This window comes from Giraffa tippelskirchi, chromosome 6 (assembly GCF_054371585.1).
Source record: "Giraffa tippelskirchi isolate mGirTip1 chromosome 6, T2T-mGirTip1v1.2.pri, whole genome shotgun sequence".
NCBI lineage: Eukaryota > Metazoa > Chordata > Mammalia > Artiodactyla > Giraffidae > Giraffa > Giraffa tippelskirchi.
The window spans coordinates 53,590,568-53,662,656 of NC_137280.1; the positions used below are offsets into that span (position 1 = coordinate 53,590,568).

At 40.3% G+C, this 72,089-nt stretch overlaps 1 long non-coding RNA gene across 1 annotated transcript; it reads left to right on the forward strand.

The window, feature by feature from the left end:
* Window positions 1-30,969: 30,969 nt before the first annotated feature.
* LOC145511333 (uncharacterized) lies at window positions 30,970-42,299 on the forward strand. The gene is made up of 5 exons (XR_014057808.1): window positions 30,970-31,568; window positions 32,003-32,078; window positions 39,042-39,113; window positions 40,068-40,284; window positions 41,618-42,299. It is a non-coding gene; the product is annotated as an uncharacterized LOC145511333 (long non-coding RNA).
* The last annotated feature ends 29,790 nt before the right edge of the window (window positions 42,300-72,089 follow it).

The following is a 72,089-nucleotide window of genomic DNA, read 5'->3' on the forward strand; positions in this document are numbered from 1 at the left end:
CACCTTTGTTGTTACTGAAACAAGTCCATTTTTCTCCTAAGTGTTTACAGTATTTTAAAATGTAATTCATATAAAAAATTTTTTAAAGAATCATCTGGAATTAAATTTTAGGTATTCAGTAGTGGTTTAACTTCTCATTTCAAAATAAGTTATCAACTTTCCAATTGCCTTTTACTGAATAACTTATAATTTCTCCATTTATTGGAAGGACGTAGTTATTAGATTATAAAATATATGTATGTGTTCGTGCTGTTTACATGTGTCTCCTGTATGTCCATGTGTGTATTTGATCTCATTTTTAGAATCTTTGCTTTACCATAAAAGTGCCGTGGATTTTCAGTTACAGTAGCTTTAGAGTAAGTTTGAATAACAGAAAGGGCCACCTCCAATCTTCTTTTTAAGACTATCTAGCTGCCGTCTCGGAAAAGGCAATGGCGCCCCACTCCAGTAATCGTGCCTGGAAAATCCCATGGACGGAGGAGCCTGGTAGGTGCAGTCCAGGGGTTTGCTAAGAGTCTGACACGACTGAGCGACTTCACTTTCACTTTTCACTTTCATGCATTGGAGAAGGAAATGGCAACCCACTCCAGTGTTCTTGCCTGGAGAATCCCAGGGACGGGGGCTCCTGGTGGGCTGCCGTCTATGGGGTCGCACAGAGTCGGACACGACTGAAGCAACTTCGCAGCAGCAGCAGCAGTAACCTACTACTGCCCATTTATTCCTCTTTGTGAAATTCTAAGTCTTCTTGGCAACTTTTTCTCTCCTAAAAAAATATGACCTGTGTTTTTATTATAAATGCATTTCATTTATGTATCTCTGGGGAAGAGAAGTGTTGTCATCTTTACCATATTGTCTTCCCACCTGGAAAGATGTAAGTTTCTTGAATTACTCAGATCTTTTATTTTTATAACCAAAGTTAAGCCTTTTGGAGCTATAAAATTTCCTGACAAATTTTTTGAAGCATAAAACCCTGATGTCTGCGAAAAATTGCATATACACAAACAGTATTTTACATAATATTTCTGGAAAGTACAGTTTTGAAAGTGCATCCATTAAAATATCTATCCATTAAAACCTGTCTAATACTTTGAAGAACAGTTTTGTAAGGTTTCATTCTTCTTGTTGGTTCTGCCTATTTCACATACATTTTTTTTTTCTGTTCAGCTTTTAGATAATCTTTTTATTGTTTTCAAACATCAGTGTGTCTTGGTGGTGGTCCCTAGAGCCAGTTCACCTGGGATCAAATCTTAACTCCCCCACCTACTACTAGCTGTGTAAAAAATCACGTAATTTGATTGTATCTCCATTTTCTATCCTTAATATAGTGATGTTGAAGTTAGTATTCTTTATTTATTTTTGAAACCTTTTTATTTTGTGTTGGGGTATAGCCAATTAACCAACAATGTTGTGATAGTTTCAGGTGAACAGTGAAGGGACTCAGCCATATATATACATAGATCCATTTTCTCCCTAACTCCCTTCCCACCCAGGCTGCCACATAACCCTGAGTGAAGTTCCATGTGGTATATGGTAGGTAAAGGCAGTATACTTTAGATTAGGTCTTGCAAATACTTATGTGCTATATAGGTGTTAATTAACATTATTAAAAATAGAATATATGTTTAAAATTAGTTAACTAAGTCTGGCTACTTTCCCAATTCTCTTTAATTTTTAACAGTTTTAAAATGTAATCTCTCTTAGATTTCTAGAACAGTGTACATCATCTGCAAATAGCACTAATTTTATTTCTTCCTTTTCAATATTCACACTTGTTTTTTCTTCTTGCTCCTTTGCATTGGCTAAAACTTGCACAAAAATGTTTTATTCTTATCATAATGAGTATGATGGTGTGTTACACTATGAAATATGGTTGCAGCTGATGGGTTTTTATTATGATAAAAGAATATCCTACCATTCCTGGAAAAAATAAGAGATTTTTATATTTACCAATAAATTGAAGCTGTCTTTTAGCAATTACTTCTTTGGCATTTCTTTGATAATTGTAATATTATCCTCCTTAAAATACTAATATGAAGACTACTATTGGCCGATTTCTAAATGCTGGTCACAGATTGCCCCCACAGTTACAGTCAGGCACCCACTAAACCCTGATCTTTTATGATCCAGTGGCTTTCTGCTACTTCCATGACTCTCTTGGGACTTCAGAACATTTGCAAGCTAAGAATGCCAGGTCCATGGTCCTGTCTCTGTAGACACACCTTGAATTTATTTCTCTCTGGGGCTTTGGCAGGCAGGAGGAATTTATGATCCATTAATCCCACTGCCTGAATTGTGAGCAACTTGGCTATGACCTCCCCTTTCCATAGAACAGCAAGAACTTTGCTTCAGTTCCCTCCAATCAGTGCTGAAGTATGTTTATAGTACATCATTTTAGAAGGCAGAGAAAGGGTGAAAATGAGACATTAGCTGTGTTTCCATCTTTAATCCATCTAAATGTTTATATCTTAACCCACCAATATTTTATTTAGAATTTTGCATCCATATTCATAAGCAAAAGTTGGCTGTAATTTTTTCTTGGTTGATCTTTGTCAGATTTTAATATCAATTCCTAAATAAATTTGGAAGTTTGAAATCATTTTCTATCCTTTGGATCACATTAACTGAAATCAGAATTATCTGTTCCTTGAGATTTGGTAGAATTTACCATCTGTACACAGGGAATATTTTAGATAGTTCTTTGACAGGTTTTGATTTCTTTCATGATTATTAGTCTCCAGAATTCAGTTTTGTTAATATTATTTTTCATGCTACATTTTAATAAAATATGTAACTCTTAATAAAACATGTGGAAGCTAGTGGTCACTCATGACCTCCAGATCTTTTCCTGTTAATTCTTTATGGCTTCACTAGCAAGTTGTTTCATATCCCCTGTGATTTATTGGCTTATGAAACTATCTACAGATAGTTAAATTGTGTTATGGTTTCCATATATTCAACCAAACTTGCCTTATTATTTCTTTTAATTATCCCTACCACCACTTGAAATGCAATTTGCTGAATATTTTTCCCTAAAAGAGACAATGGTAGGGCATATTTAGAGCTGAAGAACTGTATTTACAGCCCATATCAGAGAGCTGGAATTGACAGTCCTCCTGGAATTTCCTCTAAAACAATGCCATGATTTAAGTGAAAATAGTGACTTTAGTTGGCAGTATATTGCTGCTAGTTTTGTAAATAATGAAATATAGAACAATAAAAAACACACAAAAAATAAAATGGGTCTGAAGTCAAGAAAATGGTTTTGTGAACCTGAGTTCTAAAAATCCTAGTAACTGTCCCATGCTCTCACTTTAAAAAATACTTGTTTAATAGAATTGAAGCCTAGGGAAGAGATCAAACAACCAAAAATCAAGAGGAGTTTTACGTTTACCCAGGAAACACATTGTAAAGCTAAATGATCTGTGTATTCTGGATATTTTTTGTTTTCATCAGGTGCCAAATTTCTCCTTATTTGAAGTTGGTTCTATGTTACTCAGATTCCTAGAGTAGAATGGAATTACATTTGTTTGTGGGAGAACTATTAGTTAAATGTTAAAAAAATGACTTAAAATATAATTACGATATACAGCACATGTATACATACATGGGCTTCCCTGGTGGGTCAGTGGGTAAAGAATCTGCTTGCAATGCAAGAGACACAGGGTTTGATCCCTGGGTGGAGAAGGCATTGCAATCTACTCCAGTAGTCTTGCCTGGAGAATCCCATGGACAGAGGAACCTGGCGGCCTATGTTCCACAGGGTCACAAAGAGTTGGACACAACCGAAATGACTGAGCACGCATGCACATATACATACATATTTTCAAATTGGACCATCTCCATACTGCACAAAATAATTGATGAGAATTTCTTTAAGATTTCTCTCTATAAATAATCAACATGTGCCTTGGGGATGTGATTAAGATAAAAGAGAATTGTCCAGAAAACTAACTCTATTTCATTTAGTCAGTTAGAACTATGTTGCAATTCATAAAATGCTCTTTTCCAAAGGTTAGCAATGCATACTGCCACAGAGAGGATCAGGCTGGATTAAAGCAGATCTAGCCTCCACAATTCGGAGAGAGCTTGCTTCCTCTCTCACGGGAAGGTGAAAGGGGAAGAGAGCATCTTTCTCGATTAGAGAGCTAAGATTTCAAGGAGTAAGGTAAAAAATCTATTAAATTGAAGCTATCCCTACAACTGCAACTTGGGTCTCTTTGGAATGCTCAGGCTGGTAGATGAACAAAGAAGGGAGTCACTGGCCAGGGTAATTCACCATGATTAGCTGGTGCTTCTGTTACACAGGTATGGGACGTGTATCCGGAAATCAGTGGTTCAGTGAGATCCTTTTCTGGTGCTCCCATGCTCAGTGATAATAGTCACCAGAACCAAACCAAGCTACCAAGTGTGCTAAGACCCTGGAGGTAGAGTCTTCTAATCATCTAGCCATTTAGGAGCAGCTGAAGACTGGCTAGGGATGAGAAAAATCTAGAAGGGCATTGGAACGTGGGAGCAAGATGATACATCTTTGGTAGAAACTGCATGACTGGGGACTAAGGTTTGTCCTGTTGCTGTGTGTGTATTTGTTAGAGATGGTGCCGACTGCCACCTTGAAGAGGCAAGTTGATGGGAACACGAGCAGATCTGAGCCGCCTGAGGGTGAACTAAGGCATTTCTGACTTTATCCACAGCTCTAGAGAACAGTCTGCAGGCTACCAACTGCATCCATCAGCCTCTGTCCATCTCTGCTTTCCTGCCTCAGGCCTTTTTGTTTGTTTAAGAAACAGACGCCTTTTCAGCCCAGATATAGACACAGATGAGAAATGCAGGGGACTTAGCGCTCCTAGGAACAACCCTCAGGTGGTGGGGGGAGTCAGGGAGTGGTGGCAGCTGGTGGGTACCCATCCTGTGGGTACCCAGCTGGAAAATTCTGGGAAGCCTCTCACAGGCACACCCTCACCCGAGCACAGTCTCCTGGTTTCTCCTCCTTTCTTTAGCTCCTTCTGTTCCTCACTTCTCTTTCTTTTCTTTCTTTCTTTTTTTGGAATGGACCATTTTTAAATTCTTTATGAAATTTGTTACAATATTGCTTCTGTTTTATGGTTTTTTTTTTTAATCCCCGAGGGATGTGGGGTCTTAGCTCCTCAATCAGGGATCAAACCTGCCCCCCTGCATTGGAAGGTGAAGTCTTAACCTCTGCATCACCAGGAAAGTCCCTGCCACTTCTTATCAACCTCCTGCTTTCAAGCCCTGTTGTAGGAACCCGAAGTAAGAGATTGGGTTTAAACTTTTCTCTATTAAATTATCAATATTTGCCCCTTTGGAAGCAAATTATTTATCCCTAGGACATTCATTCTTTAAAAAACTGTGAGATTCTCAAACTGTGATTCTCAGTAAATCGGTAGAAGTATTTATTCAAAGGGATCTTATGTTTTCACTTGGCAAACCTATAAGAAAAAGAGATTCTGTGGGATGAAAAAACCCAGAAGCTCTGAATGGCACACCACAACCAGATAACGCATGTGAAATGAAGAGTGTGTCCCCAAACTGCACATCATACTCCTTTGCATGAAACCATTGTGACATCCATTCCTTTCTCAAGGCTGCTCTCCTTTCTTTGGGCTCTTCCTCTAGGTTCTGTCTGTAATTTCACTTTGTCCCTTCCTCTCTTTTTCCCACAGCCTCTATGTATTTCCTTATGGTGGTTTAGTTGCTCAGTTATGTCCGACTCTTGCAACCCCAGAGACTGCAGTCTGCCAGGCTTCTCTGTCCATAGAATTTCCCAGGCAAGAATGCTGGAGTAGGTAGCCATTTCCTTCACCAGGGGATCTTCCCAAGCCAGGGATCAAACCTGGGTCTCCTGCATTGCAAGAGGATTCTTTACCACTGAGCCACCATAGAAGCCCATGTATATTTCCATACATTCTCTTTTTTCTCTCTCTTTAATTTCTCTGGCCATCTGCCCCTTCTCATTCAGTCTATAAATACTTGTGTCATTTGAGGCTTATTGTAATTCAGATTCCCTCTCCCTTTTAGTTTCTTGGAAGTATTTTTTTTTTTCCTTTTCTTTTCATGTTAGTACAACCATTTTTGAGAACTTGTCTCATATCTCAGAGAGTCTTCCGGATTGCCAAGCCCAGTGTCTTGTTAGTGGGGACAGCCTAGACAATTTCTGACAAATTAAAATGTCCAAAAATAGATTGAATGTTTTTTAGAATCCTATTAACCTGAGGTGTTGAAAGCCAATTGCAAACACAGAACTCTGTATCACAAGAATTGAAAGCTTTTATGTCAATTATACCTCAGTAAAGCTAGAGAGGGGCTTCCCTGGTGCCTCAGCCAATAAAGCATCTGCCTGCAATGCAGGAGACCCGGGTTCAATCCCTGGGTTGGGAAGATCCCCTGGAGGAGGAAATGGCAACCCACTCCAGTACTCTTGCCTGAAAAATTTCCATGGACTGAGGAGCCTGGTAGGCTACAGTCCATGTGGTCGCAAAGAGTTGGACATGACTGAGCGTTTTCAATTTCTTTTCCTAAAACTAGAGGGGATCTGAAAGCAAAAGCATTCTCATGTAAAGATGCTATTACAGTTATTTTTACATGGCATTGGAGAACAGAGTGCTGTAAATTCACGGATATGTTCTTGCCTCAAGTTCTTAACAAATAATCAAGATAGTCTGCGGACAACTCAGAGCCAGAACCCCATAAATGAAAATGTGTATTACTCACTGAGGCTTTTCTTTAAAAAATTAACATTTTATCATATAAACATTCTAAAGGAGCACATGAAAAGGTTTTGTGGCAAAAGAAGGATTTCAAAGGTGGACATAGAAGAGTAGAGGATGCTAAATATGTGTCAGAAACTAAATATTCTTTCTATGAAAAGTATCTAGAAATGGAATGTGAGAAGAAAGCAAATAGCATAGGAACTTATTTTCACTTTTCATACTCTTTTCTCCTGTTTTGTTTAATTCTCCAAGTTTCCACAGGATCTTTCATTCTGAAACAGTAATATTTAAAATTAATTGAATTGAATTTATCTGTGCTAAACATTTACATGAAACAGGTCAGCATGAAAACTGAAACAGTTGACTTCAGAACCAGACACTTTCTCATTATTCACCACATATTGGGTTTTGGCTTTTAAAAAATCAGTTCGAAGCTTGCCACCTCCACACCGTTTTCCCAGTTGAATAACCAATGTAGCCCACAGTTCACTCCTGTGCTCCTCTAAGACTTGACTCTTTGTGGGTTTCCTAAAAAGGGTTTCCTTCCCTTGAATCTATTTCTACCTCCTCTTTTTTTTTTTCTTTTCATGCGTTAAACCACCTGAGATATGGCACACTCCCATCAGGAAAAGTGGTTCAATGTGACACTTCTGGGGGTGAGTGTGCAAAATGGGATTTCAGAGAGCAAAGTTGTTTGGCCATGTGGTTCCCCTCCCTCAGCCAGTGACGAGGATTTGCCACCAGAGCAGCCAGTGTCCACCATCTGCCAACTGAAGACCCCTGCCCTCAGGCCTGGGCTAGTGGTGAGAAGGAGGTTGAATTAAAAGACAAGGTGAATTAGGTACTTCCCTGGAGGTCCAGTGGTCAGGAATCCACCTTGAAATGCAGGAGACACAAGTTCTATTCTTGATCCAGGGACTAAGATCCCACATATCAGGGAGAAACTAAAACCTTGCACCACAACTACTGAGCCCAAGCACTGTAATGAAAGATCCCGCATGATGCAATGGAGATCCACGTGCCTTAACCAAGATCTGATGCAGCCAAATTAAGTAACTAATTAATTTTAAAAAAAGACAAAGTGAAGTACGTTGTGGGAAGGATGGAAGCTGGCATCTTAGTGTAGATGTCCTCTCACTCTTCGCAGAATCTGTCCTACACATTGAGTCTCTTTCTGAAGATTTTGCCTCAGCAAACACTGATGTATCTCCCAAACACAGCAAACCGTGGAAAAACCTCGATGTGAATTTAAAAGGGTTGAGTGTATCCATACAGAAACAAAGCTGACTGGCTGAATGAGTTGCAGAATCCCACAAAAGACAGAAGAGAAATTGGATCTGATGTGGCAGGAAATGTTTTGTTCTCCAAAACCTGCTCTAGTTAATGAGGTTGCCAGAGTTTCTTAGCATCTGCAGTGTGACTATTTCCTCCTAATCATGAAATGTTGGCGTTTCAAGACTCAGGAGTTTGGAAATGGAGGGACATTTTGTCAAATAGGTAGGCACGCTCTGGACATTAATGAGGTTACACTTGAATGGTAAAATAGGATTTTTCCAGATTCTGGATTTATTCAATATTTTTTACATCAAGAGAGGAAAATACTTATAGGGGAAAAGCAAGCTTTAAAGGGGCTTCCCAGATGGTGCTAGTGGTAAAGAACCCACCTGCCAGTACAGGAGACATGAAAAACGCAGGTTCAACCCCTGGGATCCCCTAGAGGAGGGCATGGCAACCTGCTTTAGTATTCTTGCCTGGAGAATCCCATGGATAAAAGGAGCCTGGCAGGCTATAGTCCATGGGGTTGCAAAGAGTTGGATGCTACTGAGGCAACTTAGCATGCACACACGCAAGCTTTAAAGAGCCAAATATGTAAAATCCCATACATTTGTTTCTAATTAGTTATTACCTAATCCATGTTAAATGCTAAGCCAAATCTGTATTCTGCAGTATTTACAATTTAATTAAATGCTCCTTTCTGTTAATCGCATAACTACCTAGCCATTATTCATTACCAGCCTTGCCCCCCCCACCTTAGTTTTGCATGCTGGCTGTTTTCTAGACCATGAGACAAGGCTGAGTGGCACTAAGGGCTTTGTGTTCACAAAAGCCCTGCTATTCCAGGGAAGTGGGGACTGTCTCACGGCTGTGTTGTTTTGTATGTTCTCTGGTGCCGTGTATCAGTTTGTTAACTTAAGTCAGATCATTTTGTTTAACCATATGTATTTATTTAAAATTATCTTTAGACTTAAATATTGTCCCTGTTGTCAGTGTGACTGCTAGTTCCTTCCAAAATGTAAAGAAAGTTGGTTCTTGTGATTTTGTGGTTTGAAAGAAGCCAGACCACACCTCCTCCCTGCCCCCTGCCCCCCAGAAGAATACCGGAGGCTCTGGCATTTTCTGAAGAGTACTGCCCACTCTGAAATGGTATTTCTTTTTGTACACCTTTGGCTAAACTCTTTTGAGCTGACCTACAGCCAAGTTCTCCTCCCTTATCTCTCAGGGGTACTTTTTCTCAGACCACAGAGCTCTCATTAATGCCAGGGGTCCATGACTCTTCCTGGGTTTTTTCCCTAAAAGAATTCCACAGTCAGAGCAAGCCTATGCTAAGAAGATAAGAACAAAGCCAGTATCTAACTAAATAAATCTAGTTGATGCTATTAATAATTCTTCATGCATTTTTTCCCATACATTTTTGAATGTTCTGTTTATCTCTATGATACTTATTATTTTTTATTGGTCTCTATCAGGACTTCTACTTTTCTGTTAGAAGAATGAAAATATTTGTAAAGGTGCTGAGAAATTCTGTCAACTTTCCAATACCTTTGATGGACATACAGGCTATTTCCTAGTATCATTTTCTCCTAAGAAATTTAACATAATTCTAAAATGTGTTGCTAGAAAGTGATACTATAGAATAATGTATTGTTTCCTTTGTCTTTATTATACCAGCAACAAAAAATTATAGCATGTTCTTTGCTTTTGTTAATTCAATTACTTAACAGTAGATGGAATTTTGTTTTCAGCAAGAGAGTTATTGAATGCTAAATAGCTCTATTGAATAGTAGTGATTTAAAAATAAATAATTTGTTCAGATTTTTTAAAGGATAAAAAGCATAAGAAGGAAAGAAATCTTTTACGTAAGCTCAGGGTTTAGTGTTTATGTATACCGAACTTTATTTAGGTCAGGTTAACCCTGAACACATCAACAAATATGAAAAATTACAAATAAAGAAGAATTTTTGCTGGAAAATGTGTCATATTTATTTAGTCTTAGAGCTTTGTTATAAAATTCTGCAAAGTATATTCTGCCAGCCAGCGTAAATACTTCTCGTTTGTGGCTGGACTTTGACCAGTGACCGTGGATTAAATGACTTTACAGAGATGTCAGTGAGATGGTACTTTTAGAGAAGAGAGACCGTGTCTTGGTAATGAATGAAAGCGTTGTGCTTCAGGAATGTGCTAATTATGGCAAATATTCTTTTAAGGAAGTTTTGAGGAAACTAAGTCCTGATGTGGGAGATTCTGATTTTTTTTTCCCCTCAACAAATGATTTTATTGCTGCTACATAAACATGTAAGAATATATTAACATAATGTGTGAGTGCGTGTGCTCAGTCATGTCTGACTCTGCAACCGCATGGACTGTAGCCCGCCAGGTTCATGGAATTTCCCAGGCAAGACTGCTGGATTGGGTTGCCATTTCCTTCTCTAGGGGATTTTCGAAACCCAGGGATTGAACCTGCATCTCTTGTGTCTCCTGCATTGGCAGGCAGGTTCTTTATCAGCCTAACCACCAGTGAAGCCCATAGCCATATGAGAAATAGTGACTAACTTGACAGTTCATCTCTTTATTTTAACTAACACATATTAAGCTTATAGCAAATCGATCTATAGTATATCATTGTGTCTCTGCATTTGTTTACATCATGATTCATGGGAGGGAATGAAAAGAGCCCAGTTTTCTTATTACACAGCCTCAAGAGAAAGATTCTTAATTTTCTTGTGTGATTTTGATTTGCCTCCCAAATACCCTCAGTTTCTGGAACGTACAACCTGTCAATCCTAAAAGAAATCAACCCTGAATATTCATTGGAAGGACTGATGCTGAAGATGAAGGTCCAATACTTTGGCCACCTGATGTGAAGAACTGCCTCACTGGAAAAGACCCTGATGCTGGGAAAGATTGAGGGCAGGAGGAGAAGGGGATGACAGAGGATGAGATGGCTAGATAGCATCACTGACCAATGGACATGAATTTGAGCAAACTCCGGGAGACAGTGGAGGACAGAGGAGCCTGGTGTGCTGTTATCCACAGGGTTGCAAAAAGTCGGGCACAACTTAGGGACTGAACGATGACAACAGACAATGTTCGTCCAGTATTAGGTAGATACTGCCTGCGTTTTCCTTTGATTATTGTGGGGAGGTTGCAGAAAGCCAGATTTCTCTCAGGGACATCATTATAAACATAGAGTACAAAGTACAGAGCACGAAGGGCTAGCAGTTCTGTTTCTCATCTTGTGCAGAGGAAGAAGAATCGACCTGAAACACAAATACACCTGTTTAATGAAGGCATGGGGTGATCAGGCAGAAATCCCATCCACAGACTTTGTAGTAGGGCTCATTCTTTCTAAGGGCCCTGTGAATTGGCGGTCAGAACCATTGCTCATGACCATTGAATAGCCAGACACATTTAAAGACCAGATGCCATCATTAATAAATGAAAAAGATTGCTTTAGGGTCAAATTCAATTTTGATTGTAGATTGACATCGAACCTCCAGGGCAATGAGACATGGCATTTCTTAAATACTTGAACGTATTTACACGGAGAAAATTATTTTGTCTCTGTACACATATTACCTCCCTGGAGCATCCCTGGTAGACCAATCAGATCCAAGATTAAGGCAGATTTAACTGTAACGCTTACAAAGGATATGTGGTGACATTATCACACTTAGGGAACTACTCTGTGCAACTTAGTCTCTCGATTTCATTAAATAATGCTTTTCAAACATTTATTGTCAGTGACTACACTGAAGTAGATTAGAGGACACATGAAATATTTTAGTACACAAAGGATGCTGTAGCTCATTTGTAATTTTGCTGGGACTTCCTATGGTCTCTGTCAGCCTTTTAACCAAAGGATTCTTTCAGAAGCTCCTTGTCAGCTCATACTATCTGATAGCTCTTTGATATTGGGCTACTTTCTCACTGAAATGCCATAGGAAATCTTTGTTAGGATCATTTTTTAATATTTTGTTGTTGCTCAGTAGCTAAGTCATGTCTAACTCTTTGCGATCCCATGAACAGCGTACCAGGCTTCTCTGTCCTTCACTATCTTGCTTAGTTTGCTCAAACTCATGTCCATTGAGTAAATAATGCTATCTAACCATCTCATCCTCTGTCACCCACCTCCTCCTTTTGCCTTCAATCTGTCCTAGCATCAGGGTGTTTTCCAATAATTCAACTCTTCACTTCAGGTGGCCAAAGTATTCGAGCTTAAACTTCAGCATCAGTCCTCCCAGTGAGTATTTAGGGTTGATTTCCTTTATTATTGACTGGTTTGATCTTCTTGCAGTTTGAGGGAATCTCAAGAGTCTTCTCCAGCACCACAGTTCAAAAGGATAAATTCTTCAGTACTCAGTCTTGCTTATGGTCCAACTCTCACATCTGTACATGACCACTGAAAATCCATAGCTTTGACAATATGGACCTTTGCTGGCAAAGTGATGTCTCTGAGCTTTAATTCTCTGTCATAGCTTTTTTTTCCCTAGGAACAGCATCTTTTAGTTTCATGCACTCAAACTGATTTTCAAACTGTGGTTCATACATAAGGAAACCATCTTGGCCAACACTTTTGTGGGATCTAACAACCTTTAGGAGCATTTTTGCTTCACTTAGTGTTGTTTGTCAACATACTTACAGCCAGTTGGAGAGTTATCTGATCTTTGGCAGTTGTAAGTGGAATTGTTTCCAATTTAACATTTTTAATCACGTCATTGAAAGACTAACTAGGGAGATATGAGACTTCAAGAGCTGAACTTGGTAGTGGAAGTGTTGGCATTTTGTGATCCAATCCAATCAATTTTAATGGATGAAAATACCGTTAGAATAAATGCATGGGGGCCACAAAATAAAGCAGCAATGAAATAAATGCTTTGCTTGCATGTTTAGTCATTCAGTCATGTCCAACTCCTTGAGACCCTATGAACTGTAGCCAGCCAGGCTCCTCTACCCATGGGTTTTTTCAGACAAGAATAATGGAGTGGGTTGCCACTTCCTCCTCCAGGGGATCTTCCCCACCCAGGGTTCAAACCTTCTTCTCCTTCAGCTTCTGCCTTGCCAGTGGATTCCTTGACATAAGCTGCCGCAATTCTGAGAACTGACCTCAAGGAAATGTGAACAAACTTCCCTGAAACTAAAAACTGTCAGACTGCATGGCTAATTTCAAGATGACTGTCAGAGCTGACCATGCTGTTTCTGCTTATAACCCCCTTCCTCAACTTTTAAAAACACTTGCCCACTATTTGTCAGTGGGGGGGAGTTGGCCTTTGGAAGAAGACAACCCCCCTACCATGGTTGCCAGCATCCAAAATAAAGCAAACTTTGTGTGTTAGTTGCTCAGTCATGTCTGTTTCTTTTCGACCCCATGAACTATAGCCCACCAGGCTCCTCTGTCCACAGAGTTCTCCCGGTAAGAAAACTGGAGTGGGTAGCCATTCCCTTCTTCAAGGAATCTACCCAACCCAGGGATCGAACTTGGATCTCCTGTATTGTAGGCAGATTCTTTATCATCTGAGCCACCTTTGCTTTCCACCATATTTACCTCTTTAATGGCTTTTGAGCATCAAGTAGCCAGGCCTGCTTTCAGTAACACCTCCCTCCCTTCTTTCCTTCCTCTCTTTCTCTTTTCTCTATTTTCTCCATCCCAGCAGAGTATAAATCCATAGGAAGTGGGGGCTCACTTGGGACACAGGGTAGAGAGTCTGAGAGGGTGGGGTCCGAGACAGCAAAGCAAGTCCAGGTGGGGATGATAATGGGATACTTTCGGGGGTGGAAGTGGAGACATCAAAGGCAGACAACTATCTCCCAAGATCTCTTGGACTCTGAGACTACTTTCTGGGCAACTCAGGCTTTGAAAAGTACTTGACAAGTAGCTTTACAAATGAAGATGCATGCTACAGTATTTTAAACCGCACTTCAGGGTCTGGACTAACTAGGGTTCAGATTGAAGAGACAACAGGCTGGACTACATTGCCGCAGGGACAATACATCCTACTCATCTGGCAGAACTAAACCACCCCTGACAGAGGCTCAGCTTTACTCTCTCCTTCAACTAAAGAGCAATTTTTCTCTGCCTTGACCCAATTGGAACTTCAGAAGTACTTTACCCTGAAGTCATCCTCAGTATTACTTTATTTGCCCTCTTTATGTTATCATTTAGACTGGGAGGCATTTCCAATTACTGTTGTGCAGGATGATAAAGTCAATAGCTCTCATTAAGAGCTTATCTGGTTTTTATTCCTACTACTAAATGTTCTTCTGTCATTACATATATTCCTGGAAAGATATATATGAATGACACTGGATTCAAAGGATAAAAATATATTTAGTGTCTTAAAAGATGTGCTGTGTGTGTGTGCTTAGTCACTCAGTCGTACATGACTCTGTCACCCCATGGAGTGTAGCCTGCAAGGCTCCTCTCTCCATGGAATACTGGAGTGGGTTGCCATGCCCTCGGAATATGAATTTAGGACAGGTTCTAGATTTCAATTTTTTTTTTAATTCAAGAATAATCTTAGCTAATTGATATTCTTAAAAGAAAGTTGAGTACTTCTTAGAAAACTTTTTCTTCATTCTCTTTTCCCACTACTTAGTGTTTTTACATTCTTTTATTGTATAAGATTTGTACATACACAAAAATAGAGTTAATAATATAATCAGTTCAATACCCAGCTTCAACAATGATCAATATTTGGCTATTTTTTTTTCATTCATACTTCCTCTTTTAATATTTTCCCCCACATTCTTATTGTTTTAAAGCATATTTTAGAATTGTATGTTTTCTCTTGTAAATATGTAAGCATGTATCTTGACGAGAAAATCATATTTTAACATTATCAGAATATCATTATGATAGATTAAAAATTTAATATTTAAAGCAAATTGAAGGAATCATGTAATTCTATCTGTAGACACATCTATATATACTGCTAAACGATAGAACTGTAAAAAACAAAACAATATCATTATCACACCTAAGTTCAGTTCAGTTCAGTCGCTCAGTCAGTCATGTCCGATTCTTTGCGACCCCATGAATCGCAGCATGCCAGGCCTCCCTCTCCATCACCAACTCCCGGAGTTTACCCAAACCCATGTCCATCGAGTCAGTGATGCCATCCAACCATCTCATCCTCTGTCGTCCCCTTCTCCTCCTGCCCCTAAACCTTCCCAGCATTAGGGTCTTTTCCAATGAGTCAACCCTTCGCATGAGGTGGCCAAAGTGTTGGAGTTTCAGCTTTAACATCAGTCCTTCCAATGAACACCGAGGACTGATCTCCTTTAGGATGGATTGACTGGATCTCCTTGCAGTCCAAGGGACTCTCAAGAGTCTTCTCCAACACCACAGTTCAAAAGCGTCAATTCTGCGGTGCTCAGCTTTCTTCACCGTCCAACTCTCACATCCATACATGACCACTGGAAAAACCATAGCCCTGACTAGTCGGACCTTTGTTGGCAAAGTAATGTCTCTGCTTTTAAATATGCTATCTAGGTTGGTCATAACCTTCCTTCCAAGGAGTAAGTGTCTTTTAATTTCATGGCTGCAATCACAATCAGCAGTGATTTTGGAGCCCCCCAAAATAAGGTCTGACACTGTCTTCACTGTTTCCCCATCTATTTCCCATGACGTTATGGGACCAGATGCCATGATCTTAGTTTTCTGAACGTTAAGCCAAATTTTTTCTGAGCTTTAAGCCAAATTTTTCATTCTCCTCTTTCACTATGGTGGAGAGGTCTGACGGAATGTGGTCCACTGGAGAAGGGCATGGCAAACCACTTCAGTTTTCTTGCCTTGAGAACCCCATGAACAGTATGAAAAGGCAAAAAGATAGGACACTGAAAGATGAACTCCCCAGGTCGGTAGGTGCCCAATATGCTACTGGAGATCAGTGTAGAAATAACTCCAGAAAGAATGATGGGATGGAGCCAAAGCAAAAACAATATTCAGCTGTGGATATGACTGGTGATAGAAGCAAAGTCTAATGCTGTAAAGAGCAATATTGCATAGGAACCTGGAATGTTAAGTCCACGAATCAAGGCAAATTGGAAGTGGTCAAACAGGAGATGGCAAGAGTGAACGTCGACATTCTAGGAATCAGCGAACTAAGATGGATTGGAATGGGTGAATTTAACTCAGATCACACCTAAAAATAACAGTAATTTAAAAATAACTTTCCAGTTCAGCTCAGCGTTAAACATTTTTTTTAATTGTCTCATAACAGCCTTTTAATAGTTACTTTGTTCAAATGAAGTTCTAAAGATGCATGTGGCATTTGACTGGTAGATTTTGTAGGTCTGTCCCAGTTCTTGAACCCCACATCCAGTTTTTTTGTTCAAGCATACAGGTCATTTTCTCAGTAAAATTTCTCACTCCCTGTCCTTGGTTGACTGCAGACTTCTACCGTCTTTAAAAAAGTCCCTTTTCCTCCTGCATTTGTATATCATTGGATTCAGAGGCTTTGTTGGGCTTAGTTTGGGGCAGGGTCACAGGTCTGAAGTGATGCTTTGTCCTTAAATGCTTAGTGCTCAGTCGTTCAGTCGTGTCCAACTCTTTGTGACCCCATTATCTGTAGCCCTACAGGCTCCCCTGTCCACGGGATTCTCCAGGCAAGAATATTGGAATGGGTTGCCATTTCCCTCTCCAGGGGATCTTCCTGACCCAGGGATCGAACCCAAGTCTCCTGCATTTCAGGAAGATTCTTTACCATCTGAGCCACCAAGGAAACCTGAAATATACAATAGTCCTCCCTTATTCCTGGTGTTGTTTTCTGAGGTTTCAGTAACCCAAGGTCCAGCAATATTACATGGAAAATTCCAGAAATAAGCAATTCAAAAGTTTTATATTTCATTCCATTCTGCGTAGTGTGATGACACTTGCTCTATCCTGCCCTGTGCTGCCTGGGACATGAATCATACTTCTTTCTGTCTATGCTACCTGTTTATAGCAGGGGAAAAAACATAATATATATAGGGTTTGGTACTATCCATGATTTCAAGCACTCACTGAGGGTTTTGGACAAGGGGGCATTATTGTAATGCTATTTTCATATGTTTTAAATATACACTTACGTGCTTAAAATGCTGTTATTATTTACACAATGTTAATAAATCATGCTTTCCCAGTGATTTTAAGTTTCTTAATTTTCTAGTCTGTTTCTGTATCAAATAATTCAATGTAATAACAATTCATATGTTATCCAAACACACTTTGTTTTTAATCAAAGATGTTAACTAAAGGGTAGGTATAAAGAGGAGATCTGCACTGTCAACTCTTTTTTATTGAAATTTTAAAATTGAAGAAAAACCATGCATTTGTGTAAATTGCAAATTAATACATCCTAAGAAATGGCTCATTTCATAGATTGAAATATTGCTATGCCTTGAAACTAAAGACTTAGGAAGAGATATTTGATGATAGCCCAAATGCTTGGTAAAATATTAAAAATAAAATTCTGTGATTTACATTTAAAAAATAATTCTGTGGCTAATGAGGTAGTAAATTATTTCTATTCAGGATTGCAAAACTTATAATTGATCAGGAGCTAGAAACTGGAATGTCTTCAACAATTTATGAAAATCTTTCTAACATATTCTCTTGAAATTTAATAAAAGTAGATGTACAGTTCTTAACTATTACCTAAAGTTGCACAAAAATCACACTTCTCATATGTAGGTTGCTTTGCCTTGAAATGATTAGGTGCTAAGCTAATTAAGGTTGCCCTTTCCCTCAAGGTAACACAGACATCATAGAACATATAACAGAATAAAGTGACATTGATCCATAGGATGTACTACATGTTTTCCTTCCTTATGGCTATTCGGGGAGCAACAAAATAAGGTTGTTGGTGGTTTGGTAGCTAAGTTGTGTCTGACCCTTTTGTGATCCCCTGGACTGTAGCCCGCTAGGCTCCTTTGTCCATGGAATTTCCCAGGCAAGAGTACTGGAATGTGTAGCTGTTTCCTGCTCCAGGGGATCTTCCTGACCCGGGGATCGAACCCTAGTCTCCTGCATCGGCAGGAAGATTCTTTACTGTCTGAGCCACCAGGGAAGCCACAAAATAAGATAAGTTTCAGAAAAATATGATACTCAACACGTTTTGAGTCATGAACATTGGTCATATTTGTGAAATGACGGCAGGTCCTTTCTCTGTTTATGAGACATTTACTAAAAGTGGAATTTTGAAGTGAGTCATAGAAAAACCAAAAGGTGAGTGAGACGAGCATATAAAAAGGTGAAGTTTCAGACATAACCATTATGGTTTGAAATTGGGCCAGAACCACATCCTTGAGTGATGAATTCTCTGTTTTTATAACTTTATAATAACAATTAATTTTCATCTAGTTGATGCAGGTTGTAAAAATACATTGTCCAAATGACTGAATTTGAGTAATTTCATTCCAAATGAGAATGAAAAAAAAGAGAAGAAAATAGTAAGGAAACTAAAAAAAAGAGGAAAAGTGTTTTAGACATTTTGAAGACAGGCATTTGCATATATGTGAAGATTTTGTGTTACTTATAATATCAAACATGGACTGTAGCCCATCAGGTTCCTCTATCCATGTGATTCTCCAGGCAAGAATACTAGAGTGGGCTGCCATGCCCTCCTCCAGGGGATCTTTCTGACCCAGGGATTGGACTGCATCTCCTGCATCTCTTGCATTGGCAGATGGGTTCTTTACCACTGAGCCACCTGGGAAGTCCATAATATCAAAGAACATAGGTGGGGTAATACTGGCTTAATAAGGAGAAAGAAATGTTATTTCCTTTCGTGTGATTGATTGTTTTTTTCTCTTACGTATTTGGAAGAACTGACAGCTTTATAACAAAATACACATGAAAATACACGAAGGTTGCTGTAGTGATTCTTAATATGAAATCTTCAGTTAGAAGCTCCCTGGGTTTATAAAGCCCAGGGCACACGAAATTCTGTTAAAATGCTCAAGTTTTTGTTTCCTTTGCAAAAGAGCCAGAGAGAGAGAAAGAGAAGTGTGTGTGTGTGTGTGTGCGCGCGCACGTGTGTGCACTGAAGGTCCTGATGCCCTGCCCTCACCTTTTCCCTCATCATTGCAGGACACGGGATTGTCTAGACAATCAGGACAATCTGTAGAGCTGGGGTTGGGTGTGATTCAGTTAGGAAGGAGGAGATAGGCATGACAACCATGGATGCCCACCACAAACGTATTACTGTCCCCAATGACTTGATACATTTAATGAGAATGAAGCATTCCTGGTCCACATTGTCTCTTCTTCTCAACTGTTTATTCCAAAGTCAGACATGTAAGGTCTTTGGTTGAGACCACAGATCAGTATTTCAGAAAGAGGTAGCTAATAGGAATGTGCAAAGTCAATTCTTTTCTTTGAACCATAGAATCTTTACTTGAGTCTTGTGATTTTTTAAAATATATTTTGGCAAAGAAAAATCTGTAGGGGCTCCATATTAACCCTCAGCCTATTTTCTGGACTGGTTCCTGACAGATATCAGGTGTTTTATTTCTAATTCCTAGGAGAAATTCAGAGAAACTAGAGAGATAGATAGAAGCAATTTGGGGATTATGGCTGGAGAAGGCCTTCTTTCTACACTCCACCCCAAAGTTGGTATGATTATTCATACCAAGAATAACTCTTGGTCCTTTCCCATATACAACAAGATGATTATCTAATTGCTGTGGTCATCATACTAGGAAACCCTAATGAGTGTTTTGAATATAGTGGTAGGACTTTTTGTTACCAGTTCTCAGAGGCAGAGAGCTCACTCTTTGTCTTTCTGATAGTTCATGGGTCACCTTCACCCTAACTTTTGTAGATCATACTGATAAGTGACAATGTCTCTTTCTGTTGACTTCTGAGATCAGCTGCACTCTGCTAAGAAGAGTTTTTGTCATCTTTATATTGTCTTAAAAGTCTGGTCCCTTAAACATTATATTTATCTGAAATCCTGAAAACTTTCATTACCTGGAGGATGATCATTCTTTTTTGAGTTGATGTATGCTTTTCTTATGTGTGATAGTTTATTATTTATGCACATTTGGGAAGATAAGGGAGGACTAATGTCTGGGCTACTGCTTAACTCTTAGAACTGTCTTGAAAAGAAAATTGAAAGGGTGGAGGATAGAGTTTAGTGAAGAGAAGAGTATATTATATTCCACGTTTGCAGGACAGCTTAGAGAGAAGATTTGGAAAAACAGGCTTAGAAACAAGCTTTGCTTAGGTTGGAAGATGCCTAGATTAAGTGTGATTTCATTACCAACATCCATCACCATCCCCACCCTTGCTCTCATCCTGAACAAAAATCAATAATTGGACTCCTATTTGTTTAGAGTTCTGTGCTATTTGCTGCAGATTTATGCTGCCATGAGTCCTCGTTGAAAAGGTCAATTTTGGTAGCTGTTATTGCAAGTGTGATGATAATCTTCATAATGATTAGGGTTACACTATTCTATTAATAACTATTGAGTTTATGGAAATAGATTCATCCATTAAGAAAAATGATAGGATGAAGGTTGGTAAAGAAAGTGAGTTTGAAAACGCGACTAAGAGAAAAGGTTTGAATTTCTTTGAATGTTAAAAACAATACAGCAGAAACACTATTCTCCAGTATAATTAGAAATAGCTATTTGTTAATTATTCTAAAAAAGGTGGTTAAAATCAGAATCGTTACATAACCGATCATGCCTTAACACGAGATATCCAAAAGACTGTAGAGAACAGAGTGGGTTCCCTCTTGTTTATGTTACATAAATCACATTTGTAAAGTGATGGATTGTACCCAAGGAAAGGACAGAATGCTCTGAGCAAAAAGCTGGGAGACATAGTGAAGAGCTTGTGACACGATTCCTCACCTTTTGTACTTCTTATCTACTGTATGATAAGTTGAACTTTTTCTCTACAGGAAAAATGAAAGCAAAGGATATAAAATGATGACATGTTATAAAGAGAAGGACCAGACCCCCCGTGCAGAACATGCCAGGGGTGACCACCACCCACCCCCACATGCACATCCCATCATCTGGGGTCCTTAGCCATTATCCACCTTGCGTTTAGGAATCAAGGAGACTAATCAGGAGATGATGGAGAGAGAAGCTTTCCCTGGGAAGAGTTGCTGAATGGCTGGCTCTGTGTCTTGGATCCCAGTCTGACAGCCATCGAGAGTGCTCCAGAGGACAAGCACGGACCTCTGACACCAAAAAGAGCATTCTGAGTGGCCACAATTTACTGAGCTGTTGCCAAGGGCCAGAGAGAGAAGTGAAAAGCACCCATGAGTCCTAGAAGTTTGACAGAAATGGAAGTGGGGGCACGCCCCTTGCCTAGAGAAGCCCCTGGGTGAGAAGATTTGGCATCTTCTTGATGGTGGAGCAGGAGAGACTGGTGGGAGGACAAGGGAGGCAGAGAGCTTTTCTGGATCAGGGGACCCTGGAGATGCAGGCAGGCTTGAATCATTCCAAAGATTTCCTACACAGGCAAGGTGGGAAAGAGTGGAGATGTGCCTCAGACCGAAATGCTTGGTGAAGCTGGAGAAGTCATCAGGTACAAGATAGAGTTCGCACCAGTGAAGATTTCTGTGCAGGTCCATGCAGAGGAGGTCTCTGGAGAAGGCACAAAAGGTCCCACTGTTAAAATGCCAACATGCATCTCCATGCCATTGCAGTAAAGATCTGCAGCTCCCTCCCCAGAGTAGACCTGCCCCATCCCTCCCTTCATCTTTCTCCCCAACTCTATTCCCACAGAAGCCAGAGGCAGAAGGGAGAGTCTAGAAGGAGCAATAGAAGATTAAGGTTTAATAGTGAAAACAGTAACCCATTTCTTTTCTCTGCTCCAGGACTGAACTAGGCAAAGGGAGAAGGCTTACACTGCAAGAGTTTGACTTTGTTATTTTTTTTAAGATGGTGCTAAACTACTTTGTCCTCAATATCTGAAAGTGATCAGAACAGCTGTAGAATCTCTGTGAAATATTGTTGGGGAGGGGAGAGCAGACTGAACACAGCACGGGCAGAAGAGATCCAGGGAGAAAGGCACCTGCTTGCCCTCTAAAGAGCAGTGTGTGGATGTAATATATACTCAGTTGCTCAGTCGTGTCCAACTCTTTGTAACCCTATGGACTGTAGCCACCCCCCAGGCTCCTCTGTCCATGGAATTTCCCAGGCAAGAATACTGGAGTGGGTTGCTTTCCTCCTCCAGAGAATCTTCGTGATTCAGGGATTGAACCTACATCTCTTATGTCTCCTACACTGGCAGGCAGACTTTTTTTTTTTTTTTTTTTACCACAGAGCCACCTAGAAATTCTAGTGCGTGGATATTGCCTAAAAATTGGCCATAATCAAGTACGCAGAAAAAAGCAATGGAAGTGGTGCACAGACATAGAAATAACTTGTCATTTTTAATTGCTAGATATCCAATCTAAGTTGGACCATGAAAGTCCCTTAAATGACTCAATTTAATATTTTCTCATTAGTTCAGCACCCAGTTTGAACATGTGCCATCACTGTTAAATGTAGGATTAATTTGAGTAGCATCCAAGTTCCCTGATTGTCATATTTGCTGAATTTGACTGGTGTTTTTATTGCAATGTGATTTGAATTTTCTAAATAGTTTAATACCACATTTTTTACTGTTGATCCAAGCAAGTGTTTGAAATACACTTAGCACCATAGAATAAACGTATCTTGAAACAAATCCAGTGTTGGAGAGAGTTCATAACTACCTGTAAGCACCCCCAGTCACCTCTGCTACCCTGAAGTCTCGGGCTTGTATTCAACTCATGCCTTTGAGTGACTTGGTCCTGGAGAAGCACAAGGTCAGAGGTAGTTAATGGGCACCTTGATCAAAGTGCAGTGAGATTCTTGTTTTCACCATTGAGAAAATGGTTAATAGTCACATTGGATTAAGAGAAGGCTAAGAGTGTATAGGGCTTCCCTGGTGGCTCAGTGGTAAAGAATCCACTTGCCAATGCAGGCGATATGGGTTTGATTGCTGGGTCAGGAAGATCCCCTGGAGGAGAAAGTGGTAACCTACTCCAGTATTCTTGCCTGGAAAATCCCAGGGGCAGAGGAGCCTGGTGGGCTACATACAGTCCATGGGATTGCAAAAGAGTTGGATATGATTGAGCAACTAAACAGCAACAAAGAGTCTACAACAGGGAGAACATAGTGGAAAGATCTTGGAGTCCCAGAGCAAGAGATGTCCTGTATGTGACTCTAAATTCTGTAAAACTTTATGTATCAGCAATGCAACAGAGAGATTTTTTCCAGAAAGTGCTAATTCAAGACTCTCCTACTTTGAATTTATTCTTCTTCTTAGAACATACAATATTAACTTGATTTTTGAAGTGTCATAAGATATTAGTGATGATGCTTATTTTACCCTGGGCTCACCTTTGTGGATGGCGGGCCATGCTTCCCCTAGAGATAATAGTCCCCTGCCTCCTCCCACCCGCTCCGCTACCTTTGCCTCGAGCACATTCCGTACCGTGTACGTCTACTGAACATCCTTCCATGCTTCTCAGGGCTCCTCCCCTTTGCCAGTTGACCCATCCGCCACTTCTCTGCTTATCCTCCCAGCAAAGGCAGGACTATCCCTCAGGACTGAGCACTTTTTGTTGGTGCAGAGGAAAGAAGTAGAGGAGGGAGAACTACTGAGAAGAAATAAGTCTGCAATCTCAAGGATTTAAAGAAGGAAAAGAAAGGCCTTTTGACAAAATCGCTGAATGTGCTGCTGAGCCTCTGGGATTTGAATCCACAGAGCCTTTGAAGTCAGGAGTGGCCGCCGTGGGGTTTTGTTGGTGCGATGCAATGGGGCAGCCCTGGCTTAGCTGGTGTGTGTGGGAGAGGGGCGCAATTCTGAGTCGATCTCTGGTCAGCAAACTCTGGGAGGTCATAAACTTCCTTGGCTGCCCATACTGTCTCCTTGCTTGTTTTTCCCACTAAGTGCTGAATTGAGCAGTGGAGACTAAGAACAAGGCCAAGGAAACGGTCCTTTAACTGTAAAGAATAAACCCCAATGAAAAACCGGATTTCCCTGCACACACATACTCAGGCCAGTGTGTCCAGTAACAAAAGGGACTGTGGAACAGAAACAGCGCATTTGGTTCTAGAAAGCTTTTCCCAGCTGAGTTGCTGTGGAGTTAATCTCAAGATAAGGAGAGAAGATGCTGACTTATTTTTGGAAGGATTAACTCCGCAGAAGACTATTGTAGGTGAACAAACGTCTGGCCCATTTCTATGCATGAAGGCTGCTCCAGGCTCTGATGCTGCCAGAAGGTCACTGCTGGGTCCTAACAGAAGAACCGTGATGGTGGCCGCCTTTCAGTGACCACGGACACCACTACAGGGACCCGTTTATCAGGCTGGGAATCTGAGGAGTTGGTTATAAAACCCTCTTGGAAATCTTCAGGTGGTCATTTCCACCTTCAGAGCAACTTGCTATCAACCATCGTTTGATCCCTATCTTGAAGTAAGCACTCTGGTGGGGTTGTGACTTGCTCCCTCTGCTGCTGCCGTACCTACGCCTCCTGGAAGGAAACTCAGTCCAGCACTGCTGCCTGCCTTTCCTCTCTGAGGTCTGGAAAGGAATCTGCCAAACATTGCCTGATGGTCCTTACGTTGTTGTTGAAAAAAACTTACATGTATTTACCACATCAAGTCAGCATGTGAATTTTCCCCAGGACTTAGCTTCTTGGAATATTCTCAGAGGGCACATTCTTGCCTCCCTACCACCAAGGGCTGGAGTGGGTGAGCCCCCGGCCCTTAGACAGAGGACACAGGCTGACCTTAGCACAGGCTGCCATGACCAACACCATTCTGATGGCTCCTCCCTTCTCTTCCTCTTTCCTCCACAAATCCCTTCCTGGTGGCACGTCTCACAGGGTTCAGCTCTCATTTTGCTGTTTCTTGTGGTTGGTCATGTCTATCCAAATTACACGAATGGACATGGAAGTTGTACTGGACACTGAAGGTGAATGGTCAGCAGGCCTGAGAAGGTGCCGCTGAGTCTCTTATATCTTTTCATCTCCACTTGAAAAAGAAGACAGTCCGATGCTCTTCAGAAATTCTCTCTACAGAAATGCAAAGGAAAAGACAGTGCTCTGTGATGACCTTCTTCATATTAAAATGCTTATTAATTTATCCAACTATTGCTCAGCACCAAGAAATACAGTATCGAGGTAGAACCATGACTCTTACTTACAGCGATTCCTCAACCTTGATGCTCTGGACTTTGTTCCAGTATAGCTTCAAAATATTTTTGTCAGAAAATTATTCCTGGAGTTTTTATTCTTTGGCAATACTCTTGAAAAGTATAGGCAATTCATTCAAAGCACTTGGCCACCTAGGCAGCTATTTTATGACATCCAAAGGCATTTCTATCAAAAGGATGAAAATATGGCATTTATGTAAAAACAATGATAGAATAAAGGGGCCAAGTTTTTAAGTTTGCCCTGGAAACATGTCCTGCCACGTATTCATTGCCTCACGGAAAACCATGCAGTGCATGCCAAGTTTTGCATCCAAAGTCCCCCATGACCTGGTTTCGTCCACCCCTTCAGGTTTATTATACCCACACTTCATGTGTCCCAGAAAGACCAGATAGTCTGCATTCTCTTTGTTTCACGTTCCTGTGACGCTGTGTTTGCCAAGTCCCAGTATTTCACAGATGACAATAATTAGCTGGTGCTTTGAGCTCTCTGCGCACATCTCTTGTCTCCCGTACTCAGTGGTACTCTAATATGCAGATGAGACAAAAAACAATCCTTTTTTGTCATTTCCAGGCAGTCCTATTGGGAGAGTGCATCCTGGTAACTATGGGGTCTTTTATTTTCTGAATACAGCATATTCATCATCTTGCATACAATGCTAGTCAGAATGATTTACAGTTTATGTAGATACACAGATAAGGAAGTCACAGTTTAAATACAAAAAAGGACAAAGAGGAACAGAAATGACTCCTTCCCACCTCTGTTTCCCAGCCATCTCTCCTGCTTTTCTCCTCCATCTTTGTAATTTTTTCTTCATCTTCACTGAGATATTTCATGTATATAAAAGTCAATATCAACATATCAGCAACGGAATATCAACATTCCTTTCCTTCCTCAATTTTTACACAGATAACAGCATACTATAAACGTTCTTCTGCAATTGATTTTTAACTTAACAATAACATTATCCTGAGGATCCTTCTCTAATGATATGTAATGAGTTCTCTAATTCTTTTTTTTTCAATTTGGTATTTTATTTTATGGCTGCACTGTTGCATATTTAGTCATTTACCTATAGATGGACACATGAATTGCTCCCAATGTTTTGTTTTTACAAAAATGCTGCATTGAACAACTTTAAAAAAATATTTATTTATTTTAATTGGAGGACAGTCACTTCACAACACTGTGGTGGCCCCTGCTTGTCCTGCCACTATTTCATGTCTTGATACAACTCTAGTGTGCATTCTTTTTTGTGTGTTTTAATTGAAGTAGAGTTGATTTACAATGTTGTCTTAGTTTTAGGTGTACAGCAAAGTGATTCCTTCTACTTTCTTTTCATTGACTTAGCTGCTTTTGCAAAAATGTCTTAGATGTTTGATTTTTATGCTTTCCTCTTATCTGATGGCTATTAATTTCCCTGTAACAGGGTTTTGTTTGTATCTCACAAATTTTGATATGTATTATTTTCATTATCATTTGGTTGAATATGTTTTATTTCATTATAATTTCTACATAGATTTGGACCCATAGGTTATATAGAAGAGTATTTATTTTTGGATGGGGGGAGGTGAATTTTTATCTTTAACAAATGATTTCTAGCTTAATCCTCGGTGGCAGATCACAAGTGACCAAATTTCACTTCTTTGACATTTGTTGTTATTTGTTTTTTGAGCCAGCATATAGTCAATTTTGATAAACATGTCTACTTGAAAAAACATGTGCTCTATAGTCATTGGTCTCAATGTCTTTTAAATGGATAGGATTTCATTTGTTAAGCATATTTTTCAAATCTTCCTCTTACTTACTAGTTGTTTCTTCTTTTAATACTTTGGCCACCTGATGCAAAGAACTGACTTATTGGAAAAGACCCTGATGCTGGGAAAGATTGAAGGCCGGAGGATAAGGGGATGACAGAGGATGAGATGGTTGAATAGCATCCCAGTCTTGATGGACATGAGTTTGAGAAAGCTCTGGGAGTTGGTGATAGACAAGGAAGCCTGGTGTGCTGCATTCCATAGGGTCACAAAGAGTCGGACACAACTGAGTGACTGAACTGAACTGATGAAAATTTTTCATCATGATTATTTCCACTTTCATAGTTTTAAAATTTTGATTTCATATCTTCAATGCATGAAAATTTAGGATCATTTTGTTTTCCTACTCAGTTGACACTGTTATTATTTTGAAATAATCCTTTTTATTTATGGAAGATTTTCTAGCCTATCTAATATTTCTCGAGTTATACAAGTTTTTTTTGATTAGCATTTATATAGCATATTTTTAACATTCTTCTATATTGAAACTTCCTATCTTTAAAGTGAGTTATTATAAGAATTTAATTTAGTTCTCAATACAATTTTTGTTTCTTATTTTCCTTCTTGCTTTGGAGTAGTTCCAAGAAGAAAAAGAGGCAATGACTTAAGAATCTAGGTTCTTAATATAATAATAAGAATTATGCGAGACAGAATAAGAGACACAGATGCATAGAACAATTTTATGGACTCTGAGGGAGAAGGTGAGGGTGGGACGTTCTGGGAGAATAACATTGAAACATGTATATTATCATATGTGAAACAGAACACCATTCCATGTTCGATGCATGAGACAAGGGCTCAGGGCCGGGGCAATGGGATGACCCAGAGGGATGGGATGGGGAGGGAGGTGGGTGGGGGGTCCAGGAAGGGGAACTCATGTAAACCCATGGCTGATTCATGTCAATGTATGGCAAAAACTATTACAATATTGTAAAGTAATTAGCCCCCAACTAAAATAAAAAAAAAAAAAAGAATCTAGGTCATACCTTGTATTGAGCTTGCACTCACTGGAAGATAGTCATTGCTCACATAGGGAACAGACATAGACAGAGAAGGGGGAGGAAGAAGAGGGTGGAATGTACGGAAAGAATTAAATGGAAACTTACATTAGCACACGTAAAATAGATAGCCAATGAGAATTTGCTGTACAACTTAGGGAACTCAAACAGAGGCTCTGTAACAACCTAGAGAGGTGGGGTGGGGAGGGAGATGGGAGGGAGGTTCAAGAAGGAGGGGACATATGTATACCTATGACTGATTCATGTTGATGTTTGCAGAAACCAATACAATTCTTTAAAGCAATTATCCTTCAATTAAAAAATAAATCAATTTAAAATAGATAACAAACAAGGACTTACTGTATAGTACAGAAAACTATGCTCAATATTCTGTAACAATCTAAATGGGGAAGAATTTGAAAAAGAATAGAGGCATGTATATGTATAACTGAGTCACTTTGCTGTACACCTAAAACTAACACAGCATTTTAAATCAACTATGTTTCAATGTAAAATAAAAATGAAAAAAGAAAGATAGTCATTGCTCATGTGTATACAGAGTGGAAAGAAAGGGCAAATTAAGTTTGTTTTTTGGTGCCTGGAAAACTGGGGGGCTCAATAAAAAAACGTCTTAAGGTAATGGGGAGCACTTGACTGCTGAAAGCCAAGAAGAAAGACCAAGGTATGAGGATGTCTAATGAGTGCATTGATTGTTCCAAGTGGAGGGAATTCTATTTGGAAATAGAAAACAAACAAAGAACAAGAAGAATGGACTCCTGCTCTAAGGTTGGTATCCAATGATAATAGACTGTTCATGACAGCCAGTCATAAATGGCTTGCAGTGTGGTCCTGGATAATAAGTGAGATGCTGTGGTCTATTGAAAATGAGAAGTGAACCTTTGGGATAAATATGAGAAGAGGGAAGCTGGAGATGTTTAAGAAGGGATAGAAACAGAGATGCACTAATTATTAGAAATATTTCTCAAATCTGGCTCTGCCCTGGCATGGACTCCACCATGTGAAGCCAGGGTGGGCCATTTGTAACAAAACACGTCTTATAGATGTGGGGAAGGTACGGGAGGAGGAGACAGGGAGGGAGGGAGCAGTTCTGTGAGGCTGGGTCTGAGAGGACTTTGTGTTCATCTCCAAAAGTCCAGTTATATCCTTTGTAAGGGTTCCCTGGGCATCACCTGGGCCAGGCAAGATGCACCCAGATCAGCCTAGGAAAGATGCTGGGTGAAGCTGGAGCATGAACTGCATCCTGGGAAGAGTGGGAAGACAGAAAACCACCTCCAAGACTCATGTGCCAACTCAAACAAGGGATAAGATTAATTATCACATGGATTTGACTTACTAGTTTTGTGTTTTTTAAGTGTTTCTTTTACTTAAAATTTTAATGCTAGTATTTGACATTTTAAATATTCACAAAAATCATGATGGAGACAAGTTCTATGAAATGAAAAGCTTGGAGAATTGAATTTTGAAATTATGTACGAATTGAGCTGCAACAGTAGAGATCCTATTTGTAGATGTTTCACAGAAAACTGAGAGAGGAACATCATGAACCCTCAGGTCAGACTTCCACGTGGTGATGAAAAGACACTGTTTTGTCTCTCTGGGGGCAGTAATAGCTTTCTGTATGTTACATAATCCACTAAGGTTACATAAGAAACCCACTGCACAGTGAGAGCCAAATAACAGGTTCTCACAGAAAAACAGCAAAATGACAACTGCATATGTGTGTGTGTGTGTTTCAGTGCCAGGTCCTATGAGAAGGTGGGGAATATAGCGCTTAGAAGTTCTGGATCAATCTCCTTATCACCTGGAAATTAATCCTCTTGAAGTTTAAATGAAAGAGGGAACATGGTGCCAATGGAAGGATCAGACTGAAGAATTCCAATTTAAGATAATCCTGCAAACATTTAAAACAAAACAGTTAAGCTCACATGGCTTTAAGAAGAAAACACCAGTAGTCGCCTGTAGCAACCATATGCCCATCTGCCTACCTGTGTGTCTGCAGGTGCATGAAAGCCAATGAGAGGAAAGCTTATTTCCTTCATTAATAAAGACATGCTGGATTGAAACTGCTCACAACTCAGAGTGAGTGAAATGTAACTTTTTAACAGGTCAGTAAAATGTAACTGTCTCAGAGATCATTCCATGCATGGCCCTCTAGTTATGTTACAAATTATTACCTGAGTAATTTTGTTTATCTGTAACTGGAAAGTAATAATTCTTAGTATCTTTTGCCTGAAAAATGTTTTCTGATGTTGGACTGGAACTATTCTAACATAGCGACGGTACTCACTCTAGAACCCGAAAGGGGTTCACCCTAAAATTTAGGCATATTCTAGGTCTCATAAAGAAGGCTTAGCACCAAAGAATTGCTGCTTTTGAATTGTGGTGCTGGAGAAGACTCTGGAGGGTCCCTTGGACTTCAAGGAGATCAAACCGGTCAATCGTAAAGGAAATCAACACTGAGTATTCACTGGAAGGACTGATGCTGAAGCTCCAATACTTTGGCCACCCGATGTGAAGAACTGACTCATTGGAAAAGGCCCTGATGCTGGAACAGATTGAGGACAGGAAGAGAAGGGGGTGACAGAGGATGAGAGGAAGGATCCCTGCCTTCACGCGGCCCAGATGTCGCCCATAGCGACCACACCGCCAGCTCTCTCTCTCTCAGAAAATATTCAAGAGGTGTGAGAGTTCTTGATTAGAAAGGTGGGAAACCACAATATTTGAACTATAATTTTACAAAAGAACATATCCACCTTTATGGCTCTCTTATCAACAGAGCTTATGTGAGTAGTGAAACCAAACTCAAAGGCAGGAGGATTAATGTCACATGGCAGCCCTGGGTAGTTTTGAACAAAGACCCAGATAATGAGCAATGACTGGTCACAGGATGAGGGCAGCGGTGGGAGTGAGTATGACCCCAAGAGAAGCCAAGCTTGGAGCCAGATTCAACATGATGCAGAAAGGAAGGGACAAAGTCTGGAGTCAGTGTCAGGACTTCCAGGCCTCCAGAGGTCTTCTCCAGGCAGGATTGTGACTACATAAAAGTGAAAGTGTTAGTTGCTAAGTCATGTCCGACTCTATGCGACCCCCTGGACTGTAGCCCGCCAGGCTCCTCTGTCCTTGGGGAGTCTCCAAGTAAGAATACTGGAGTGGGTTGCCATGCCTTCCTCCAGGGGATCTTCTCAACCCAGGGATCAAACTTGGGTCTCCTGCATTACAGGCAGATTCTTTGCCGTTTGAGCCACCAGGGAAGCCCCCAAAATACCAGAGTGTGACTATATATACAAGCTCCAATTAGGAAAAAAGAAGATAAAGCAATTGCACTGACTTGGAGACTGGGCGGAGTGTGCGGAGGTCCTGAATAGGCAGGACCACCCAACAATAGAAAATGAGAACACGTGGTGCTAGAACAGAGTCTTGCTGTCCTCTGCCCTGCGAACCAAAGGATGTATCCACAGAAATCCAGTTTCAGAAGGTTGGTCACTCCTGAGATCGGACAGCAGGGCCCCCTCACTGGCCCTTCTGAGATGCAGAGACCCGGTAATGAATACTAGCCTGGTAACTTGGAGTCACAGGCCCTTTCCAGCTGCGTGGCTTTGGGTGAATGACTTAACCTTTCTGACACTGCTTTTTCACCTCCGTGTGGGATAATATTAATACCTCCCTGGCATTACTGTCACACAAGTCAACAATGATGACTTAAAAGTCTTTTGTTCTACAAGTATGTGTGTATGCAGGCTCAGTCGTGTCTGACTCTGCCACCTCAAGGACTGTAGTCCTCCAGACTCCTCTGTCTATGGGATTCTCCAGACAAGAATACTGGAGAGGGTTGCCATTTCCTTCTCCAGGTGCTTACCCTATAGATAAAACTTAATAAGTGGTTATTGTCTCTGTTAAAAGGTTACTTGATGTAGAATTACGCCATAAAAAGATAAGATCAACAGTAACTTAAATCTTTTGTTTAAATAATGCAGATAATGGTGAAGCTGGAAGATAAGAACATAATGTTTTGCGGTCGAGAAGGGTTTCCCAAGTCTATCAAACCACACTGTAAGTTTATTATGCTGTCAGCATTGCACTGACTTTTGCATCATGAAACAAATGAGTCATTCCCAGTCTGCCAAATGCTTCCCAGAACCAGAAATTTATTTGATCCCAGTTGCAATTTTGGAAGGAAATAGTTAAATCCCTCTGAATTCCTTTTATCATCTGGAAAGCAAGTGGGCAAAGACAATACATCTACAAGATTTTCAGATCCATTAGAAATGTCAGAAGACAGTCAATTATCCATTGAAAAATAAATGTATAACCAGTGAGGTGCACTTATAAAGACAGATCTGAAGCAAGAGATTTTTACATAAAAAATTAAACATTACTAGTTGAGGGCTGTTGTTAGCAAACTTAGAATTTAGTAAGAAGTTGTTAGACCAGATTTGCTCATTCAGAAGTAACTATAGTAAATTATAAACACCTCAGTTAGTGGTTTGTTAGGTAATATTTTTGACATATTTTCCTTAGAAGCTGTTGAAAACAAACAAAAAAAGAGAACAAAGCATTTAGCATGATGATCCACTGAGGCACACTGGCAAGTCCCTTCTCCAGCTGACTTCCCTTTATCTGGAAAGTTCAGAGGGCATGAAGTAAATTATTTTTTCAACATGTGTGCTTTTTATTGTTCTGAGATATAGTCAGTTTCCAGTAAACTCTTTGTATATCAGCCTTAAAACATTGTGAAACACTACTAAAAACACACTTACTCTACTCTGATGCCCCTTCAACTCATTTTGTCCTCACATCAGTCCTCTGGGGTAGGGACTACTAGCATTCATCTTTCACAGATGTGGAGACAACGATGTGAAGCTGGGAGTGAGTCTCCTAGACTTTTCCTGGCAGAGCTATGCTTCAGCCCTGGAAGTCTGGGTCTAAACTCTGCCCTGAGGCTGGTCAAGGCTGCCTTGGTTCCATCTTAAAGATGAATACCTTTTCCTCTTTGGGAGCTCCACCCCTGACCAAACTTTATTTATTTATTTTTGGACCTCAAGGGCACAGAACTGACTTTACCAAACAGCAGATTTTTGTCATATGTTTCCACAAGCACTTCTTCTGTTTGATCATATGTTGCTTTCTTCCTTCCCGTCTACACCCGAATGTATTTAACATGCCTTTCTCCAATTCATCCTCCGTGTGTTTATGACAATGCATGTAACTGTAGATCCTCAAAAACTGTCAGGATATTTGTGTGTGTGCTTTCAAAAATTACATCAATTGCATTGTGCATGGATCTCCTTGCTGATGGTATGTTGTAGTAGACTCTTGGGGGGAAATAACTATTTTTCAAAAGTCAAGTTAAGAAAGTGTCAAATTATTGTACTGATTCATAAATATATCACTGTAATTTGTAGTAGATACATGAGTAAATTTACCAATATATTTTTAAACCTCAATTTAAAATATCTTTCAAATTAGAAGTTATAGAATATTTCATATGTTCTAAAGTAGTTTATCTGTTTTTCCTATTTTCTTATTGTTTAGCTTCTATCCTCTTAATGTTTAGCTCTTATTGTTTTACCTTTCATATTTAGAAACTATAAATTTTGAATGATTTTTTGAGGTAGGAATCCAGCTTTATTTTGATATTATATATCATCTGTTGTTACTAACACCATCTGCTTAATAATCCATATTTTCCCTGATAGTTTACAATGACATATCTAACATGTGCCATGTTTCCAAGTCTGTTTCTGGGATCACAATCTTGTTCCACTTTTCTATATGTTCTTGTGCTGAACTAACCTTACTCTTATTTCTGAAAAGATTTCTTAATTATTTGAGGACATTTATTATTTTATATAATTTAAAATGGGGCTTCCCACATGGAGCTAAAGTGGTAAAGAATCCGCCTGCCAATGCAGGAGGCTCAGATTTTATCCCTGGGTTGGGAAGATACCCTGGAGAAGCAAATGGCAATCCACTTCAGTATTCTTGCATGGGAAGTCCCATGGACAGAGGAGCCTGGTGGGCTGTAGTTCATGGGGTCGCAAAGACTCAGACACGACTCAGCATGTACGCACAGATATATATGTTAGCCATTGGTGACTTAGATAATTGTGAAATTAAGTTTCTAGTCACTCATGTTTTATTGCACATGGCTTCCTCCTCTTTTTGAAGAACTCTGCCAAGAGTCCTCTCAGAGTCTCGGTGTGATTAACTGTGTGAAGCTTAGTACATCTGATAAAATCTTCATTTTGTCCTCACTTTAGATAAGAGTTTAGCTCTCTGTCTTCTGTTTTGAAACTATTGCTCTGTTCTTTCTTCCATCCAGCGTTACTGTTGTGAAATCTGATGCCCCTTTGAAGTACTCTCCTGTTCCCTTCCAGAAGACTGTAGAAGGCTCTCTGTCATTGATTTCGTTGAACATTACCCTAATGGGTCTGGCAGTTGAGGTTTTCTTATCTCTCCTGTTCGGCATTCTTTGTTTGAATCTGGGAAATTTTAAGGAAATGTTTTCTCATATATCCCCCGTCCCCCTGCCCAGATCACTTGTTAATTCTTTTGTTTTGTGACTCCTGCTAGGTACCTAGTGACACTTGTACTTTTACCCTTATCTTTAGAGGTTTCCCTCCTTCTTTCTATCCCTTAATCCTTTTCTGACACCTAAGACTTCCTCAGCTGTACCTCCCAGCATGGTATAGTATGCTGCTTTCTGAGTATCGTCTATTATTCAACTCATTGATCATGTTCTTTATTCCAGTGGTTGCGTTCTTCACAGCAATACCCCCAACTGAACATTGTTACTTTGAGCACTTGTCTCATGTTTCCAGTATCCTTCTTAGATCCCTGAGGATCTGTATCTGTGCTTACCTGAAATTCCTGTTCCAGCTGGTCAATTTATTCAGTGACCCTTGCCAGGTTTACTTTCTTGCTCTTCAAAGTGCTGCCGCTTCTCAATTATTATTATTTTTTCCCTGTGAGTTCTTATTCCCCTTGGAATTCTCTGTTACCCAGGGCCAGTGATATGGGTCTGGGAAAAAGGAAAACATCTGAAATCCTAGCTTGCTCTTTTTCCTAGGAGGTTTGGATTTGGGGCGTGGGGTCTCAGGACAAAGGCCTCCTTGGATTGCAATCTAAACTCCACCACTCCCCATTTCCTCTCCTCCTCCTCTGATGACCCTTTTTCCTAGAGAAACCCTGGTAGCTCTCCACGTACTGCTCTTCTGCATGAGGTCATCCTCTGATAACTTCTTAATCCACACAGTGGTGTTAGAGGGATGGAGGGAGGAGAGGATTCCAGGGGCGACCATTGCTATGAACATTGATATATTCAGACATTAATTAACCTCCTTGACCAGGGATCGAACCTGTGCCCCCTGCACTGAAAGGCAAAGTCTTAACCACTGGACCACCAGGGAAGTCCCTTAACCACCTCATTTTTGTGTTCTCTCCAGAGTGGCTTCAGAAGAAGATGCCAGCAGCTCACACAAGCTTACTGTCTTCTCTGGCACTAAAAATTCTGTTGAATTTAGGAGAAAATTCCTGAGATAGCACTTCTCATTTTATACATTTATTTGTTTATTTTCGAGAAAAATGACAGCAGTGTTAGCACTAGTGAGATCCAGAGATTTATTGAAGTTCAACGCCGACACTAGCAGTTCACATCTATATTTCTCTGGGCCTTTAACTTCTCTGAGTTTCAGTTTGCTCATCTGCAAGTTGGATAAAACAACATTAATACACTTTTATTCACCAGACACTCTGCGTCAGGCACTTATATGAGGCCTAGATGACTTCATAAGACAGCTGGGAGAATCAAAGGAGATAAAATGCCAAATAACTAGATCAGCAGAACATATTCTGTTGAAGTGTGAAAACTGCATAGAACTTAAGGAGTTGGTCTGTGGAGTGAGAAAGAGGTGTGTTTAAATCATGTCACTAAATTCTCTAATTTTTGAGCACGTTCCCTAGTGTATCTGGGTATTAGTTTCTTAAACTGTCAAGTGGAGGTAATGCCCACATCAAAAGATTGCTGTGGATTTAAATGAGATAATCTCATGACACACTTAGTGGTTACCCAATGCCTGACTTCTCTGATGCGTTCAATAAACACTGGCTGTCATTTGTCTGATATTGGCTCCTTCCTGGAGTGGCCATGCTGCAAAAACTTAATCACTTCTCAAAGGAAGTTAAATGGTCATTGACCTTAAATAGCTTGATGTTGCAGGATCTAAATGTAGTAGGTTCTTTATTAAATATCGAATAACTATAATCACTCTTTTTGGCAAAAAAGCATCTCTCAAATTCTTGAGCTATCTGGCTCAACATCGTGATCTCTGAAACAATGGGTAAAGCTTTTTGAATCACTGCCCAAGATCTTGATCTTGAGGGACATTGCAGGATGTTGAAAAATGAAATGCTATGAATAATGGCAGTTCAAAACTTAAAGAAAAACATGTGTGGTCTGGATTAGTCAATGGGGGGGGGTGGTGTGAGTGGAAATAAAGACAGGGGTTCAAAATTGAAGAGCAGAAATAAGACACTGGGTCAATGATTTCAATGATCCTGGTGTGGATTATAATTGAAGGTGTAGAAATGGAGAGTCATATTTCAGAACAGCACTAATTTTTCTGTCCTGTACAGCAGCGACTGGCCACGTGTGGTTACTAAACATTTGAAATATGGTTAGCATGATGGAGCCGAACCTAAAGTTTATTTGATTTTAATTGATTTCAGTTGAAATTGAAATAGTCAAATGGAGCTGGTGGCTACTGTATTGAGCAGTGCAATGCTAGAAAAGGGAACTGGCCAAAAAAAAAAATGATGTCAGATTAAAAATGGGTAATGAAGGAGAGAGAAAGATAGGTGTTCACAAAGGCCCTCAGGGGAAGACTTCAGGGAGCCGGGGGATATGAGTATCTTTTGTTTCCTTCAGGATCCTTTAGAGAACCATCTGTCATCACCACATTCAAAGCTGTAGGCATCTTTAACCTTGTCATCACCCTGCAATGCCTGTTAACATGTTCCCAGGTCATAAGCATATCTCTGTGCTCAGAGCTCAGGGGACAGAGTTCTCCTAAGGCCAGGAGAGCAGCACTGATGCCAGGGTGAGGAGACTAGCATCCACAGCATCACAGCATTTCCTTCTGGACACCCAGCACTTGCCACCCCATATGCTGGAGTGCAAAGGGCAGAAAGCGGCCTTGTGAGATGGCGATACAATCTCCCCGGACTTAGTCATAGAGAGCCAGAGCCTGTAATTTACTAAAAAAAGGAATTTTAGCTCAATTTCTTGTGTGTTTGGGCAGGATATATATTTAGATATGGGATGTACTTTGTGTGTGTGTGGTTAAGAACACATAGCTCAGTGCTAGAGATAATATAACTTTTTGCACAGCAAGTTTAAAGAAAGGAAAAGAGGTACTTGCTCTTGCAGAATAAAAGATTTGAAGATGAACCCATACTTGTTTGGCCCTGTGACTTCTCAGCCTTTTCCTGCTTATCTGGTGCAGTCTTGACCTTTACTTTCCTGGGTTGAAACAGCAAGGCAAGGATTTTCCCAGGAGCACTTGGGAGCTCACCTGAGTCCCCACCACCGCTTCAGCATCTATATAGTGGGGAGATGTTCTCTAGGCAGCAGATGAGTAGTTGGTTGGTCAGTTATTCCCAGGCAGTTCTGACTGCACTAGAGAAAGCAGCAAATGTTGGCTAGAGAGAGATCAACCTCGTAGAGGGAGAATCTTCCTTCCCGGTCAAAAGAAAACCTCCCCAGGCAAAAGCTGAGAGCAGGAGAACCCGACAAGAGGGTGTAAGTGGGGCTGCTTTGATTGCTAAGACTCATCACCACATGGTAACAGCTTCCGATAGTCAGAACATTTCTGTGGTTTTAGGAAGACATAGCTGTCTTCTGTGGTCATGGTAAAAAGCATTTTATCCCATCCCTTGAAGGGTGCTCAGCTACTTACAATATATCATGAAACCAAATGTTGCAGTTTATTGAAACATGAAAAGCTGTGATTGGATGTATTGATATTATTGGCCTAAACCCTAAATTAATATAAAGTTCACAAAGAAAGTCTCAAAGGGTCACCAAACACATGATGCAAAGCAAGTTAACTCTGACCCTCATGTTTGGTCTGCTCCACAGAGTATCTTTCAAGATTCTTTTTTTTTTTTTTTTTTGATGCTGACCATTTTAAAAGGTCTATTGAATTTGTTACAACATAGCTTCTGTTTTATGTTTTGGTTTTTTGACAGGTGGCATGTGGGGTCATAGCTCCTGTCCCAGGGGTCAGACCTGTACCCCTGGAACTGCAAGTGTGGAGTCTTAACCACTGGGCTGCCAGGGAAATCCCTAGAATATCTTTTAACAAGTATAGATTTTAGGTCTGTGGAGCTCAACAGCTGCCCACAGAGATTTACTGCTATGTTTTTTTAAAACTGAAAAACGTCCCCTCTTTCATGAATCCATCTTGGCCACATTCTATGATGAGAGTTTATTGGAGTGAGTCTTTTGGACTCACTTTGCGTGTATGGCTTTGGAACACCGCAGTGCCCTTGTTACTGTGAGTTAGCACTTGCCTGGATGGCTCCACTGTCTCCTGCTCACTCACTGATGCTGGAATCAGATGCCCTTTGAGGACAGACGCTGCTGCTGTCATCTGTCATCACTCAGATCCAGGATTCGAGGGCATTCTTGGAAGCTGCTGACTGATGTGCCCCTGGTCCCTAAGCCTTGGGAAGGCGGAGGTGTGGCCATCACTGATGGTTGATGTGCAGCCTTCAACAGTCTGCTTCAGGAAAAGATGTGAGGCGAACAATCTGTTCTTTCTTTCCAAAAGGCAGTGTTCAGCACACCCTTTGATTTACTTTGCAGTTGACAGGACACTACAATGATAAAGCAATTTCTTAGAAGAGATTCTTCTACTTCTAATCAAAATCTGCTTTTGGCTACCAACCTGCCTGTCCTTTCGGGTCCCCAAACATCCACTCTCAACTTGCTTCTCTTGTGTTTCCACCCAGAGAACCATCTGCTTCTAGCGAGGAACAGAACAAAACAAAGTAAACAAGATGCTCCAAAGGCCCTGGCAAAGGGTAGGTCAGGTTGATGTCTATGTTTATAGGCTGATTTTCCTCCTCCCTGCCTGCATTCTCTACCTCCCTCTCTATATATATCTCTGTTTCTTTCCTCCTACTTTTTTTTTTTTTTTTTCTGTCTAGAAAGAGACATTACAATAGAGGCTAAATCCATGTTCTCCTGATTGTTTAAAAGAGAAAGTGACCACTGGGGAAATGACGAGGGGTCAGAATTTCCCGATTCATATCCAGGAGCCCTCAGCTCATTCATTCTGACTCTCCTTCTGCAGCCCTTCCAGAGTGACAGGGAGGAGGGTGAAATGAAAGAGGATTTTTACCAAGTGCTTTGAAAAGAAAAGGGAACCCTATATGCGAGACAGAATAAGAGACACAGATGCATGGAACAATTTTATGGACTCTGAGGGAGAAGGTGAGGGTGGGACATTCTGGGACAATAGCATTGAAACATGTATATTATCATATGTGAAACAGAACACCATTCCGTGTTCGATGCATGAGACAAGGGCTCAGGGCCGGGGCAATGGGATGACCCAGAGGGATGGGATGGGGAGGGAGGTGGATGGGGGGTCCAGGAAGGGGAACACATGTAAACCCATGGCTGATTCATGTCAATGTATGGCAAAAACTATTACAATATTGTAAAGTAATTAGCCCCCAACTAAAATAAATAAATTTATAAAATAAAAAAAAAAAAGAAAAGAAAAGGGAGAGCAAGAGCTGGAAAGGAAGCTCATGAGGGTAGGGGTGTGTGTGTGTGTGTGTGTGTGTGTGTGTGTGTGTGTGTGTGTGTGTGTGTGTGTGTGTGTGTGTTGGGGGAACAGGCTAAGAGCTCAGAAAATGCAGTGACATAAATCAGGCTTGTGCTGAGTTTCCTGCTTTTTTATTGGGTTGTTCCCTGTGGTGCTTTCACTAAAACTGCTTCCTCTTTCTCTGCACTCATTTTGTTCCCAGTCCAGAGGGTCTTGGATGATGTTGGTGAGATGCCAAACATCTGGGTTTGAGAGAGAGAGAGAGAGATCTCCACAGTTAAGTGACTTCGTCTTCTCCTGCCCCTGGGATGCTCTGCTCTGTGTTCCAGAGGTCTGATGACTGTTCACTGCTGGGTATCTATTGATCATGTGGGAACCAGGCCTGATGCTCATCTGTGCACCTCAGAGATAAATAAGAGGTAATAAAGTTTATGATATTTTTTCATAATAACTGGAGTTGTCATGGTGACTCTTTGTAACCCTCTAGACTACAGGTAGCAAGGCTTCTCTGTCCATGGAGTTTTCCAGGCAAGAATACTGGAGTGGGTTGCCATTCCCTTCTTCAGGGGATCTTCCTGATCCAGGGATCCAACCCTCATCTCTTGCGTCCCCTGCACTGGCAGGCAGGTTCTTTACCACTGAGCCACCTGGGAAGCCCTATCATGGTGACACCATAATATTTTAACATTTTGTATATAAGCTTTACATGTATCATTTTTAGAAGGCCCATGTTACAGTGTCACTTTGTGCCAGTCTTTGAGATAAGTGCTTTACACACATGAGCTCATTTAATCCTCATAATAACCCCAATAGGTAATTGGTGTAGTCATTCTCATTGTACAGTTGAGAAAACTGAGGTTCATAGGAGCTACATGAATTGCTAGAAAATAGTATAACTGATCTTTAGATCTTAGTCTTCCTGGCTTTAGAATCCTGAGCACTGATTTTTTTTTTTTGATATTTCAGTTGATAATTGTAAATACTAATATGGAGAATGAAACTAACAAGTGAAGCAGTGAGAACCCCTACTTTGTTCATTTGAGGATGTTTAATTAAAATATTGTTTTCATTTTCTGCAACCTTTCTCCACCTATATGATCTCTTCAGTAGCTAACAAAAGAGAGACATAAGCTATTTTTTTTTTTCAAGGAGAAAATCTTAAAACATTCAATAAATATGAGGCTCCGTACTTGCTACAAATAACTTAGAGAAAAAGTAAGGCATTAGATTAAAATGCATTGATGATAATTGTGAAAATGTTCCTTGAATCAGCCACACGTCTTCCTTCTAAATTCTAAAAGACTGAATATAATTACTATCAATTGCTTAATATTTCTTATGTATAACTTCAATTATTATAATATTTATTGCTATGGAACAAACTACTCCAAAATTTAGTCATAATGCAACAACTACTGTTCAATATCTCACAGCTTTTGTGAGTTAAACATTCAGAAATAGCTCAGTTGACTTGGTCTTCTGTTTCATATGACATTGTCTCCGGTCACCCAACAATTGTCAGCTGATGTTGGGGGTGGCTTTGAGCTGTCCAATTACATATGTGCATATAATTTCAAGTTTTCTAATAGCCACATTTAAGAAGTTTAAATAAGTAGAATTAACTTTAGTAGCGTGTTTTATTTTAATCTAATCAATCAAAATATTATTATTTAAGCATCTAATCAATATACAAATTTTAATGAGATACTTTTGGTATGTTTTTTGAAATCCGATGTGCATTTTATCTTACAGTGCATCTCAGTTTGGACTGTTGACACTCGTGGATGGTGGCTGCCATGCTGGCTCGCACAGGTTGCTGGAGACACCGTGATACCTTTGCTCTCATGCGAACCACCTTGCTGGAATTGTCTGGAATGCTAGGCTCACTGAGCTTCTCTGCTTCTCTGAGTATTCTCCAGAATTTCCCATGGGTTTTCTCCTGCAGGTAATCAGTCTTCTTACAAGGCAGCTCAAGTTTCCAAGAGTTGGAGGCAGAAGTTGTGAGCTCTTTTAAAGGATGAGTCCTAAACTGGCATAGCATCACCTGGGTGCAAGGGGAAAGAAACTGTCCCATCTCTCAATGGAAGACTCATCAAGGAACTTACAGCTGTCTTTAATATGCCAGGGAGCATTTATTAATGTTTCTCAAAGTGTTATACAGTCAACTCACATAATTTAAAACCTCTTTATATACATTTTTAGGATACCGAAACCCAGTGTATAATGGAAGTGGAGAAATAGTTACATATATTTTGTAGACCCAGAATTATAAGAATATATCAATTATCATAGATGTTTAGAGTCATATATAAACTTTTAGAAAGGATACTTTATCATTTGTGATTTACTTCCTATTAGATTCTTGATTAAACAATACAACATCTAATATCAAAACTGTTCCTACAGGAAAATAAAAACCATTTTTCTTGTTCCACTCGTTTCTAATGCTGCCATTATACCATGGTGAAAAGCAGGGGGTGCCTATTTTAATTTGACAGTTATGACAAAAGCATTATAAATCTTTACCTTATTTCTCTTTGGACATTTATTTTAGTAATTGCTCAGCCGTGGGCTCTAATGTTCTGAATAATTGTTCTGTCAACCATTCTAAACCTTGTTTGGATGAATATGTAACAAGTTGGAGATCGTTATTTGTTTTCAAATAACCTGCTGCAAATACAAAAGTGGTGACTATAGAAATTAAAAAACAAAGAGAAACATTGGGCTTATTTCTCTTTTTAAAAAAAATTTTCCAGATACTTGGCTAGGTCAGATGAAATCTCATGTATATTGAAATCAATAATTTATGAGCACTAACTACAGAGAAAGAAATTAAGACAAGGAAATAAGGAATTCAGTGAACTGCTGTCTCTGGGTAATAAGAGTGATTCTGAAATGTATCAGTTTTGTCACTAAGCTAGAAAACAGCGGTTGTGCTGGACTATTTTAGCACTGCCATCAAAAGTCCTTGACTGTCCCTGTAAGGGGTCGGTCTCTGTGACTAGTCACAAAATTCACCTAAACTCATTGTTTTTGATAATGACAAGCCTCTGCTTTTGGACTTATCTATGCTCTGCTGAGCAAGAGCTGAGATTAGTGATTTTATCAGGTGTAGCAGAGATCTGTAATGGATCAACCAAGAGATAGACCATTATGTGAACTGAAGTCGAATCCCCTGCCACAGCAGGCAAGGTGGATTTACCAGGTCTATCAATCTTCAGATTTAACAATGTGTCTGAAAACACGTGGTAATTGAAAACATAATCACTAAAACTGGAGAGAAATTATGTTTTCAGTTCAGATCTTCCCTGGATTATGCAGAAGATGCCAACGTGTAAGTTTGCACACAAACCAGACAGTTTATTCAGTGTGATTTGGTGATTCAGTCATTTCAGTTCTCCCACATGGAACGGCAGAATCTCCTATAATAGAATTTAATGTGGAGTTTGGAGGGCACGGTGATCAATAAATTTGCTCTTGGCTGGTAAGGCAATAAGTGTCTTGCTCAAATTCACCTTCTCAAAAGTTCTGAATTGAATTAGAGCTCTTATTCACGGTGTACTCTGAATAAGTGAGATGTCAGGTTAAAATTAATCTTGAAACTTCAGACCCAAGAAACAAATAAGATGGATGAATCACATTAAAAGTCACTGGGATTTATGCAATCAACCTACTTATTGCTGTCTTCCTATATTCTGTCCTTCGGTTTTATACATATTGCCAAAGACTATTCAGTAGAAGGAAAGTGGTCTAACATGTATAAAAAATGAAAATTTTAAAATCCACTTATAAAATCCATCATTATGTGCTAGAGATACTGTGTAAGGCAATGTACCTATATGTTCCTATTTGTGCTGGTGGGACCATCACAGGAACTGTGCCTGGAATTGGACTCTCTTTCCTTTCTCCTCCCTGCTTCTTCCCCTCTTGCGCTGGGTTCTTCTGGTTCATAGACCACTTATAGACAAAGCCTTGTCTCGAGATATGTATTAATATCTGGGGACCCTGATATAAGACTCCAAAGATCCTTTTGACATCTCTCATTGTGTGGCAGTTATGTGTTTGGAAGAGAAGAGTCCTTCCATCCATCTGCCCCAGGGACTGACACAGGAGAAGGCAAGACCCAGTCAATCACTTTATAAAAACCATCTTTCATGCTTTTATGCTACCCCTGTTGCTGCTGCTAAGTCACTTCAGTCATGTCCGACTCTGTGCGACCCCATAGACTGCAGCCCACCAGGCTCCATCGTCCCTGGGATTCTCCAGGCAAGAACACTGGAGTGGGTTGCCATTTCCTTCTCCAATGCATGAAAGTGAAGTTGCTCAGTCGTGTCTGACTCTTCACGACTCCATGGACTGCAGCCTACCAGGCTCCTCCATCCATGGGGTTTTCCAGGCAAGAGTACTGGAGTGGGTTGCCATTGCCTTCTCCAATGCTTCCCCTACTTGGTTAAAAATAACTCAGCAATCCAGTCTGAACTAAGTTTTCCCACTGTTTTCCATTTTCTGCCCATCCCCAACAATATTTAATAATGCTTTCAGAAAGTTCATCTATTTCTGCTTGTATGTTTTGCAAATGGGTTTTACTTTGCCATACTTTTGGAAAATAATTCTCTCTAGATAATCAAGTTAATGAATGAATTTCAGTATAAAATATGACCAGAATGCTTAAGTACTCAGAAAACTAAGTATAATGAATGACTTTATAGAGCTATACAACTAATCAAATTTTCATAAAAATGTGAGTGTAGAGAACACTAATTGGGGGCAGATAACTTTCAGGTTAACTTTCTATAATATTGTAACAATTCTTCCGTAGTGATAATTCTTGATAAACATGAGCATTGCACTTTAAAATCCTTCTCCTAAACTAGTAGGTCTTTTTCTACTTGTCTCTCTGCATCTTCATCAGAGGAAATAAGAGCTTATTAAATATTATAAAATTATGGCAAAGTTTGTTTGCTCTTTGGAGGGGAGATCTATGAATATACAAGTATATAAAACCCCACGGATTTATTATGGAGGAAACTGTGAAATTTACAGGACTCTGATTCTAATTCTGAACTGAAAAATAAAAGGAAATAAAAGTCTCAGGGCCAAAGAGGGGGAGATTTTTCCTTTTGGTAAATTGGGGTTTGGAGAACTTTCTGGATGGCCCGATTGGGACCTCTCCATGCTTCTCTGGCTTCTTTCTTTCCTCTGCCTCTCTGACAGCTCCAAAGTCCTTAGAGGGTGGCTTCTAATTACACCTCACTTCTGTTTTGTTTTCGTCTTTCCTGGAGGGATGAGTGAGAAGGTGAAGACTGCAGAATGCAGGGCATAGAGCACTGGCAGCATTTATTTGCGTGTGTGAGTCACTTTGGAAAGAGAGTCTAAAATGGGAAGAGATGTGTTATAAATGAGAATCTTTCTGAGCCTGGATATTTTTAACTAGTAAAATGGGGTAACATAATCTTCCCTCCTATCTTACTGTTGTGTGAAAATTGTATAAATCTTAATTATTTTGAATTGGTTGGTGGTGTTTTCCATGTCTACTACATCCTTCTGCTTTGCTGTATATTGATTCTATTAATTTTTGAGAGTTTGTCATTGAAACTCCAACTAAAAATCCTAATTTATCCACTTAAAAAATAATTGTAACATGTAGTGGAACTGTATGTAACTTTGTTCTGTATTTTCCAAGTCTCCTGTAAACGTGTTATCATACTTTCATAATTTAAAAAATAACATAGAGAAAAAAATCCCCCCCAAGCCATTTTCTTGGATGTAAATAGGTCAAATGTGCAAACAATCTTCACTTGCTGGAGCTCAATTAATGCCTATTTCTTGGTCTGTTTCATGTGCCTACGCCCTTAAACACTACCAAGGGAGAATAAGATGCTTTGGAATTTAGGGGGGAGGTCTGTTAGATTGCCACAAGTGCTCAAAGACTTCACTTTTGTAAAATCTAGGTTGTATGTGAATGCATTAACTCTGCCCAGGCGCCCAGGTGTGCAGTCATGGGGTGAATCAACTTGGAGGCAACTGTTAAGATTTTGCACTGGGTTAATTCCAGTTCGGCATATGAGGGCCAGTAGCTGCCAGAGGAGCCGCTCCTTGAATATTTCATTATGAAACTCTATTTATAAAAAGAATTAAGCTTTATCCCCCCCAACTCCTCTCCATTCTTTCAGGCACCCAGGTATTGTGGCCCCAGGCAGACTCCCCAGCCATGTTTCCTGCCGGAGGACACTTTCTCTGCTGACCTGTGTGTTATCATCACTCACTCTCCACTGGAGACAATCTTCCATAGCTACTTCACCGAGATGTGGACTCCTATGTATTTCTGGAACAGTGATTCCTTCAGAAAAGCTCATTTAAAAAATATTAGAGAATAGCTCTAGCTTGAAAGTAGATTTTCAGCTTGAAATCCATTCCATAAAGGCACATGGTGTTCTAAGGATGCAATTCAGAAGAAGCCACTGGAAGATTTTGTTAATATATCCTAGTCTTTCTTCAAATCCCTGAATTTGTGAATATTCCTTACCACACAATTGAATACTCCACTTTTTTTTTTCTCTATAGATAGAGCTTCACTATATCTAATCCATCATAATCAAAATCAAACAAAAGACAAAGCAGGTATGTGGTATGTTAGAGCAGTGAATAGGTGTTTTCTCGTATGATCAACATCCGTCGTGGCCTTGGCTGATCACTCATGTCTCAGCTCCTCCTGGAGAAATGACATGTGGGTGAAAACCCAGCCCTATAGCCTTGGACAGATCACTTTACCATGCTGTGCCTTGATCCACAATCTAGAGTGTTGGGATGGTCCTGACAAAAGTGTAACATCCAAGCTTGTTATAAGGATGAAATGCATGTACAACACTGAAGAAGTACACTGTAGTATATTCTCCAGAAGCATTAATTACTATTGCTAAACACGTACTTCAAAGATATCATTTCCCATGATTTAACCTTAAGATAATTCAGCTTACGAAAATAGGCTGTTAAATAGGTACTGTTTTGATTCTGAAAAGTTGCATTTTCTTTTTAACCATAATTTACATTTTTTTAATCCTTTTTTTTCTCTCCCCATGCCACATGTAGACTCTTAGTTCCCCAACAAGGGGTCAAACTCGTGACCTCTGCAGTGGAAATGTGGAGTCTTAAACACTGGACCTTCAAGGAAGTCCCTATGCATTTCTCTTTTATTGACTTCCACTTTAATGATGACTTCTCAAGGCCGTTACTTTCACCACATTAAATGCCCACATAAGTTGCAGAAGATAATTCCAAAAAGAAGACACACAAAATTTAATATATCATATCAAATATATCATGAGAGGTATTAACTTGTTATTTTATTTTAAAAATTGAAAAATTATAGGGCAAAACAATACATGCAACTTGTAAGAAAAATAATGAAAATAATAAAAATTATATACAATTTTAAAAGCAAAGGAAAACATTTAGCATGCATTTAAATTCTCTAAGTATTTCCTGAGCTTCAACCAGGGTCTAGAGGAAGGATGCTAGACAGTTGCTATCCTGGAGACTCGGGCAGTGAGAGGCAGACGCATCAAGAAGCACTTGAGTGTAAAGTGACCACTGCTCTAACAGCGACTCGTGGAAATCATTCTGGGACCTGAGTGAAGATGGGGCAGCAGTGGGGGAAGAGATTGTTTACAGAAATAAATGCATTTTTTTAAGGTTAAGCCACAGGAAAGGGTGCCTTCTTATTCAGGGAAATGCAATTTTAAACACGAGGCTATCACTTCACATACATTGGATGGACAAAAGTTAAAAGGAAGACAATACCAAGTGAATGGAAAGATGCCTGGAAATAGAATTCTCATGTGATGCTGGAGGGAGTGAAACTGGTCCAAACACTTAAGGAGCAATTTGGCAATATGCAGTACAACTGCAAATGTACATCCTTATGTCATTCCTAGGATGTCGTTCCTTATGCTGCTAGGTACATTTCCCGGAGAAACACTCAAATATGTGCATAGGAAACAAGAAAATGAATATTCATAGTAGCACTGTTCACAGCAGTGAAAAATGGGATAACCTAAACATCTCTCACTAGCGAGATGAATAGTAATCAATGGTTAGATATTGTTTTATATTCATGCCACAGGTTTTTATACAGCAGGTAAAAGGAATGAAATAGATCTATATTTCCCTCAAAGAAAAAAACGGTAAATGAAGAAATAACTTTCAAAATCAAAATCCATATACAATCATACCATAAAAATTCAGAGTAGAAGCTGACCTTTAGGGAGGGAGGAAAAAGAACAGAAATGGAAGAAAAAGGGAATTTAAATATCATGTGCATTAGTTATCTATTTTATACATAGTAGTGTATTAGTCGATCAATTGTGTCCAACTCTTTGGAACCCTGTTGTAACCTGCCAGACTCCTCTGCCCATGGAATTTTTCAGGCAAGAATACTGGAGTAGGGTGCCATTTCCTTCTCCAGGGGAGCTTCCTAACTGAGGGATTGAACCTGGGTCTCCTGCCTCAAACCCAAGTTTCTTGCATCTCCTGCCTTGGCAGGCAGATTCCTTACCACCAGCACCACCTGGGACCCCCTTATTTCATACACAGTAGTATATATGTATCAATCCCAGTCTCCCAATTCATCCCACTCCCCTTTTTTCCCTTGATGTCCATATGTCTGTTCTCTACACCCATGTCTCTATTCCTGCTTTGCAAATAGGTTCATCTGCATCATTTTTCTAGATTCCAAATGTGTTTGTTTTTCTCTCTCTGACTTACTTTACTCTGTAGGACAGTCTCTAGGTCCAGTATCTATATGGCTGATTCACTTTGCTGTACAGTAGAAAATAACACAACATTGTAGAGCAACTGTATTCTAATAAAAACATTAAAAAATATTTAGTGTGCAGTCTTTGATTCCCTTGTAGGCTGGGCAAGCTCATCCAGGTTGAGGCCCACTGGAATAGAAGCACCCTGAGAAGCAGGCACCAGGAAACAGGAAAGGAGGGTGATAGGAAGGGAGGTGGGCATACCAAAGGCAAGGTTTGCCCTGTTTGGTTTTTACTATCATTAGGCCTGCCTGCCTTCATGGATGCAAAACCTTTGCCCTCTTCACCTTCCTGCCTGTGCTTCTCTCCCGCTCACCCTATTCTCTCCTGATTCCCTGGTAGTTCAGATGGTAAAGAATCTGCCTGCAATGTGGAAGACCTGTGTTTGTTCCCTGGGTCAGGAAGGTCCCCTGGAGAAGGGAATGGCAACCCACTCCAGTATTCTTCCCTGGAGACTCCCACGGGCAGAGGAGCTTGGCGAGCTACAGCCCATGGGCTCACAAAGAGTCTGACACAACTGAGTGACTAACACACAAACTCCTTATTCCAGGATCCCTTCTCATGGCAGCTTTTCAGTATGTTCTCTTTCAGAAACATTGCGGGTGAATCAGTTGCAGAGATGGTCAAGGAGTGATTAAGTATTTTTCTTTATAAAAAAAATAAATCTAATTAAAAGGACATATACCTGTTTGTACTAATTTTTTTGATTTTACATGTTTTATAGACGGGAAATCAGTCCAGAATATTCATAGGAAGGACTCATGCTAAACTAAAGCTCCAATACTTTGGCTACCTGATGTGAAGAAATGTCTCATTGGAAAAGACCCTGATGCTGGGGAAGATTGAAGGCAGGAGGAGAAAGGGATGACAGAGGATGATTTGATTGGATGGCATCACCGACTTGATGGACATGAGTTTGAGCAAGCTCTGGGAGTTGGTGATGGACAGGGAAGCCTGCCATGCTGCAGTCCTTGGGGTCTCAAAGAGTTGGACATGACTGAACGACTGAACTGAACTGAACTGAACTGAACTGAACTGAGAGACTTAGAAAAGAGAGGAAGATGGTTTGGGTGAAGAAGTAAGACGACTCTTTTCTGACAGTACTGGGATAGATGGGTCATTTCATTCATCATTGTTGAAAATGATTCACAAGTGCAACGTCTCTTCCTGGTTCTTGGAACAAACAATGTCATGACCACGTGGGCCCCTCTGCTGTCTGCACCAGGGGCCCACAGGTAAGCTCAGGTGCTCTGAAACCACCTTTCATCGGGTTCTGTCTACTGTCAGGTGATTCCAAACAGATAACCACACTGAATGCTTCCCATTGTAATGGCGAAATAGCTCACATTATCTCTGACATAAATCAGAAGAGCAAGGGAGCAGGTGGAAAACAGTTTCAGCCAGGACAAAGGAAAGCGTGATTAAGGGTTTTCCCCTTGCCCTCAGTACACTGACAGGTATTTCCCTGGGATAGAAAATAATGTTCATTTTGGGATAGCACTGACGACTTTAAGTAATGATAGGTTAACTGAGTATTATGGTGGTATATTTGATTGCCTTTGAATATTTTATTTTTGACTTTCTTGAGATCATCTGAAATAGCTTTTCATATTAGTAAAAAATAATTGCGTTTCTAGAGCTATCAAGCTCCCTATCCACATCTTTCGAGAAGATGGAAGCTTAGCATTCTCTCCTCTTTTCCTCCCTGACATCCCTCTGCTCACCTTCCCTCCCCCTGCCTCCTGGGCAGTGAGCATCACCGTGGGAAGTACTCCCTGCTCTTCTGGGACTCTTTCTTTTTACCGCAGTCTCTTCCTGCCGCAGGTTCTAGTTCTCTGCTTTCCTCCTGATGTGTCCTTACTCACTTGAACGCCCTCCAGGTTTTCTTGCTGGAAAGAGAGAAAATTCCACTTCCCCCTGGTCGGATTACCCTCTCCTTGGGCACTCCATTGTTTGATTTCTCCGCTGTGCTCCTAGCCTGGAGCTTCCATCTTATTTTCTCAAGCAGCCTGCCCAAGGCCTTGAACACACCCCGCCTGGACCGAAACAAACTCTCAAGTTTCTGCCTGCATCCCCCTGGCTGCCCTGGGGTCCTGTGGACAGCTGTCCCCGGACTTCCTGCCTTCCCTTGAGTTTTTGTTTTCATGGAAAGTGCTTGCTGAACTTGTGTGTAGCTGAGATCAAAGACACAGCCCAGGAATCACCAGCATCTTCTCCCTGTGAAACTTGGAGAATCTTTGACAAGAAAGATTAGAGATCTGAGAAGCTTTGGAGTGGGCCTAAGGAGAGATCATAGAAGCACTGCTGTCAGAGTTCGAAGCTCTAGAGTGTGGGAGACGTTTATCAGGACTCTTGCTTCTTCTAGAAGTCTGCTAGCTATATAAGCTAAGGACATGTATTTTTAGTTAAATAAATTAGGGCATCAATAGCTCACGGCTAAAACCTTAAAAAAACTGGTGATATGTATACCTTTATATCTATCTATCTATGAATTATATGCATAATTTTTTCCATTTCCCACTCTACTCCCACTTTTTTAAAACAACCACACTTAAGCTAAGCATTTATTGTAGGCATGCATGCACCTACCTTCAGGCTTTTATATTCTATATAATGAGAAATAACTTCAAATAAAAACAGAATAACACCTCACACTACTTTTCTGCTTGTATTTGTCATGCTGATCATGGATATTTCACAATGTAAATATTTATACTACATATTTAAGTACCTATATGGAATTCCAATGCATATGGTATTTCCATGTCCACATTTCATTTTTTCTATTGAGGAAGGAGTAATCACATAAAACATTTCTTGCTTTGAGCTAAATTGCTACTCTTTAGTCAAAAAATTCATATTCCTAATATAATTTTCCCAATTAGTTGAGTGGATTTGGCTTCCCAGGTAGTGGTAGTAAAGAACCCACCTGCCAGTGCAGGAAATGTAAGAGACGTGGGTTTGATCCCTGTGTTGGGAAGATCCCCTGGAGGAGGGCATGGCAACCCACTCCAGTATTCTTGCCTGGAGAATCCCCATGGACAGAGGAGCCTGGTGGGCTACAGTCCATAGGGTCGCAAAGAGTTGGACATGACTGAAGCTAGACTTCAACAGTGTCTGAACCAAGAACTTCCAAATGTTCGAGCTGGATTTAGAAAAGGTAGAAGAACCAGAGATCAAATTATCAACATTTGTTCCAGAAAAATATCTACTTTTGCTTCACTGACTACAGTAAAGCCTTTGACTGTGTGGATCACAGCAAATTGTGGAAAATTCTTAAAGAAATGGGAATACCAGACCACCTTACCTGCCTCCTGAGAAATCTGCATGCAGGTCAAGAAGCAACAGTTAGAATGGGACACGGAACAATGGATGGTTCCAAATTGGGAAAGGAGTACATCAAGGCTGCATATTGTCACCTTGCTTATTTATGTGCTCTTATATGCGGAGTACGTCACACAAAATGCTGGACTGGATGAAGCACAAGTTGGGATCAAGATTGCATGGAGAAATATCAATACCTCAGATTGCAGATGACACCACCCTTATGGCAGAAAGCGAAGAGGAACTGAAGAGCCTCTTGATGAATGTGAAAGAGAAGAGTGAAAAACAGGCTTAAAATTCAACATTCAAAAAAATGAAGTTCATGGCATTTGGTCCCTTCACTACATGGCAAATAGAAGGGGAAACAATGGAAACAGTGACGACTTTATTTTTTTGCTCTCCAAAATCACTGCAGATGGTGACTGCACCCATGAAATTAAAAGACGCTTGCTCCTTGGAAGAAAAGCTATGACCAACCTAGACAGTATATTAAAAAGCAGACACATTACTTTGCCAACAAAGGTCTGTCTAGTCAAAGCTATGGTTTTTCCAATAGTTGTGTATGGATGTGAGAGTTGGACCATAAAGAAAGCTGAGTGCTGAAGAGTTGATGCTTTTGAACTGTGGTGTTGGAGAAGACTCTTGAGAGTCCCTTGGACAACAAGGAGATCAAACCAGTCAATCTTAAAGGAAATCAGTCCAGAATATTTATTGGATGGACTGATGCTCAAGCTGAAACTCCAATACTTTGGCCATCTGATGTGAAGAACTAACTCATTGGAAAAGACTGTGATGCTTGGGAAGATTGAAGGCAGGAGGAGAAAGGGACAACAGAGGATGAGATGATTGGACAGCATCACCAACTCAATGGACATGAGTTTGAGCAAGCTCTGGGAGTTGGTGATGGACAGAGAAGCCTGGAATGCTGCAGTCCATGGGGTTGCAAAGAGTCAGACATGACTGAGAGACTGAACTGAACTGAACTGAAGCAACTTAGCATGCAAGCACATACATGTGATTGAATTATTCAGAGTAGTTCAGCTTTAGATTTTATTTTAAACTATGAGACAGGTACAACATTTGCAACTAATTTTTAAATAGGAAAACCAATATTTTCATAGCCTTCTGGAGTTCTAAGGGTCAGATCTCACTTGAAAGTTTACCTGACAAGCCACCTGTTTATGTCAGAATCTGCTCTGCATCACTGAAGCCAGGAGGTCATGAAGCCTTGTTTGCATATGGCCAATTACAAGGAAATCACTGTGTTCAAAAGCAGTAAATTCTTCTGATGCAAAATGCTCTAGCAGGAGAAAGCATGGGTTTGGGGGTCACCTACCTTTGGGTTGAACTTCCCTTCTTTTAAATCACTGGATTTAGACATTAGACAAGTTACTAAAATGTCTCTATTGGCTACACTGCAGCTTACGTTAAAAGTGTATGCTCAGACTTGAAACATTGCTCTTAATATGAAAAATCTTTGGAATATAGAAAATCCCGTTTCCTCTCTCCAAAGCCCAGATTTCAATTCTATTGTCTCATTGGGGAAAAAAAAGAAAAGACGTCTAATAAGAAATTCAGAGTCAAGTCAGGATAGTTTGTTCTAGGCTGTATTTTCCCTCTCCTGAAGAACTGAATGACTTATTAAGTGCGAAGGGAATCTTAGAGCAAAGGAATTTGCAGAGACTGAAAATATATTTTGAAAACACTTTTCAATATATTTTCGGAGCTCTTAGCCCCACCTCTGTGCTGGGTGAGCTGTGCCGTCTACACAGTTCAGGGGACCCTAGAGCTCTGTTTCTGGCCTTCATCTTTTTTTAGGTTCAGTCCCGTAATGAAAGCTGTTGACTAGTTTTATTTGTCTAGATTCATCAGTTCTACCCATTTACTGCTCACCTTCTGTAAAGAAGACTGATACTGGAGACGAAAAGATGAATAAGATAGTGTCCTTTGTCAAAAGATAAACTGCTTTTGTTGTTCAGCTGCTAAGTCATGTTCAACTCTTTGAGACCCCATGAACTACAGCACGCCAGGCTTCCCTGTCTTTCACTGTCTCCTGGAGTTTGTTCAAATTCATACCCACTGGGTCGGTGATGCTATCCAACCATCTCATTCTCTGTCGCCCCCTTCTCCTCCTGCCCTCAATCTTTCTCAGCATCAGGGTCTTTTCCATTTAAGAGTTTATTTGAGCAAAAATTGATTTGAATCAGACAGTGATGAACAGAAAGTGGTCCAGTATGTTCCAAGGACAGGAGCTGGGAAACTTTACAGAGAAAAGACAGAAGCAAAGTAAGGAAATTATTGATCAGCTAAAGCTACAATCCAAGTCGGCTGCTTTTGACTGAGTGACCTTGGGTTTTGATTTTGTAACCCTGAGGCAGGTTCAGGCTTAGGTTCTGAATTAACCTAAATAAGCTGACATAGCATTTAACCACTTCCGTCTGATGGCCCCCTTGTTCAATTAATTTCACCCCTCGTTCTCTGTTTCCCCCAGTCCTATGGAAGCTCTGTAATCAAATCCCACTGGCTTTCAAAATCAGATTCCCTGGGGATTCCCAGTCCCTTGGCCAGATCCCCAGGCTGGGGAGCCTGATGTGGGGCCTAGAAACTTCACAACAGTGTGAGAACTGCTTTGGTATAATTGTTCTCCAGTTTGTGGGTCACCCACCTGGTGGGTAAAGGATTTGCTTTTATCATAATTGTGCCCCTCCTATTGTTTTGTTGTGGCTTCTCCTTTGTCTTGGATGTGTGGTATCTTTTTGTGTGTGTGTGTGAGTCCCATTGTTTTCCTGTCAATAGTTGTTCAACAGCTAGTTGCAATTTTGCTGCTCTGGCAGGAGAAATGAGAGCATGTCCTTCTACTCCACTGTCTTGAATCAATCTGCTTCACCCCTTATTCTCAAGGGACAGCTGAACAAGTAAACAGGGGATCAGATGCTCCTACATGAACATCACACAGTGCTAGAGTAAACGACGCCTAGATGGAACCCTGATGGAGTTTGCAGTCAAGACTCAATGAGCGTGTGCGGTAAGAGGTGAAGATTAGAAGCTGCACCTTGGAAAGAATAGAAACAATGGAAAGAACATTCCAGACAAAGCAATCAAACCCAAGACACTTGAGAGAACATCTGTTTCTGGGAGCCGTACAGGGCAGGGTGCATGGTGTGCAGAGGAAAAGCAGGCGGTGATGAGAGATGGAGGGAGAATCATTTTTCATTGCTGCCATAACAAATTAGCCCAAACATAATATTTTCAAACATCTAGCTCTTATCTCCCAGTTATACCAGAAGTCTGACAGAGAGCATCTCAGGGGCCTCGTCTGCTTAGAGTTTCCTAAGGCTAATAGTAGGTGCTGGCAGGGCTGGGTTCTTTTCTGAATGCTCTGGGGAGGAACCTATTTGCAGGCTTATTCAGGTTGCTGTGTGCTTGCTAAGTCGCTTCAGTCATGTCTGACTCTGTGTGACCTCATAGGCTGTAGCTTGCCAAACTCCTCTGTCCACGGGATTCTCCAGGCAAAAATACTGGAGTGGGTTGCCATGTCCTCCTCCAGGGGATCTTTCCCGCCCAGGGATCAAACCCACATCTCTTATGTCTCCTGCATCAGCAGGTGGGTTCTTTACCACCTGGGAAGCCCATATTCAGGTTGATTTCCTTTAGGATTGACTGATTTGATCTCCTTGCTTTCAAGGGGCTCTCCAGTGTCTTCTCCAGTACCATATAGCTCCAGATTTCCACCACCAACCCCCGCAGGGGATCTACTAGTGGTTACAGCAGATAGACTTACCTCTTCATCCCCAGCTTGATATCTAGAAGTTATGAGTGATTCAGGGTTGGTCAGTCAGAGATTTGGCTTCCTCTGGCCTCAGTGGTTGGTTGGAGAATGAATATATCACCATCAAAGTTAATGAATATATATAAAGTCAGATATGTGCTGAGTCTTCTGGACAGAAAAGGGGCCATCCTCTTCCTTTGCAGAGCGCATCTGGTTAATGTATGAGACACCTGAGAATGAGATGCACACAGAGGACAGCAGGGGTGAAAGGCAGAAGAAGCCATGACATAATAATTTTACTTAAGTCCTGATCAAGCCTTTCCTGAATTCACTCCTACCTCTAACTTTTTTGAAACAGTGAAAGTGTTAGTCGCTCAGACATATCTGACCTTTGCAACCTGCCAAGCTCCTCTGTCCATGGAATTCCCCAGGCAAGAATACTGAGCGTGTTGCCATCCCCTTGTCTAGGGGATCTTCCTGACCCAGGGATCGAACCCAGGTCTCCTGCACTGTAGGTAGATTCTCTACCTTCTGGGCCACCACAGAATTTCTAAATTTTTTAGGTATGTGGAATAATTAATTTCACTTTGATTAACTCAATTTTCTTTGGGTATTCTGTCACTAATGATATTTAACTGGAGGGAATGGATTCAAATTATCATTAGGAAAAGATGGTGAAAATTACTAATAATATCTTCTCCAGGGTTTCTGGGTTGATAAGAGAATTTCTTTTATTAGAAAACCTATGCATTTCCATGAACTCATTCTCTGAATTAGAGAAGCAAAACTTTTTGCCTAGGTAAAAGTGAAGTGAAAGTGTTAGTCACTCAGTCATGTCCGACTCTGTGACCTCATGGACTGTACCCCACCAGGCTCCTCTGTCCATGGAATTCTCCAGGCAAGAATACTGGAGTGGTTTTCCATTTCCTTCTTCAGGGGAACTTCCCAACCTAGGGATGGGACCTAGGTCTCTTATGCATTTCCATGAACTCATTCTCTGAATTAGAGAAGCAAACCTTTTTGCCTAGGTAAAAGAATCAGCAATTCTTTAAATAATAGAAAAAGTAGTATAGTGTTGGAAATCTTTGCATGACACTCCTAATGTTTTTTTTGCCATGCAAAGGGCATTTCAAAGGTCAGACATGGAGGACTATGTAATCAGAAATTTTAAATGACCTTCTGTCTTGGAAGAGTAAGAAGGGGGTTTTCTTGCCTTCGCCCTCTGTGCTGGGCTTCCCTGGTGGCTCAGACAGTAAAGAATCTGCCTGCAATGCAGGAGACTTGGATTTGATCTCTGTGTCTGGAAGATGCCCTGGAGGAGGGCATGGCAACCCACTCCAGCATTCTCGCCTGGAGAATTCTGTGGACAGAGGAGCCTGACGGGCCACAGTCTATAGGGTCACAAAGAGTCGGACACGACTGAGTGACTAAGCACAGCACCCTCTGTGCTCTCTCTTTCCCTTGACAGATACTCTCCTTCTAGGCACAGGCAGATTCGGGTCTTGGCTTCTGTCATGCTCTGACAGGTTTTTGTTTACCTTAAGTGAGACATGGACAAGAGGAAACACAAGACAGATGAATGGGAAAGTATGAATAAACAACTCTTGCAGCTGCGTAACAGATGGCCACAGGGCCTCGGCGACTCCACAAATTGATTTGCGAGGCTTCTGGAAGGAGATACTTGCTAGTGCTTTTCTCAAACAAAAGTTATAGTGGTAGAATAAAAATGATCTCATCTTGGTAAACTTCTATAAAAAACAAAAAAACATGGAGTTTCTATTATAAGGCCGCCAACCAACTTTCCTGGGTGTACTTTGTTACAAACACTGGGGAGCTGGAGATGCCAAGGAGAATAAAATGACTCCTCCCATTCCCCCAGTCTGTTCTCCCCCAGCACCCTCCTCTCCCTCCAAAGAAGCTCTTAGATGAATTGAGGAAAATGTCTTGAAATCATACTCACAGCAGTGCATGCTGGAAGAATCCAAATCCATGTTGCCAACAGTGAGAGATGGGCAAGTGTCAGGGCTTTAGAAGCAGAGAGAGTCAATTGCATCTTGAGTGGTTCTGCCTGATTCAGCTCTTTATGGCTTCCACTTTTCCTTATTATTACTAAAATAATAATACTTATACTTTATTTGGGCTCCCCTGGTGGCTCAGATGGTAAAGAATCTACCTGCAATGTAGAAGACCTGAGTTCGACCCCTGGGTGGTGAAAATCCCCTGGAGGTGGGCATGGCAACCCACTCTGGTATTCTTGCCTGGAGAATTTTATACACAGAGGAGCCTGGTGGGCTACAGTCCATGGGATTGCAGAGTCGGACATGACTGAGTGACTACCACTTTCACTTTCACATTTTATTTATTCAGCTGACATCTACTAGACGCTGTCTCTGGTCTTTGTATGTGGGGACAGAATAAGAGGGCACAGGAAGCAGCACATCCTTCTGGTGGGAAGGTCTAAAGGCCTGTCACCTTTCTCAGAGGCCGTGGTGACAATTTATTAGGGCTTTATGAAAAACTTTTTAAAAACATATAATTTAATATTATATTATACTTGAAATCCTTTGCTAAAAAATTACTAGTTTGTTTACCCACCAGTCTCACTATGTTCTGTTCACAGAAGACAGCTACTTTAAAATACTATATTAGCTGCTTCTTTTGGGATGTTTCTCACTATTTTATTTATTTGGGAGTATAGTTGCTTTACAACGTTGTGTTAGTTTCTGCTGTACAACAATGTGAATCAGTTATATTGTTGTTCAGTCACTCAGTCCTGTCTGACTCTTTGTGACCCCATGGATTGCAGCACACCAGGATTCCCTGTCTTTCACTGTTTCTTGGAGTTTGCTCAAATTCATGTTCATGTAGTCGGTGGTGCCATGTGTATATGAACCAGCTATATGTATACATATTTGCTTTCCCTCTTGAGCCTCTCTCCCACCTCCCCCTACCCCACTCCTCTAGGTCATCGGCAAACACTGGAGCTGAGTTCCCTGTGCTATACAGCAGCTGCCCACTAGCTTAACTGTTTTACACATGGTAGTGTATTTACATAGATGTTACTCTGCAGACACAGATAACTTGTGGACACAGTGAGGAAGGGGAGGGTGGGATGAATTGGGAGCATGGTGTTACGGGTTTATTGGGAGGGCAGCTGTGGTTGGAACAAACACACCCCGAAGTCATTCCTATGAATGTTCCACCTCTGAACTTACCGTGTGACCTTGGGCAAGTTACTTAACTTCTCTGTGCCCCATATGCTCACTTTGAAAAATTGAGATACTAATAGTAACAGTCTTACTGGGTTATGATAATAATTAAATCAATTAATAATACATCTAGAGACTTTAATGCAGGGTCTGGAATCTAGTAAACCCTAAAGAACAGTGAGTATTATGATAATAAAATGAGACAAAATCTAAAGCACAGAGAGAGGTTTGCAATTCATAGAATAAATGTCTAGTAAACATTTTGTTCCCTGAAGAATCACCAAGCACAGACCTCATAACAGCTTATTATTGAGATTTTTTTTTATCATATAATGAGCTAAGTATCACAAGTTGAAAATAGTAAGGTTGTCTCACCTTGAATGTGATCATTTTAACATACAATGCTATATCCAGACTGGAAAATAACAGACATTTACGTTGGCTTCCATTTAATTAATTAATTGATCGTTTAAATTAATTATTAGTTTTCCTATTGGGCTAAGCCTAGGTGTTTTGTCAACCTTAGCCATGTAGTATTTTCTTTCTGGATTTTGCGGCAGGACGATTCAAGCCCCTTTGCTGCAGATTTAAAAAAACAGCTGGCTGTCCTCTGGGTTGCAGGGCATGTGCGCTGAAGGTGACATCAACGAGAGCTTCCCCCTCTAAGTTCGCACAGTGGCTTTGGAGCTGTGGATGCAGGCGCACGCTCGTTCCAGGACACCCGTGTTGCTGGAGCGACCCATCTTAGTTGATACCTTTTACTCCTGTTACGTGGGCAGAGATGCTCCTCTTACATTTTTCTGCCGTGGTCAGCACTGCTGGGGGACTGTCTCCAGAACTGAGGGACTCGCCAGCAGGCTGGGGTCTGGAAGAGGCTTGCAGACACTGTGTGGTTCTGCAGCACCCAGGCCACGAGCCTGGCACCAGGAGTGCAGAGATGCCGAGGAAGATGCGCGCGCAGCCCCGGACGGTCCTTTGGCTTTTAAGGCTCTGGCTTTTAAGCACTTTAAGACTAGTGCTTAAAACTTCTGCTGATATTGCCATTCTTCTTCGTATTAATTTTTTAGCTTTTTTAAGGAGAAAGTTCTGTGGTCATCTGCTGCCTCTGCAAGGGCTTGCATCCCCGAACTACTTTAGATAGGCCGTCCTTTTAGGTGTTTCATAGGGCAGTGAAATAGCACCTTCACCAGTGGCTCTTGACTGTAAAGAATCCCGCCCTCCCCGCCCCCTGTCCCTCGACCCCCCAGCCAGGATGGAGTTTGGGAATGTGAGGCCTTTTGTTAAGACCACATAGAAATAGCAGTGCATCTGAAAGCTAATCCCCACCTTGACCTCTTGTGGACCCTCCAGGGGAGGCACCCTCTGGGCCGGGAGCTTTGTATCTGATGGTGATACAAGAGATGTTAAGTATATATATCTACTGAGCGCCTCTGAGAAAGCAGCTTCTTTCTGAAAAAGGAGCCAGTCTGGAAAGCAAGCTTGCTATTATGTCTTCTACCCCTTGCTTCTTGCATTTAAATATGGTGATAGGACCAATCAATGTTTGAAACAGTGGCAGCCACTTTGAGACAATGAGGGAACTGGCCCCAAGGGGGCGGGGGTATGTGTAATCATGTGTACTGATTTGCCTAAGGCAGTCCCCAGTGAATCCTGCTGCCACCATGTAATTACTGATGATTAGAATATCAGTATCGTAATTACTTCCCTTGTAATGAGCTTCCCTTGTGGCTCTTCTGGTAAAGAATCTGCCTGCAGTGCGGGAGACCTAGGTTTGATCCCTGGGTTGGAAAGATCCCCTGGAGAAGGGAAAGGCTACCCACTCCAGCATTCTGGCCTGGAGAATTCCAAAGAGTTGGACATGACTGAATGACTTTCACTTCTTCACCTCATTGTAATTACTGATCTTTGACGCCCTTTCACAGTCAAAAGTGCTCTGAATTAGACAACAAATTTATAGTCAGTCTCCAAAAAAGCTTCAGATGCTTAAAGTGATAGAGAGGAGAGACCGATAGCATCAACGTTGTGCAGTGGCCTTCCCAGTTCTGGATGATTTACTAATATCACCTAATTTGGAAGTTAAGTAAATAGCAAATGTCTCCTGTTTAAGTCTGTGTTAGTCCATTTTTCTGTTACTTTCAGCTAAAAGCATTCTTTCCTGATATATTTATCTTCAATTTAGGGATTTTGGAGAATAGTTGCAGCTTGACTATTACTTTCAAACTAAAGCCTTTTAACATTCTGGAAGTGTTTGGCTAACTTTTTCTTTTTATAATCCCTGAATTGGCAGGACAATTGCTGAAATATTGCACAGAAGGCTTATACTGTGGTATTTCCAAAAGGAACCAGAGTGAAAGTGTCAAAATTCTCACCACAAAGCTTGTTAGGAGAAGTTCCACACAAGCTGGCAACCCTGGGGGGTTTGGAAAGCACAAATATGAGGTATAAAAACACCTTCCTCAATTCATCTGATTTTCCAGCTTTCAGTTTTTCCAAGCAGACAGTATGCTTCTCATAAATCTTTAAAGGTTTAAATTATAACCTCTTCTTTTATTTTGTTTTAAACACAGACCAAATTGTCAAGGAGATGAGGACTTGAATCCTGGAGGAAATTATACTTTACTGTCTATTACATCTGAAAAGAGTTTCAGAATAGTTTTTTATTTGGAAGAAGTTAAGATGATCCACACACTAAAAACAGTGAGAAGAAAGAAAGACAAGAAATTGGGCCAGGAGAGAAAGTTTCTACTCTCTAAGGAATACAGAACACCTGAAGGCATATAGACATTACTGAGGGTTATGAACTGGATCTACTTTCAAATTTTCTGTTAAGACAAAAATCTAAGATGAAATTGTTTTAAAATCATTTACAACTATTAAGTTGTATGTCTTTAAAAACATTTTCTGGGTCTTCCTTGGTGGTCCAGTGGTTAAGCATCCACCTTCCAATGCCAGGGATATGGGTTCGATCCCTGGTCAGGAAACAAAGATCCCACTTGCCACTGGGCAACTCCCCATGTGCTGCAACTAAAGAGAAGCCTGCACGCACAAATAAAACCTGATGTAGCCAAAAAAATAAATATTAAAAAACATAAAATCCCACAAATTCTGCTAAGAGAAAAGAATCTTAAAATAACTTATACTAAAATGTGAATTTATAATCCGTGTGACAAGTATTTTAATTTCAAAATGCATAAATTTTATAAGCAATGACAAAGCTGAGACAGTGTTATTTCAGATATTATTGAAAGAAGGCTGTCTGTGAAAGAGGAGAACCAGTCCTCTTAACATTGGGGAATTGATGCTGTGCAGTTATCACCAGTGCTTTCCAGTTGTCTGGGCTCCTCACTGGGTAACTTCCCACGTGCCTGAGTGATGGAGAACACTTGACTTACTTGATGTATGTGCATTGTTCAAGTTTTTTGGACATCATCGAGTGACCTTTCCTGCGTGCTCCTTGTGAGGTATGTAAATAATGCTACCTGAGAACTTGTGCAGAGCTGGAAAAAGAAGACAATGATGACACACCAGGGTGTTATGAAGGGGAACTGGTTATGCAGAATGGGCCAACTTGCTCATATATTTAACTTCTCTTGCTCCTGCCTGGAATGCTGGTACTTCCTTCATTTCTCATTTATACCCTGCATCTTTTCTTAAGCACTAACCCTTTCTAGACCTTTGTTGGCAAAGTGAAAAAGGTTCATCTAGTCAAAGCTGTGGTTTTTCCAGTAGTCATGTATGGATGTGAGAGTTGGATCATAAGGAAAGTTGAGCGCTGAAGAACTGATGCTTTTGAACTGTGGTGTTGGAGAAGACTCTTGAGAGTCCCTTGGACTGCAAGGAGATCAAACCAGTCAATCCTAAAGGAAATCCGTCCTGAATATTCATTGGAAGAACTGATGCTCAAGCTGAAGCTCCAATACTTTGGCCATCTGATGCAGAGAAGCGACTCATTGGAAAAGACCCGGATGCTGGGCAAGATTGAAGGCAGGAGGAGAAGGGCGCGACAGAGGATGAGAAGGGCGCGACAGAGGATGAGATGGTTGGATGGCATCACCAATTCAATGAATATGAGTTTGAGCAAGCTCTAGGAGTTGGTGATAAACAGGGATGCCTGGCGTGCTGCAGTCCATGGGGTTACAAAGAGCTGGTCACGACTGAGCAACTGAACTGAACCCTTTCTAGAAACCTTCCCTGTTTTTTTCCCAATAGGCTATTATTTGATCATTCTCTCTACTCTTTCTTTAGCTTCTAGAACACACGTCTTTTGTGCATATCTTTATTTTAGTATCTATCACACTGCATCCTAGTAACAGTTTCTTCTGCCACTTCATTTTTTGCAAGTAAAGACTCTGTTCTATTCTTTTTTGAATACTCCAGACCTTTAAAAAAAAGTTCTTGAAATCTAGACGTTTACAAACGTCATTACTGAATAAACACTAGGATTAAATTAAGGGAGACTTTAAGGATTACCATTACGGTGCATTCTACATCACGCTGGTTTAATCATCTATGGTGATAGCACCTACATTCCAAAGCTTATGAGCAGTTTTATAAATTGCAGAGAATTTTCAGAGGAAGGAGTCCCTCAAAAACCATTTGCTTGTTAGTGCTTTTAAAAATGGAAGGAATCCATTAAAATAAATTTTTAATTAAAAAATATTTTAATTTTAAAATTAAATAATTTTTAAAGTTTTTAAAAAAAATTTTAAGAAAAGAAGCTTCTTACATTTTGAATGATCCAGAGAGTTTACCTCAAACTGCCTCTTACACACAATAAAGTTGGTGATGTATTGTAAGAAGTGCCAAGGAGGCAATGATAAAAGATTTATTTTGTCACTGGGCAAGTTCCTGGAAATTCTGGCAAGATAAATTTATTAAATGAAATATTGTGTACTTTTGGCTTCCCAGATGGCTCAGTGGTAAAGAATCTGCCTGCAATGCAGGAGATGTAAGAGATGTGAATTTCATCCCTGTGTCAGGAAGATCCCCTGGAGGAGGAAATTGCAACCCACTCCAGTATTCTTGGCGGGAAAAGTCCTGTGGACAGAGAAGCCAGGTGGATATAGTCCGTCGGGGTCTGCAAAGAGTCAAACATGACTGAACATGTGCACATATTGTGCATTTTTGGTTGTATTGACCAGGCAAATGGCTATGCAAGCTTGAAATGAAGATGTATACACCTCATGCATCTCCTTGCATCCTTAGCTATAGATGATAAAAAAAAAAAAAGACTTTGACAGCTTAAAAAGAGCGCAACTCCTATGACCAAGGAATGTATGACAAATGGGTCAACTCTCTTTATTTTCCAGGGTAAAAGCAAACTGTCTTGCCTTTGAATTTATAATACATCATTTCAGAAGCCATAAACTTGTGAAGACTTCAATATGAGTTTTATAATTTCATCTTAAAAGAACTAGGGTCATTGAGAAATCTATCTTATCTTGTGTACATTCATACATGTTCATAGCTCTTCACTTGGCCCTACCCAGTTCTCAAATGATGTCTACACTAATAAAACTTTCCTGTTCCTTTATGTATAATCACTTGCTTCTTTTTCTTTTTTCACATTTTAATTCAACTACTATATACACTGTTTAATTCAGTTACTACTTATTTGATGTTGCTTTCTTGTGTAATGTAGTATTTATTTTTGTTGAATGCATACTACCTGCAGGCATAGATTCTCATATATAAAGATCTTGCAAAAATGTCTTTTACAGAGTAGATTAGTAACAGATAAGGTTGCCTGGATGAAAGATGGTTACAAGAACTCAAAAGTAGGCATCTTAATCACTTTTTCCAAGGAGGCATGAAGTTAAAAAACTGAAAATTTTGGTTAAAAATTTACTTGTCTAATGAGCCCAAATCAACTACTGTTATCATCACCCCAGCACAAATACATTCTTGTCTTGCTTATCTCATCATTTTATTTGAAAGGGAAAACCAATAGGATATAGTCATAAAGATGGAGAAGGAATAGCAAACCACTTCAATATTCTTGCCTTGAGAACCCCATGAATAGTATGAAAAAGCAAAAAGATAGGACACTGAAAAATGAACTCCCCAGGTCAGTAGGTGCCCTATATGCTACGGGAGATCAGTGGAGAAATAACTCCAGAAAGAATGAAGAGACGGAGCCGAAGCAAAAACAACACCCAGTTGTGGATGTGACTGGTGATGGAAGTAAGGTCCGATGCTGTAAAGAGCAATATTGCATAGGAACCTGGAATGTTAGGTCCATGAATCAAGGCAAATTGGATGTGATCAAACAGGAGATGGCAAGAGTGAATGTCAACATTCTAGGAATCAGCGAACTAAAATGGACTGGAATGGGTGAATTTAACTCAGATGACCAGACCATTATATCTACTACTGTGGGCAAGAATCCCTTAGAAGAAATGGAGTAGCCCTCATAGTCAACAAAAGAGTGCAAAATGCAGTACTTGGATGCAATCTCAAAAACGACAGAATGATCTCTGTTCATTTCCAAGGCAAACCATTCAATATCACAGTAATCCAAGTCTATGTCCTGACCAGTGATGCTGAAGAAACTAAAGTTGACCGGTTCTATGAAGACCTACAAGACCTTCTAGAACTAACACCCAAAAAAGATGTCCTTTTCATTATAGAGGGCTGGAATGCAAAAGTAGGAAGGCAAGAGATACCTAGAGTAACAGGCAAATTTGGCCTTGGAGTACAGAATGAAGCAGGGCAAAGGCTAATAGAGTTTAGCTAACAGAATGCACTGGTCATAGCAAACAGCCTCTTCCAACAACACAGGAGAAGACTCTACACATGGACATCACCAGATGGTCAATACCAAAATCAGATTGATTATATTCTTTGCAGCCAAAGATGGAGAAGCTCTATACAGTCAGCAAAAACAAGACCAGGAGCTGACTGTGGCTCAGATCATGAACTCCTTATTGCCAAATTCAGACTTAAATTGAAGAAAGTAGGGAAAACCACTAGTCCATTCAGGTATGACCTAAATCAAATCCCTTACGATTATACAGTGGAAGTGACAAATAGATTCAAGGGATTAGATCTGATAGACAGAGTGCCTGAAGAACTATGGCCGGAGGTTCGTGAAATCGTACAAGAGACAGGGATCAAGACCATCCCCAAGAAAAAGAAATGTAAAAAAGCAAAATGGCTGTCTGAGGAGGCCTTACATATAGCTGTGAAAAGAAGAGAAGTGAAAAGCAAAGGAGAAAAGGAAAGATATACCCATTTAAACACAAAGTTCCAAAGAATAGCAAGGAGAGATAAGAAAGGCTTCCTCAGTGATCAGTGCAAAGAAATAGAGGAAAACAATACAATGGGAAAGACTAGAGCTCTCTTCAAGAAAATTAGATATCCCAAGGAAAAATTTCATGCAAAGATGGGCTCAATAAAGGACAGAAATTGTATGGACCTAACAGATTCAGAAGATATTAGGAAGAGTGGCAAGAATACACAGAAGAACTATACAAGAAAGATCTTCATGACCCAGATAATCATGATGGTGTGATCACTCACCTAGAGCCAGAAATCCTGGAATGTGAAGTCAAGTGGACCTTAGGAAGCATCACTATGAATAAAGCTAGTGGAGGTGATGGAATTCCAGTTGAGCTATTGCAAATCCTAAAAGATGAAGCTGTAAAAGTGCTGCACTCAATATGCCAGCAAATGTGGAAAACTCAGTAGTGACCACAGGACTGGAAAAGATCAGTTTTCATTCCAGTCCCAAAGAAGGGCAATGCCAAAGAATGTTCAAACTACTGCACAATTGCACTCATCTCACACACTAGCAAAGTAATGCTCAAAATTCTTCAAGCCAGGCTTCAACAGTATGTGAACCAAGAACTTCCAAATGTTCAAGCTGGATTTAGAAAAGGCAGAGGAATCAGAGATCAAATTGCCAACATCTATTGGATCATTGAAAAAGTGAGAGAATACCAGAAAAACATCTACTTCTGCTTTATTGATTATGCCAAAGCCTTTGACTGTGTGGATCACAGCAAACTGTGGAAAATTCTGAAAGAGATGGGAATACCAGATCACCTGACCCGCCTCCTGATAAATCTGTATGCAGGTCAAGAAGCAACAGTTCGAAGCAGACATGGAACAACGACTGGTTCCAGATCGGGAAAGCAGTATGTCAAGGCTGTATATCGTCACCCTGCTTATTTAACTTATATGCAGAGTACATCATGAGAAATGCTGGGCTGGATGAAGCACAAGCTGGAATCAAGATTGAAGGGAGAAATATCAATAACCTCAGATATGCAGATGACACCACACTTATGGCAGAAAGTGAAGAAGAACTAAAGAGCTTGTTGATGAAAGTGAAAGAGGAGAGTGAAAAAGTTGGCTTAAAGCTCAACATTCAGAAACTGAAGATCATGGCATCTGGTCCCATCACTTCATGGCAAATAGATGGGGAAACAGTGGAAACAGCGGCAGACTTAATTTTTTTGGCTCCAAAATCACTGCAGATGGTGACTGCAGCCAAGAAATTAAAAAACACTTAATCTTTGGAAGAAAAGTTATGACCAACATAGACAGCATATTAAAAAGCAGGCACATTACTTTGCCAACAAAGGTCCATATAGTCAAGGTTATGGTTTTTTCAGTAGTTATGTGTGGATGTGAAAGTTGGACTATAAAGAAAGCTGAGTGCTGAAGAATTGATGCTTTTGAACTGCGGTGTTGGACAAGACTCTTAAGAGTCCCTTGGACTGCAAGGAGTTCCAACCAGTTCATCCTAAAGGAAATCAGTCTAAAATATTCATTGAAGGACTGATTCTGAAGCTGAAACTCCAATACTTTGGCCACCTGATGTGAAGAGCTAACTCATTTGAAAAGACCCTGATGCTGGGGAAAGATTGAGGGCAAGAGAAAAAGGGGACGACAGAGGATGAGATGGTTGGATGGCATCATCAACTCAATGGACATGAGTTTGAGTAAACTCCAGGAGTTGGTGATGGATAGGGAGGCCTGGCATGCCGTAGTCCATGGGGTTGCAAAGGGTTGGATACCACTGAGCGACTGAACTGAGCTGAATAAAGATATTAATATTCTTGCCTTTGGACTTCAACTGAAACATTGACTCTGCCTCAGTCTCAGTTCTATTTCTCAGGCCTTTGAACTGAGACTGGAACTACACCATCAGGGTTCCTGAGTCTCCAGCTTTATGTAAGGTGATGTAGTTTCAGTTTGAGGCCAGAGTTTTGAGAACCAGGATGGCAGATGATGCAATCCAGTTTTGAAAGACAACAGGCTTGAGACGCATAAGGAACTAATGCTTCAGTTCAAGTCCAAAGGTGGGAAAACACTGTTGTCTCAAAAGTCAGTCAGACAGGAGACAGTCTCTCTTATCTGGAGAAGGGTCAACTTTTTTGTTCTATTCAGGCCTTCAACTGATTGGATGAGGCCTACCAGCATTAGGGAGAGCAACCTACTTTATTTAATTTTTTTTTTAATAAATTTATTTATTTTAGTTGGGGGCTAATTACTTTACAATATTGTAATAGTTTTTGCCATACATTGACATGAATCAGCCATGGGTCTACATGTGTTCCCTTTCCTGGACCCCCCACCCACCTCCCTCCCCATCCCATCCCTCTGGCCATCCCATTGCCCCGGCCCTGAGCCCTTGTCTCATGCATCGAACATGGAATGGTGTTCTGTTTCACATATAATATACATGTTTCAATGCTATTCTCCCAGAATGTCCCACCCTCACCTTCTCCCTCAGAGTCCATATAATTGTTCTATGCATCTGTGTCTCTTATTCTGTCTCGCATATAGGGTTATCGTTACCATCTTTCAAATGCCATATATATGCATTAGTATACTGTATTGGTGTTTTTCTTTCTGGCTTACTTCACTCTGTATAATGGGCTCCAGTTTCATCCATCTCAGTAGAACCGATTCAAATGTATTTTTTTTAATGGCTGAGGAATATTCCATTGTGTATATGTACCACAGCTTCCTTATCCATTCATCTGCTGATGGACATCTAGGTTGCTTCCATGTCCTGGCTATTGTAAACAGTGCTGCGATGAACATTGGGGTACACGCGTCTCTTTCAATTCTGGTTTCCTCGGTGTGTATGCCCAGCAGTGGGATTGCTGGGTCATATGGCAGTTCTATTCCCAGTTTTTTAAGGAATCTCCACACTGTTCTCCATAGTGGCTGTACTAGTTTGCATTCCCACCAACAGTGTGAGAGAGTTCCCTTTTCTCCACACCCTCTCCAGCATTTATTGCTTGTAGACTTTTGGATAGCAGCCATTCTGACTGGTGTGAAATGGTACCTCATTGTGGTTTTGATTTGCATTTCTCTAATAATGAGTGATGTTGAGCATCTTTTCATGTGTTTGTTAGCCATCTGTATGTCTTCTTTGGAGAAATGTCTGTTTAGTTCTTTGGCCCATTTTTTGATTAGGTCGTTTATTTTTCTGGAATTCAGCTGCAGGAGTTGCTTGTATATTTTTGAGATTAATTGATTGTCTGTTGCTTCGTTTGCTATTATTTTCTCCCATTCTGAAGGCTGTCTTTTCACCTTGCTTATAGTTTCCTTTGTTGTGCAAAAGCTTTTAATTTCAATTAGGTCCCATTTGTTTATTTTTGCTTTTATTTCCAATATTCTGGGAGGTGGGTCATGGAGGATCCTGCTGTGATTTATGTCGGAGAGTGTTTTGCCTATGTTTTCCTCTAGGAGTTTTATAGTTTCTGGTCTTACGTTTAGATCTTTAATCCATTTTGAGTTTATTTTTGTGTATGGTGTTAGGAAGTGTTCTAGTTTCATTGTTTTACAAGTGGTTGACCAGTTTTCTCAGCACCACTTGTTAAAGAGATTGTCTTTTCTCCATTGTATATTCTTGCCTCCTTTGTCGAAGATAAGGTGTCCATATGTACGTGGGTTTATCTCTGGGCTTTCTATTTTGTTCCATTGGTCTATATTTCTATCTTTGTGCCAGTACCATACTGTCTTGATGACTGTGGCTTTGTAGTAAAGCCTGAAGTCATTTTAACATGTTAAATAAAGTTAATTTTAACAATATTTAATTGATTTAAATATTAATTTTATCCCCAAATGCCCTCACTGAAACACCTGGAATAATACTTAACCAAATATCTCGGCATTCCATGGACTAGACAACTTGATATCTAAAAGCAAGCATCTCAATCATCATCATTACTTAATAATCATTAGTAGAAGATGTCATATATTAAATGTCTGTGAAATACATTGTTGGACTCATCACTACTAAGGAAGCCATGGATTCTCCAGTAAAAACAACCAAAATGGCATCATCAACAAAATAATCTTTCATTTGGGAAAAAATTCTTTTGAAGAAAAAAGATTGTGATGGGGAGAGAATATGTTCATGAATTAAATGAGAAAATAAATTTGGGTAAATATTGAAGAAAATGATTTTGATTGAAAGAAATGTATTCTAAATTAAACCTCAGTCATATGAATACTAATTGCTTTCAAAAATGTTTGTCTCACAAAAATTCTTGCTCTGTGTTAATTATGGCTACTTCTTTGTCTAGAAGTGTATGATGTAAAATTTCATGGAAATTCCAGTGTCACAAACACAACACAATAAAATTAATACTGTTTTAGCTAGAGGTGAATCATGAGGCCAACTTTTGAGTTGATGCACAAGAAAGATGTTAAACTAGAAAATATATTTTCTCATAATGATAATTTTTGTTTTTGTTTTCCCTCCCTTTTGTTTGTGTCCTTTGTTGGAGGGAGAACAATAATTTAAGGAGAGAACTGTCAGAGACTGAAGCCGACTTTATAAAAGTTCAGTGACTTTTTCTGTAAAAAAGAACACAGACATAGGACTCCAGAGTAAATTATCTACTTAAATCTAGGGGTAATGAGTAGCTTATTAATATTTAGTTTATATGCTATTTCATCTGGATCAAAATTTTGAAAAGCACCTACTGAGACAGACAAAATAGGATTCAAAGCCAGGCTTTGATATTTAATAGCTGGGAAATCTTAGAAAGATCGTGTAAATTCAGGGCCTCAGTTTTTCCACCTATAAAATGGGGATGACGACAGATAGCTTTCCTCAATACCTGGGATGTAAACATGGTACCCAATGAGGCACCTAACAGGGGCTCAGTCATTGACAACTGTTATTCTGTAAGACTGCCTACAGCCTGAGTCCAGCAATCATTTCAATATTGTTCAACATTTGTCCCCAGAATCCAGCACACCATGTGCATTGGGTAGATATTTATTGATTAAATTAATGAATATGGTTTGTTTTTTTTCCCCCCAGACTTTTGCAAGATTGAGCTAGGGAGGGAAGAATAACTCTTCACCAGTGACTCACAAAAAAATAAAAACCTTTTGGTGTAGTAGTCTTGTACAGGATCATGTAAAGAATGGTTAAGTCAAGGAAGTGTAAATGGATAGCTGGTCTGCATTTGTCTCAGGCAAAACTACTTCTGTTCAATGGTAATTGGATTTAATATTTAACATTTCATTTCATTTGTACCTGTGTTATCACATGTCCAACTCTGTGACCCCGTAGACTGTAGCTTGCTAGTCTCCTCTATCCATGGGGTTCCCCAGGCAACAATACTGGCATTGGTTGCCATTTCCTTTTCCAGGGATCTTCCTGACCCAAGGGGTCTTCTGCATTGCAGGTGGATTCTTTACCAATGCACCACTGGGAAGCCCTTTCATTTATTTGGGGGATGTGCTGAAATGCTTTTTGGTGAACCAATTTTTATGTCACAAACATGTCACTATGATGTATTTGTTACTAGAAAATTAACGAATAGACAGAAGATAGTTTGATTGCTTATATGAGGCAGTGCCAACTCCCAGGGAGATAGATTGGATGGATTTCCTTCCCTGAAAATCTTTTCAAAACAAGATAGTGATTTGTTTTCCTGAGATAATTTTGCTCTGTCTACTCCATCATAACTGGATAAGTTAGATCTGCTTTTGCCTCAGTTACCTGGAAAATTGAAATTAAAGTCCAATTTTATAATCTACCCTTTCCACAAAGACTGCTGCCATTATCTTCCGTGTTCACAATGAAAACACAGGAACAAAGTGTAATCCAGCCAGAAACAGAGCTCCAT